The sequence below is a fragment of the Phoenix dactylifera genome, chromosome 1 (assembly GCF_051530095.1).
Source record: "Phoenix dactylifera cultivar Ajwa chromosome 1, Ajwa_hap1_PhDact_Kaust_v1.1, whole genome shotgun sequence".
NCBI classification, from domain to species: domain Eukaryota; kingdom Viridiplantae; phylum Streptophyta; class Magnoliopsida; order Arecales; family Arecaceae; genus Phoenix; species Phoenix dactylifera.
In genome coordinates, this window is record NC_143190.1 from 46757338 (window position 1) to 46818285 (window position 60948).

General features: G+C 39.2%; 3 protein-coding genes and 1 long non-coding RNA gene across 23 annotated transcripts; all 4 read left to right on the forward strand.

Moving 5' to 3' along the window:
- Window positions 1-19448: 19448 nt before the first annotated feature.
- On the forward strand, window positions 19449-32190 carry MOS7 (nuclear pore complex protein-like protein). Of its 4 annotated transcripts, XR_015968543.2 has the most exons (10): window positions 19505-20008; window positions 20989-21140; window positions 22508-22630; window positions 23733-23877; window positions 26921-26982; window positions 27362-27578; window positions 29685-30617; window positions 31210-31307; window positions 31398-31709; window positions 31790-32190. XR_015968543.2 is itself a non-coding variant. In XM_008789400.6 (9 exons), exons 1-9 carry the CDS (start codon window positions 19637-19639, stop codon window positions 32047-32049), a joined length of 2514 nt encoding a protein of 837 aa, XP_008787622.3. In that variant the 5' UTR covers window positions 19449-19636; the 3' UTR covers window positions 32050-32190. The 4 variants fall into 4 exon arrangements, 2 of the variants coding, with proteins under 2 accessions (XP_008787622.3, XP_088559988.2); XM_008789400.6 differs by lacking the exon at window positions 31210-31307 and having other exon boundaries at window positions 19449-20008; window positions 31460-31709; XR_015968540.2 differs by having other exon boundaries at window positions 31210-31709.
- Window positions 32191-32304: 114 nt separating this feature from the next.
- Window positions 32305-32939, forward strand: LOC149768704 (uncharacterized). Its single transcript, XR_016396114.1, has 2 exons — window positions 32305-32496; window positions 32632-32939. It is a non-coding gene; the product is annotated as an uncharacterized LOC149768704 (long non-coding RNA).
- Window positions 32940-33763: 824 nt separating this feature from the next.
- LIG6 (DNA LIGASE 6) lies at window positions 33764-53134 on the forward strand. 17 transcript variants are annotated; one of them, XM_008789404.6, is made up of 20 exons: window positions 33771-36244; window positions 36337-36454; window positions 36576-36657; window positions 38715-38817; window positions 38896-38992; window positions 40866-40968; window positions 41165-41293; window positions 42224-42271; window positions 44102-44199; window positions 44287-44352; window positions 46198-46357; window positions 46467-46574; window positions 47347-47396; window positions 50755-50789; window positions 50915-50976; window positions 51159-51320; window positions 51416-51504; window positions 51615-51714; window positions 52459-52576; window positions 52665-53134. In XM_008789404.6, the coding sequence occupies exons 1-20, from the start codon at window positions 33946-33948 to the stop codon at window positions 52853-52855; spliced, it is 4218 nt and encodes a 1405-aa protein (XP_008787626.4). In that variant the 5' UTR covers window positions 33771-33945; the 3' UTR covers window positions 52856-53134. The 17 variants fall into 17 exon arrangements, 6 of the variants coding, with proteins under 6 accessions (XP_008787626.4, XP_038981601.3, XP_088559968.2 ...); XR_015968534.2 differs by lacking the exon at window positions 47347-47396 and having other exon boundaries at window positions 33764-36244; XR_015968520.2 differs by having other exon boundaries at window positions 38715-38992; window positions 51226-51320.
- A 2928-nt stretch (window positions 53135-56062) lies between these two features.
- On the forward strand, window positions 56063-57821 carry LOC103705665 (putative Peroxidase 48). Its single transcript, XM_008789472.5, has 4 exons — window positions 56063-56470; window positions 56566-56754; window positions 56830-56995; window positions 57080-57821. Exons 1-4 carry the CDS (start codon window positions 56114-56116, stop codon window positions 57487-57489), a joined length of 1122 nt encoding a protein of 373 aa, XP_008787694.3. The 5' UTR covers window positions 56063-56113; the 3' UTR covers window positions 57490-57821.
- Window positions 57822-60948: the final 3127 nt, after the last annotated feature.

The window sequence follows — 60948 nt, forward strand, 5'->3', positions numbered from 1 at the left end:
AGCAATAATGGAATTTTACATATAATGGACTAAGATACAAATTAATATATGCCCAACCATAATAAAATTCAATTAACAGTTAAGAATTTAACACATAATGGGCACAAGGTAATCTAGAGGTAATAAGAATAATTTTCAAATTTTTTTTTTTTTATATGTCAGATGAAGTCAGATGCACTATTATTTAAATTACATAAACAGATATTATCATCTATCAAACCAGTTAGATGTCCTTATCATTGCTGATTAAACAAGAAACAAATTACTTTGAGGGCCTATAAACCAAGATCTAATTCTTTCATGTTTTGGGAGAAACACCATTACGTTCATGAATCAAGACATCACCTTGTTGAAAGATGGTAATATTGCAATGAGTAATATACTTCCTTCTCATGAATAGATGCCTATAGTATTTTTTCACATGAACAATATGTTCCAAGAATATAGACAGACCCATGTTTTACACAACAGAAAAGAAAAACATAATAGAAAAACTAACAACTTGGTTATTAGCAGACCTGCATAGGAAGCTAATAACAGCAAGCTCATAAATCAGCATTCCCAGCTAAGTGTATCAAAATAGTGGAAGGAGTTACAAGGACGGCCACATACAGGTTTATCTTCATTTTCCTATTTACTCTCTAGAGGTGGGAGATGATAAAAAAATGGTGCTGATGTCCACAGGCTTTGCTCAGCCAGCACAAGCATTTGATGCATTCTAAGTGAGTGTTCATTTCTGTCAATATAACACTGTAGGCATAAGCAGTGGATTTGTCATTTATGCATAAAATACAATGTTCCAATTTCCAAGCCTGTTGGGTCAAATTTACGTCAGGTCATGTAAAGATTCAAATTTAGTATACGGAAACCCTGCTTTTATAAGCCCCAAAACAATTCAGACCAAGCCAAACTGTATCAATAATAACAGGCACAACAACCATAGCAACTGTATCCACAAAGAAAATGTTGATGAGTCAATTTGACAAACACGTGGAAGGCATGCATATTTATATAGCTCTAGGACAAATTTTTGATAATAGGTTATAAAATTAAGTAGACAGAAATGAAGTACATAAATCCATCATAATCTCCAAACCTTATTTGATGGCAGATTCTTAATATCAGTGGAAAAACATAATAATCCACAACAATGGCTCTGATACCAAATGTTATATTTTCAAATATGAAAATACATCAAGATCTTGGATTATCATGTTAATCACAATCAACGCGGAATATAAAACTATAAAGACATACCTGTATCCATTGTTTAAAATCTGTCCTTGCTTTTAGAGAGAAGGATCACCCTAACAACGTTCCTCAAGAGTGTCTCACGATGATTAGAGGCACAAATTATGTTGTAGGTATGAACCCTAGAGTCTCTCATTTCTTTTATAGGTCTCTCACCATCAAGAAGACCAAAGGACTCTTTTAATAGGTTTTCTACCAGCAAGAAAACCAAAAGGCTCTTACGAGCAAGAAAACCAAAAGACTCTTTTAATAGGTTTTCTACCCATAAATACAATTGGACTAGTAATGACCCATAATCCTTTAATTGGGTATTATAGGGTGTGTGGGACACTTTAATAGAACATTAATTTATAATATTCTTACACTTGCATCCATCGCAAGATTCAATACTGGTACAGCGATTAGTTTCTGAGCCAATTTACCGAATATCACAAATGGTGCAACAATATACCGATTAGTTTCTGAGCCAATTTATACCGAATATTTAATCTGTACTTTTATAAAGTTGGATTGGTAATTGTTATTATAATTTTATGGAAAAATTATAAATTTCTTAAGAAGAGGGGAAGGAAGCAAAAATATAATTGTTTTATCATGGTATGGGAGGCGGATCACTTTTTCCACTATGGTTGTATCAAAAATTATCTCCGTAAATTTTTACTGCAGCTCTACAATTATAATAAGTTTTGTGCTACCAACCATTGGAGGCTTCTATCGATTTCAATAATGCTTTACAGCTGAATTTGAACCCTTCAGATTAAAAAATTGAAAGCTCTTTTTTTTTTTTTTGCATGATCTTATTGTAACAGAATAATACTGATCGTTAGCTAATGATGGAGCGGTGAAGAAATTTGATGGTCAAAATAAAGAGAATAAGAAAATAGTTCTTTGTTTAAATATACCTGGAACTCATTCCGATCCATCCTCATTAGATCTTAGATTATTTTTTTTTCCTATTCTTGGTTGCTTCTTGTTGGGGATCAAGAATAATCTATTCCTCAATCGCACCCACCAGTGTTTGCAAACTGTGCATTGGTTTATGAGTATATTCAGATGATAATATATCATTTCGATATTTTTGGAATTTGATTATTGAAAGTTTCGAACAACAGCCTGTCTGAATACTCTACAATTTCAGATATTTGTAGGTCCATGTAATATGTTGATGTGGTGGAGGTGGATAAACACCGTTTCCAATATAACAAATATTTTGAGGCAAAAGTTAACAAATTGAAAGGAAATATGATTGCTATTTTTTTGTAAAAAAAAAAAAAAAAATACCACTATATGTCCTCACAACCATGCCGGCCAAGATGATTATAACTGGAGCTTCTCTTTCTGTCCGAACTATAATATTTTCATTAGATTACTCGGCAAATTTGCCTCAAAGCGTAATCGATAACTTTTGCATTTTATAAATTCGATGAAATAATAGCATAAGTAAAAAAAAAAAAAACAAATGGTGATTAAAAAAATAACATACATTACTTTGAATTCTGCAATTCTAGAATTCCTTTAGTGAACCAAGTTTTGTCTGATGTATATTTGTTCAAGAGCACCAACAGTTATTAAGTGGCTAATGACGCCTGAAAAAAAAAAACAAATGGTAAATAATTTCAAACTTTTTATATCATGGAAGAATGATATTCAATTTTTTTGCTACTTACGTATTAGATAAATGTCATTATAATTTGTAGCTGGGATTTCATCAAAACCAATAAAATCAAATTTCTGTTGCACCATAGAGTCAATATTATTATTGACACAGCCTGTCAACTCGTCCATCTGTTAATGTAAATCATATATTGATGGATAACGGCTCTAAATAAATTTTTTTTAGTGGATATGCTGATCAGAGATAGAGAGGTTTCCTGGGTGGCTTTAGCGGCATGTGAAAAGACCTTCTTCTACTTTGAAATATTTAGGCGATATTGAACAACAAAGTAGTCTTTTCGATGAAGCACGTATTTAGAAAAGCAAATGGGGTCGTGGATTATGTGGCTTCATATATGGCTAGTTATTCCGGTGGCATCCTGTGGATTAGGAATGGTGAGCTGCTTAACGTTCCGGAACTTTTTATTTTCTGAGTTTACTAGGTCCGTACTAAAAAAAGTATGAATTAGCAAAAAAAAAAAATTCTATAGGCAAAAAAAAAAGATAAAATAAATTTTTAGATATTTTGCATAATAAAAGATATATTTAACATGCAAAAATGGTGATATATAATTTTGACTATTTCCTTTATTATAAAATGAAAGACAAAAAGTCTGTCATTTCTCAAAATAGATACCAAGCATGGAGAAAGAAAAAGAAAAAAATAATTGATAGTCTTTTTTCAAAAAAAAAAGAGAAAAAAAATAAACGGCCAGTGAACTGAAAAGTTCCATCGCGTTTTTCCTCCTTTCATGATAAGTTCCATCTATCATCCGCTTTTCCTTCTCCTTTTTGGTTCTTCTCTCTCCCTCCCCGTGTTCCTTCTTTTCCCCCCTCTCTTCCTTCCTCCTTGTATTAGCTCTTCATGCATAGGGAAAAAAAACTTCACCTTTTTTCCCTCCGTCTCTCTTAGTTCTTGCCTAGTTCTGCGCACTCTTGCTCCTTGTCCCACCCCATCACGCACAACGAATATATATATATATATATATATATATATATATATATATATATATATATATATATATTCCCTTCTTTTTCCTTTCCCTCTTCCCCTTCTTCTCCCGTTCTTGTTCCTCTCCCTCGCGCCCCCCTATCATTCCTCGCTTTGGTCCTCCATGCATAACAAAATAAAAAAAAAAAAAATTTCTCTCTTTCCAAAAAAATGGCACATTCAAAGTGGCTTATATTTAATTAAATATTTATTTTTTAGAAAATTATATAAATTATATTTTTAACAAAAAAAAATCTTATACACTGATTTTGATAGTTTAAAAGTATTTTAGAAAAAAAAACTCTATTTTCTAATCGATAGTGTCTCCTATGATTTTTTATAAAATATAAAATTTTATTTTTTATCTCTCTTTTAAAAACTCTAATTAAAATAAAAAATATTTTTTTATTTTTTTGTTGCACTTTCTTTCTCGTCCTAAAATGCGGTCCTGCTTCGTGCGTGGATCGGATCAAGATGAAGAAGAGAGACATAAAAAAAAAAGGCCGCACATGATAATCCGATACATTAAAAGAAATTTATATATTTAATCCGGTACATTAAAAAGAAGATATATATCTTTTTTTTATGTTGTGAGGGTTGTATCATGGCCTAGCAGTTTTCAGATGGAGATCAGGGCACACGGAAGCTCTCGAGTGTAGGTGGGCGTTCGCCGCTTGATTGTTGGATTCAGTTCGTACTGGACTGAGCTGAATAAAAAAAAGAAAAATATGAATTTAGGGCTCGTTTGATTTGCAGAAAGCTTTTTGATGCCGGACCAAATCTGGAGGAAGAACTTCAGCGGGATTTTAAACCAGAACAGAAGAAGAGGGAGAAGAGAAAGAGGAGGAGGGGGAGAAGAGGGAGAAGAGAAGAAGAGAGAAGGAGATTAGGTGGAGAGAAAATTTCTAATTCTTCATTAAAGCCCTAATCAACATAAAAGTTCCCTTTAAATAGGGCCCCATAAGAACAATTAAAATAAACCCCTTACATAAAATAATTCCCCACAAATAAGCCCTAAAATGCAAATAAGCCCAGAATAAAATAAACCACAAATAAATTCCTAAACACAAATAAACCCAGAAATAACAATAAGCAAATATGCAAATAACATGGGGACCTAGCTGATGTCCCCATCAACTCCTCCCGGGTGAGAAAAAAAAACTCGACCCCGTCGAGTGTAAATCGGGTCGGCTGTCGTACTGCTCCAGAAGATCCGGGTCAAGGCGCTGCAACTCAGCTCGCGAAATCCACGACACATCTAATTCGGGTCGACCTTTCCACCGAACAAGGTAACGTTGGTAGCTTCCTCTCCTGGTAGATATAACCTGCTCATCTAATATATGTTCTATATGTTCTCTGCGTGCATGAAACTGTGGAGGTGGAGGTTCACTAGCAGGTGCTAGAGCAGGGTGACCAACAACAGTGGATGTATCAACAAAAGGGTCAGAAGGAATGAATGTTGATTTCTTGTATGGGACTAAATCTTCAATATTAAATGTCGCACTAATCCCATAGTCTTCAGGAAGATCTACAACATACGCATTCGAACTGATTTTCTTTAGGACTTTGAACGGTCCCGCACTACGAGATTGCAACTTTTTGAACGTCCCCGAAGGAAGTCGTTCAGATCTAATTCTTACCATGACTGAATCACCTACATTTAATTCTTTATAACGTCAGTGCAAATTAACAAAGGATTTATATTTTAAGTTATTAGAGTGAATAAGTTTGCTGATCTCCTGATGCAATGAATGCAGGTGTGAAGCAAATGATTGTGCAGACTCAGAGACTCTATGTTGATGAGACATGGGAATTAAGTCTATGGGTTGCCTAGGTTTATAGCCATTCACCACTTCAAAAGGACTCATGCCTATGGTCCTATTGACCGAACTATTATATGCAAACTCGGCAGTTGGTAACACGAGATCCTAAGTCCTAGTATGCTCACCTACCAGACATCTGAGAAGACTCCCTAGACTTCGGTTGACAACTTCGGTCTGGCCATCCGTTTGGGGATGATAGGCAGAGGAAAATTTTAATTTGGTACCCATCATGTGCCAAAGAGTTTTTCAAAAATAGCTCATAAATTTAACATCCCTATCGGACACAATAGATTTAGGGAGACCATGGAGTCTAACGACTTCGTCAAAATAGAGTTTTGCAATCCTAGAAGCATCAGAAGTCTTAGAACATGGGAGAAAATGAGCCATTTTAGAGAACCGGTCTACTACTACAAGAATGGAATCGTGTTTGGTCGAGGTACGTGGAAGTCCTAACACAAAATCCATGTTAACATCTTGCCACGGACAATCAGGAATAGGTAATAGAGTGTAAAGCCCAGTGTTCTGTTTACGTTGTTTGGCTAATTGACATGTGCGGCACTGAGCGACGATTTTGGCCACGTCTCTCTTGAGACTCGGCCAGAAGAAACGTCTTTCTACCATCTCAATGGTTTTGTCTCTCCCGAAATGCCCTGACAGTCCTCCAGCGTGTACTTTCCATACTAGAAAATCTCTCAAAAAAGTTCGAGGAATACACAAACGGTCGGAGCGAAAGAGATAATCATCGTGGAAAAAGAAATCATCGTGCTCTCTCTCTACTCCATCTCGTAAGGTCAGGTATACATTACTAAAATCGGGACAGGTGGTATATTGTTCCCTGATCCTTTCAAAACCAATTACTTCAGTGCTCATCATGGATAGGAGGAAGATCCGTCGACTGAGCGCATCAGCAGCCTTATTCTCAACTCCAGCTTTATGTTTCAGCACAAAAGTATAGACTTGTAGAAACTCAATCCATCGGCCATGTCGAAGGTTTAATTTCTTTTGAGAATTGAGATACTTTAAAGCCTCATGGTCTGAATACAGGACAAATTCTTGCGGTAGCAAATAGTGTCGCCAATGTCGCAAAGTTTGCACTACCGCATAGAATTCCTTATCATAGGTGGAGTAACGCAACCTGCCGTCACTTAACTTTTCGCTAAAGAACGCAACAGGGTGACCTTCTTGGCTTAACACACCACCTATGCCAACGCCAGAGGCATCACATGCGACCTCGAATACCTTAGTGAAATCAGGGAGGCGCAAGACAGGTGCTTCGGTCATCCTATGCTTAATATCTTTAAATGCTTGGGATGCCGACTTAGTCCAGATAAAGTCTCCTTTCTTCATGCAATCTGTGATGGGAGACATTATTGAACTAAAATTCCTAATGAAGCGACGATAGAAAGTAGCCAGACCATGAAAACTACGTACTTCGGCTAAGGTCTTGGGCTCAGGCCAATCGACTATCGCGCTTACTTTTTCTGGATCAGCGGAGACACCCTTGGAAGATACTATGAATCCTAAGAAAGTGACGTGATCAGTCAGGTAGGCACACTTCTTAGGGTTTGCAAAGAAGCTTTCTTTCCGCAGGACTTCACAAACCTGCCTTAGGTGTGAGAGATGGAGCTCTTGAGTTTGACTATAAATGAGAATGTCATCAAAGTATACAACGACAAATTTGTTCAAGAAAGGTCGAAAGATCTGTGTCATCACCCTCATAAAAGTACTTGGAGCATTTGTTAATCCGAAAGGCATTACTAACCATTCGTAGAGTCCATCTTTGGTTTTGAATGCAGTTTTCCATTCATCCCCAGGACGAATCCGAATCTGGTGGTACCCACTCTTTAGGTCGATCTTGGAAAAAACTGTAGCACCAGACATATAGTCTAAAAGGTCGTCCAGCCTAGGAATGGAAAAACGATACTTTACCGTGATTTTATTGATAGCACGGCTATCGACGCACATCCTCCAAGAGCCATCTTTCTTGGGAGTGAGGAGTGCAGGTACAGCACAGGGACTCAAACTCTCACGAATATACCCTCGAGTGACGAGTTCGTCAACTTGGCGTTTTAGTTCAGTGTGCTCGTTTGGATTGAGTCTATGGTGGGGAAGATTTGGCAGTGACGCTCCAGGAATGAGATCAATTACGTGCTGGATATCACGCATTGGAGGGAGTGCCTCTGGAAGATCAGTTGGGAAGACAGAGCGAAACTCCTCCAACAGAGGAACTACGGCGGCCGGATGTTCGACATTTGACTCCACATTAATAACTCTAGCCACAAGGGCGAACACAGGTGAATGGCTTTCGATATCTTTCATTACTTCTTTCGAAGTAATGATGTGAAGTGGCTCTTCTTTTTGTGGTGTAGCATCCTTCTTCTCAGGGCCGGGCTCTCTAGGAGGCAATGAATTCAGTATAATTTTCCGACCCTGGAACATAAAACTACACGAATTTGACCGACCATGAAGTGTGACGTCCCTATCGTATAACCAAGGTCTTCCTAGAATGACTTGACCTACGTCCATCGGAAGGCAGTCGCACCAAATCTCGTCTTTATAAGATAGGAATTGAATCGGGACAAGGCATCTTTCTGAAACCGAAATGGACGTCTTATCTACCCAGGTTACTTTATATGGATTAGGATGAGGGGTAGATTTCAGGCCAAGGCGAGAAACAACTCCAGACGCAATGGCATTGATACAACTCCCGCTATCAAATAAGATTTTGCATGTTTTACCATTGATCTTAATAAGTGTATAAAATAGGGAGGTTCTTCGCCAGTCTTGTTCGGTCTTTGTTTGGGCTAGTGTGCACCTAACCACATGGAGCCTATGGTTTTGGTCATTCCTATCAGTGGGCTCATTTTGGTATTCAGTCTGAACAAACTCTAACTCGGTCTTTTCGTCTCCAAAGTCATCTACAAAATCCTCGATGTTTGGTTCATAGACTTCTTTGACACATTCAGTATCCTGGGTTCCTGCTTCCATTTCAGTCATTAAATAGGTCTTGGCATTACATTGGGACGCAATATGGCCAAACTTTTGGCACTTGAAACACTGGGTTTGGTTTCTTAAGGGCGGGTTGGACCCTAATATGCCTTTTCCTTTATCAGTTGATGTACTTTGAGCAGGCACCGGGAACGTCCTAGTCGGTGTTTGGCTAGAACCGGGTTGGGAGGGCTGGTTGGAGAGTGGTCTGGGTTGTGGGAGATGGCTTTGATTAGGTCGAGCTCCTGGAGGTAAAAACCGTGAGTCGGTACGTCTCACCACAGGGACTCATAAAAAACTATCCACGTCTTGAGCCAATTGGTATGCCTGGCCAAGGGTAGTAATCTCTCGGAGGATCAATTCTTTCTGGATCTCCTCGCGGAGTCCTGCTCGAAACCTAGAAAGAGTAACAGTCTCCTCTTCGATTACACCGCACCTCATGTGAAACTCCTCAAATCGTGCAATGTAATCGGTAACAGTTGAGGTTCCTTGAGTTAGTTTCTGCCACCTATCCATAAGGCGTTGTCGGTAAGAGAATGACAGATACTTCTCATTCAGTTTTTCTTTCATATCCTCCCAAGTGGTGATGCGTGGAAGTCTTTGGGTCTCACGCCGATGTTCAACGTTATGCCAGTACCAGTGAGCTTGCCCAATAAGCTTCATTTTGGCAAACCGTACTCTTCTATCATCAGTCATATCGTACCACTCAAAATAATTATCCATGGCTGCTCTCCAATCAAGGTACACGTTCGGCTCTAATTGACCAGCAAATGTGGGGGCTTCTACTCGCACGGTACGAAGTAGTCTCTCGTCAAGATCGCGCTGGTGATCAGGATGATGTTGGTTCCTAGGGGGATAGGAAAAAGCTGCAGGCGGTGTGGTCAAACCAAACTCGGGATAAGCTGCGATTGGGGATGATGGTTCCGGAGTCCTAGGGTGTTGTACTAGAGCACGGATCTCACGTTTGAATTCGTCGTTATCAGCTCGTATTGCAGCTAATTGTTCCAGAATATCTTGTATGACTCTGGGGTCCATGATGGATGAAGGGGTCTGAGAGTCAGTGAGGAGGTACTCTCTACCACTATGGGTGGGCATACAGGAACTACTCTAGTTGGTAATATGATATGCAATACTACTAATGAACCCTAATTGTCCAAAGGTAATGCAGGACAACCTACTGATGCAACCCACTAATGCAACCTACTATGAATTCGGAAATCAGCAACTTTTCACAAAAATAATCTTAAAATTAAATGTTACTAATTTGTACTTTGGTTATTTCAGAATTAAAGTAGAAAATTAGTCACTATAAGAAGTTAGGTTGCAAACACGTTTTACAGTCATTCAAAGTCTGAAAGTAATCTGATCTATGGATGTTGATGATGTCCTGACACTAAGGTGTGCTAATTTAATATTTAGATTTAATTGGTAGGTAGAACGGGTGTGGTGGAAAATGTTCTAGGTTTTGCAGTTTGACAAGAAAATAAGTTTCAAAATAGGGCTGTCATGCAAGAGAACTAGAACATATTTAGATAAGCAAGCCCAAAGGAGGAACCTATTACCTGTGGTGAATACAGTTGACCAGAATCGTCTGCGCGTGGAGTCTCGAACACGAAGTTGGCGCCGGGCAGAGCTAGCTGGAGTTATGGAATTGGATCTACAGCACAAAGCTTCCTGGGCTGTTGAAATGGGCTGAAGAACACCCTGGCTTGGACCTGAAACAGGGCCTGCGGCCAAAGGCCTTGGGCCGCGCTCAAGGAGACGCACACGGCTTGGACTAAAATGGGCTTTGGCCTGCAATGGAGAGAAACGTTGGCGGTCTGTGGAGTGTGATCGGGCCAGTTGAGCTCGGGTGACTCTGTTGGACTTGAACGGGATGAAGGAGGGGTGCTGTGGAGTCAAATGAAAGGGGCCCGTTGAAAGGGGCTCTGCAGGGGCGGCCGGGCTGATGATCTGAGCTCGTGAGAGGAGGAGTCGGTGGTGAATGAGGGAGGGGCGCGGACGGTGGAGCTCTGGCGGCGGTGGCGAGATGAAACAGGAGGCGGTGAAAGGCGGCGGAGGTCTCGGGCGATGGTGCTGTGGTCGACCACGAGAAGGAGGCGGCCGAGGATGTGGTGGTGGCAATCGGGCGGTCGCGGGAACGGCAGGGACGGCGACGGCGAGGCGGCGCGGCTCGGTTGACGGAGGAGAAGGAGGCGGCGGAGGTCTCGGGCGATGGCGCTGTGGTCGACCGCGAGAAGGAGGCGGCCGAGGATGTGGTGGTGGCGATCGGGCGGTCGCGGGAGCGGCGGGGACGGCGACGGCAAGGCGGCGCGGCTCGGTTGACGGAGGAGAAGGCATCGGCGGCAGAGATGGCACGGCAGGGGCGGCGGCAACGGCGTCGGCGGCGGAAACCCTAGGGTTTCCGTTCGACAGAAACAGAGGTAAGTTTTTTTTTTTTTTTGGAAACACGTGCAGGTCACGTGATCCTACGGGATTTTTTTTTTTTTTTTTTTGAACCCTAACGGGTTCGGGTTATCGGTTTCGGGTTTCGAATGAAACCTGCTCCGATAACTGTGAAACTCAGCACGTGCGGGTCACGTGCCCAATTTTTTTTCTTTTTCCTTTTCTTTTTTTTTCTTTTTTTTTTTTTTGCACGCACGTGCGGTCACGTGCGGAACTGTTTTGGGGACCCGGGTTACCGGATTCGGGTTAACGGGTTTTGTGACTTACCCGTTAATCCTTTCTTCAACTTCCCGATGGTTTCGGGAGAGGGCTCCGATCTTCACGGCAGCCACGGGCGGCGTCAACAGGCACGGGAACCCGGGCGGCGACGTTTCTGTGGGGAAATGGCTCCTCCGACGGCGGGCTCGGGCCTTCACTGGGCAGCGGCGGCGGCGAGAACGTCCGACGGTGGCTCGGCACTGCTGGCGGCGACTGGTGGCGGCGGTGGGCGTGGGTGTGACGACGGGTGGGGTGGACCTGGCGACGGGATCTTCCCCTGTTCCTTGTGTGAGAACCGAGAGAGGGAAGAAAGGATTTCTTTTTCTCTTTTTTTTTTTTGGCTCTCGGTTCAGAAGAAGTAGCCGGGAGAGAGAAGCTAGACCTCAGGGCTTTGGCAGATAACCTAGGTCGTGGCTTTGGCAGCAGGGGCAAAGCCGACGGCTCTGATACCAAGTTGATGCCGGACCAAATCTGGAGGAAGAACTTCAGCGGGATTTTAAACCAGAACAGAAGAAGAGGGAGAAGAGAAAGAGGAGGAGGGGGAGAAGAGGGAGAAGAGAAGAAGAGAGAAGGAGATTAGGTGGGGAGAAAATTTCTAATTCTTCATTAAAGCCCTAATCAACATAAAAGTTCCCTTTAAATAGGGCCCCATAAGAACAATTAAAATAAACCCCTTACATAAAATAATTCCCCACAAATAAGCCCTAAAATGCAAATAAGCCCAGAATAAAATAAACCACAAATAAATTCCTAAACACAAATAAACCCAGAAATAACAATAAGCAAATATGCAAATAAAATGGGGACCTAGCTGATGTCCCCATCACTTTTTTTCTCATATAAATATGATTCCTGAAAGCAAATTTCTGAGAAGAGAATGCTGGAAAAGTACTTTTGACATATTTGGTTGATCATAGGAAAGTAACAGATTTTCAGAGTACTTATGTTTGATTGACCATCCACTTTTCTAAAAAAGATATGTATAATTCCTATTATACCCTTAATAAAAATTAGATATTTAATGCTTAGGATCAAATAAGGATAGCTGAAGGGCCTTTTTGGAGGAAAAAAAAATGTTTTGATTTTCGGCTCCTGTGAAAATAACTTTTCCATGTTTCTCATGAGAAAGACTTATTATTAGTTTTTGACCCATATGACCAATCATAGTTTGTTATTGGATGGTTATAGTAACTGACTCTCAGAGAAGTTGTAACTCCCTTATCTTTGATGGAAAGATAAACTCAAGGATCTCTCTCTCTCTCTCTGCGCCTAATTGAAAAACACATAAACCAGTCTCCATCATGGGTGTTTTTAACAGGGGGTCAATGAAAGTTATTCCTAGGTTCTTTGGTGTTTAGCATGCTGAATTTTTTTTTTTTTTGAAAACTATGGCTGAACCTGATCGGGTTGCCTACGTACCCCTTCACAAGGGGAATCAAGCCACACGTAGTTCTTTTAAAGTTTCAAAAATACAGCGGAAAAATGAATCAAACAATTTAATTCATGCATGCTTACAAGATCAAATCTAGAAATCAGCACATTAAGAACACATAGGATTATGCCGGAATCGTTTAAACAATTATGCTAAAACTTTTATGCATGATTAACTATCATATCTGAAACTTAAGAACTCTATTCCAATTAATCTCCGAATATCCATCGAATGGATTCTGGAGATATCTCCGTGAGGAGCCCCAAAGGAGGATAAAATCTCGGAGAATCGGACCTAGACCTTGACACCATAATAAATGATTAATGCTAGATTAATACCTTTTATGATGGATGAAAGTTGTGAATCTGATTCTTGACTTCGCAGCCACGCACACGAATGGCCTCTACGAGAAGTACACGCGAAGTTCTGAAGGATCTTCTTCCGCAACAATGCTAGCAGCTGCAGAACACTTGAAAGCTGAAATCTGCCCGCCGGGATTCAATCAACTCTTGATCAATCGTCTTGAAGCAGATAGAGATGAGGTTTGTAAGGAAAGTAGAGGACTCAGATCTGATCTTGAATCTTCTAGATATTCACCCTGAAAACCCTATCTAAAATGGAGAAGAAGAGGAGGAGGAGGCGGGTGAGGAAGAAGGCTGCAATGGATGTGTTTTCGGTGCCCATGTTTGACCTCTTTTAATGGCCTCCGAATTTTCATTCAAAATTCAAAATTTATTTTCAGAAAACCTCCTTTAGTTGGCACATGCAAAGAAATAGGAACAACCCAAATCAGATCTCAACCAAATCTGATTTGAATTCAAATTTTAAATACATGTGCAAGAGGGGAGGAATTTGAAATCCATGCAGCAGAATTTTCCTACCTCTTGTCGCATATATTTCATTTGAATTTCGAATTTAAATGATTCAGAGATTCACACGCCAGCTAGGAAAGTTATTTGATGTATGAAATCATTTAATATATTGCTTAATGTTTGAATTCAAATTCAAACAACAAACAATGTCGCCATGTGTCAAGCAATGGGTCCATGCGCCATGCAATAATTTTGGTTTATTTAAAATTCATGAAATCCAATTCCATGTCACCACTAATTGCCACATCATCTGAGCCTAATCCTCTTGGGTTGCACCTAATCAAATTTGGTCAAACCCGGATTAAAACAAAGCAATTTGGTTGAATCCAATCTAATCAGGTCATACCCTGATTGAGCTCAAATTGAATCCAATTCAATTTTTGGCTCATCCAAACTCAATCAAATTGAATTAATTACTTTGTGTTGGACCTAATCCAATTAGGTCAATCCCCAATTAAGAACAAATTAATTTAAAATTAATTTGATCAGCTTAAGTCCTTTTTGGTTCTGACCTAATCCAATCAGGTCAAAACCCTGATTGAGCCCAAACTTGAATCCAATTCAATTTGGCTCATCCTTAGCACAATTACTCAATCAAATTGAGTTTATTAGTAATTTAATTACTAATTAATCCTTCAATAATTACTTTAATTATTCTATAAGGTAATTTGCCAATCAAATTGACCAAATTATCCCTGAATGATTCTTAATCATTCATCAGCTTTCTTGATCAATCAGGAATCTTCTATGCGTGTGACCTCATAGGTTCGAACCTAAGCCAGTAGTATAGGAACAGTTCCTACACTAATCAATGTGACCATCTAGCAATGGTACCCGACGTCCGGATAGGCCGAATATATGCGAAGCAAATATTCTGGAATCCTGAACTATGGTTACTGTATAATTCAATCCCTTTGACTCCTAATGCCAGGATGATTTAGAGCTCACTGTCAACCCTATAATTAGTACATCCATTATGTGATTAACTTTAGATATCCCGTGACTCCTCACTGGGATTACCCTGGCCAAGGTTTTACTAAATTAATCACAAGACATTATCTCATGTTTTCAGGAGGGGTCAATTCCATTTTGACTCACAACTGACTACGCAAGTACTTGACTGCACCCAGTGACCTTATGTCACTGAATTAGAAATTCAGGTAGTCCGGTACCAAAGTACAATGAGTTGCTTGCTAGTCACAGGTTGCGGTCTCAGGTCAGAGGGCCAAACTTATACCCATATCCACTCGGAACATCTCTCGACAGTAGAGCGTTCCGGAATTGGTCACGTTCAGTGAAATGTACTCCTACACTTCACCTGTGTGGCATACCAGTGTCTCCACACTCCTTGGTTAAGAGGACAACCAACGTATATGTCACACAACGACCTAATCTCGATAATGCTGTCATCCTAGTAACAACATATTATTTGGTCGCGAACAAGTTTAAGGACTCAAAGATAAATCCTTCTTTATCATAACATAAGTCCTAAGAACTTCATCATATAAGAGTTCATTTGAAGATGAAATGATGAATAATGCCAAATAACACTTTATTAATTTATCAGTTCATTTACAAAATTCAATCATCAATATGCTGACGATTGACATTTAGGATACAAATCCCAACAGTCAAGAGGGAGAAACAAGTTTATTTAATCAAATTATTCAATGGATTCAGGTACGCTACTCTTTTATGATTGTTTATGATCCTAATTATAGTTACACGTGTTATCAAAGCCTGATTTATTCTAGAACCAGATCACGGTAAAAGCGCAGAACCAGATCACAGTAGATGGCCTATTATTTGACAGTCCATTAAGCCATGGACAATCCTCCATGGCCGTAGGGACAAGGCAATGGTTGCCTTCGCTGGCCGCCATCTTGGCTGACCATCATGGGATTGGACCGGCGTAAAGGTGATCTGACCATCGCCTTGGCCGGCCGGCACTGGAAACGGACTGATGCAAGGGCGGTCGGATCGTCCTAATGTCGGACGCTGGCATACGACGTCGAGAGTCAACGCTAGATCTGGCTGGCATATGGCGCCAAGAGCCAACACTGGATCTGGCGTAGCCACCGGCCATGGCCTCAAATTCATTGAGAATGGTGAAACTAGTAGGAGTGATAAACCACGAAATGTGGAAATTGAAGAAGTTAGGGCACAACTCCCTTTACCCATGACTTTTATGAAAATCACTGTTCCTACAGTTGTCACACAGCTGGACAATATTGAACAGCAAATTAATGACCAAACACTCAATGACGAAGTTATTACCACGGAACAAGTTTTAGAAGAATCACAAAGGATGACATTAAGAAGATCTCAAAGCGAAAGAAGATCCGCCATTTCAAATGATTATATGGTTTATCTATAAGAATTTGATTTTGACATAGGAACAAGAAAAGATCTAGTTTTCTTCAGCAAGATAGAAGGTGTTGATTGTACTAAATGGATTGATGCCATAAAAGATGAGTTGAAATTAATAGATCAGAATGAAGTCTGGGATGTCGTTGATTTGCCCGAAGATTGTAAGACAATTGGGTGTAAGTGGGTCTTTAAGACCAAACTCGACTCAAAAGGCATTGTTGAACGACATAAAGCCAGACTAGTAGCCAAAGGTTTCACTCAAAAAGGAGGCATTGATTATCAAGAGACTTTTTCTCCTGTATCTAAAAAGAACTCATTTAGAATCATTATTGCTTTGGTTGCACATTATGATTTAGAGCTGCACCAAATGGACGTGAAAACTACTTTTCTGAATAGAAGTTTAGGTGAAGAAGTCTATATGGCTCAGCCCGAAGGTTTCCCATTAAAGAAAAAAGAACATATGGTTTGTAAATTAAATAAATCAATATATGGTCTTAAACAAGCTTCCCGATAATGGTATCGTAAGTTCAATGATACCATCACTTTCTTCGGTTTTAAGAAAAACATTATTGATCGATATATATACCTGAAGGTTAGTGGGAGCAAGTTTATCATTCTGGTTTTATATGTTGATGACATATTGCTTGCCAGTAGTGATCTTGGCTTATTGCATGAAACTAAGATTTTTCTCTCAAAGAACTTTGAAATGAAAGATATGAATGAAACAACCTACGTGATAGGTATTGAAATATTTCGTGATCGATTACATGGATTGTTAGGGTTGTCTCAAAAGGCATAAATAGACAAAGTTCTAGAGAGATTTGGCTTGGAGAACTATTCGACAAATGTTGCTCCAATTCAGAAAGTGGATAAATTTAGTCTTATGCAATGCCCACATAATGAATTGGAACGTAAGTAGATGGAAAATATTCCTTATGCTTCGGCAGTTGGTAGCTTGATGTACGCTTAGACCTGTACCAGACCGGACATCAATTTTGCAGTTGGAATGCTAGGCAGTACCAAAGTAATCCATGAATGAATCACTGGAAAGCTGCAAAGAAGGTGATGAGATAGTTGCAAGGAACAAAAAATTACATGATTACATATAGAAAGTCATATAGTCTTGAGGTGATTGGCTATTCGAATTCAGACTTTGCTGGATGTGTGGATAGTAGAAAGTCAACATTTGGCTATTTGTTCCTATTAGCTAGAGGAACAATCTCATGAAAAGTGCCAAACAGACAAGTACTGCTTCATCCACCATAGAAGCAGAATTTGTGGCATGCTTGGAGGCCACGGTTCATAGTTTGTGGATGTGTAACTTCATCTCGGGATTGGAGATTGGGGACTCTATTGCCAGGCCGCTGAGAATCTTTTGTGACAATACTGCAGCCGTCCATTTCTCCAGAAACGATAAATATTCTAATAGTGCTAAACACATTGAGCTTAAATATTTTATTGTTAAGGAGGAAGTTCAGAAACAAAATGTGTTTATAGAAAATATGAGGATAAAGCTCATGATTGCAGATCTTTTGATAAAAGGTTTACAACCAAAGACCTTTAAGGAGCATGTTCAAAGAATGGATCTTTGTTGTAGCCCATAATATTAGTTGAGGATTGTATTATGTTTATTTCTCTGACACTTAGATATAATTAATTATGTTTTTGACTTTTTTATTTTTAAAATATATGTACATGAATGAGTTTGAATGTATGATCACAAGAATTGTCTTTGACAAAGACATAATTTTGACCATTATAGATACTTCTCATTTATGGACCGTGGTTAAATAATTTGCTGGTGTTGTGGTACTTGGAAGGAACTATGTCACTTTGTGGATATGGAACCGCCATGACTCGCACTAGTAAGTTGTTTAATTATGGTATTATCATGACCAAACTGACTGTGAATTGGAATGATGCGCGCCTAATATTTATATCATTCTAACCAAATTATGGTCATATGGGCCAAGTGGGAGAAAGTTAGTTTTTGACCCACATGACCAATCATAGTTGGTTACTGGATGGTTATAGTAACTGACTCCCTGAGAAGTTGTAACTCCCTTATCTTTGATGGAAAGATAAACTTAAGGGGGTCTCTCTCTGCCTTATTGAAAAACACAGAAACCAGTCTCCATCACAGGTATTATTAACAGGGGTCAAGAGGAAGAAACAAGTTTATTTGATCAGATTATTCAATGGATTTAGATACGCTACTCTTTTATGATTGTTTATGATCCTAATTATAGCTTACAAGATTTACCTATGAAACATGGAAATCATATTTCCACAGGATTACAACTTTTCTATCTCTCTTCTTTGAAAACTCCAACCAAACAAGAGGCATCTCTTTATTTTTTTCGTTGACTACACTTTTTTCCCTTCTTTTTCCGCGAACCGAGCTCTTAGATGACACATGTCATTATTAAATTGCATTTGAGGAAAAAGAATTGTTTACCTTTCTATGGATGTGATGGAGCCTGATGATGGATGACCGGTGGATACCATTTGGAGCCGGATCAAATCAAAAGAAAAAATTAAAAAAAATAGCTGCCACATGTCTTTGTTTCGAACGCAATTAAGGATTTGAAAAATTTGCCTCTTCCTCAGGTTAAATATATATATATACACACATATGGGGACCTTCACGAAAAAATCCTTACTTTAGATAATTTGTTTGTATTGCAGCTTCCATGAAAAAAAAAGGAAAAAACACTGAAAAAGAAAAAAAGGTTGTGACATTTTCTTCTTAAAAAGCAGGTGATATTTATGCTCTAATTTTCTGAAAAAAATTCTAATATTTTTTTCGAGGCAAAAATAAAATGTTCTTCTATTTTTTGTGCGTGAAGGGCTAATGCAAGGATCAAAAGAGAAAGGAGGGAAAAAAAAAGAGAGGATAGGGAGAGAGAAAGTGAGGAATAATAGATATGGAAGGAAAAAGAAAGAATGCTAAGAAGAAGAAAGAATCGAAGAGAGAGAGGAAGACAGAAGGGAAGCAAAAAAAAAAAAAGTAAAGAAGGAAAATAAAATATTTTTTTTTTGTTATGTGTGAAGAGCCAAGGAGAAAGAGTGCGAAGAACTACCAAAAGAAAGCTGAACATGATGAGCCAAGTTTACACATTAATAGGGAATATCACCATAAAAATAACAATGGGTATAATACAACCCAAAGTAATATAAAAAATAAACTATATTTCACTGGAAAAATAACACCGTTCGTGAGCGGGGAGGGTAGTTTTTTTTTTGCTAAAACAAAATCAAATGGGTTTGAGCTACCCGGATAACCCAATTCCAGCTTATACCGTCGTTCATGATATAAGTCGTCCCAACTTATACCGTCTTTGACTGGCTCGTCAGGTATAGCAATTCCAACGGCCTTTTCTTAGTATATTTTAGCAATTATATATCCCGGGGTTACCGGAGGACCGAGGGGGTTTATCCCGCTTGCGGACCGAGCCAAGGGTTTTTCACCACCGCCTTCCCCTTTCCCGTATTCGGAGCCGAGATCAGCGGAGACGAGGTGGGCTTCGGTAGCTGCAGCGAGCTTATAGCCATGGAAGCTGCGTGGCGGCGGCAGGGCGGCAGCTACCGCCATCACGATGCCTTCTCCGCGTCTTCTCCTTCCTCTTTCTCTTCTTCCCCTCCCCATCCGCAAGCGGCTTCGGCTGCCACCAAGAAAGCCTCTACGCCCCAAGCAGTAGAGTGGGTGGCGCTCCAGAAGCACCCCGTCTTCTCCGGCCCCCGCTGCACGCCGACGGAGAGCAGCGGCAGAAGCGGCAACCTGGCGGCATGGGACGCTTCGTCGTCACGCCTCTACCTGTGGGACCCGGAGGCCCGCTGTCTCCACCGTCTCTCCCTTCGCTTCCGCGACCCCCAACCCGATTCCTCCTCCTCTGTCTTCGCGGAGGCCGCCGTCCCTTCTGAGGTACATGTTCTTTGTTGAGATAGGCATTTTCTTGATTGAGATTAGTCCAAGAATGGAGATCCTGGTTAGATTACAAGGATTTTTTCGGTTCTTGATGGTCTTTTATTCTTTTTAAGGACCCATAGGTGACAAAACCGAGACAATTACTTGCTATCCGCGTCATCTGTAGGACATATAATTTGCTGACAGATGGTGAACTCAAAACTATTAGGTAAATCTGGCATAACGTTTGCCATGTATCGAATATTTATTGACCAATTCATATAATCGAGAGAAGATGGCAAAGTATGAAATCAGAAATACGGAATTTCTAAAATGTCATTCTTCCAAGACATAGTTTCATCAGATACAGCATAAAATGCATTGAGGATCATGGTAATTCCATCAAGACCTAGTTAGGTTAATGCATGTTAATTCTGGCTTTCTATGAAGGCAGTTATGTATGTTGTCCAGATCTTCAAATGCTTTTGGAGAATAAAACAAATATAAAGAAACATGGGCAATCTCTCACCAATTACATGCAAGTTGGGCCTCTATCTGTATCTGCTAGTCCCAATATTGATACACGAGACATGTGACGCTATTCACATATCATGGGTATTGCACAATTAACTCATGAGTTCATATGATCTTGTTTAAATATTTCTATGGATCATGGAAAATTGCATTTCTGGCATGAAGTTTTTGATGTGATGATTTAGTTTTTAGAACCATAATATGGCATCTAGACCTGACGTGCATTGCATATTAAATGAAGATTCTGCTTAAAGACTAATCATCCTAATTTGTGTAAAAATCTCATGTAACTTCATATACATGAGAAATATAAACTTCAGATAATCGGATCATGCGGTAACCATTGAAACCTAGTTAGGCAGTTGATATAGATCTTCTCTACTTTTTCTCTTGTGATCATCAACATTTTTATTTCTCCAATCAAACATTAGTTTTAGCTAATACCAGTATTGCTTTATGTGCAGTTATTGTTGCCAGATATTCAGATCCAATTTGTGGTCAACTATATTTCTCTCAATATAGATGGATCATCATTATTATTTGTTGGCTCTGGCAGCCTCAGCCTCATGTACTTATTTGAAAGGACTTATAAGAATGACAATACATTTACTTGCAGGTATATCAGAAGTACAAAAACTTTTAATTATAGTCCTGAACTGCTACTTTTTGTTAACATCATTATTACTGCATTGTTTTTCCTGGTCATTATAAAATCTGTTAGTCTATTTTCCAATTAATTTTAGTAAAACCAAAGAAGTAGATGACTTGGAAGTGATTAAAAAGGGAAAAGATGCTATTTAGCTTATGCAAACTCTTTATATGTTTTGTATCAATGTGATTACATATTGGTTAGAATCTTAATTAATAGAAGTGGGAGTGGATGTGGGAATGGATTCGAGTGCGTGTATAAAAATGCAGATCTCTCAAAAAGAAAAACTAGCAAATGTTTGGGAAGCAGGTGTAGGGATGAGTTTCCAGAAAGGTCTGACGCCGTAGGTCAAAGTTTCGTGCTACTAAGGGTAGAACCGTATGGTGATAACAATGATTTCCTAGTTCTCATGTATTTGATGTGTATCTTTTTCTTTTCTGGTGTATTGATGTATAAAACTTAAACCATCAGGAAGCACAATTTGGAAAGAAGACATCCAACGAATAGAGGTTTCTTTAATGACACTCCTAGGAAAAATATGAGATGTCCAAAGACTCCAATCACAAACATAAAGAACTTTGTAACCTTGTATTAGGTTCAATAATTTCATTACCAAATATTTTATATTTTGCTCTACCAGGTTAGCAGTTGGTATAGATCTGGCTCAAGGCCTTGTTTCTATAAAAATAACACCGAGGAGAAATAATGTTTTTCAATTTTTGTGCACTGAGACAAACTCCAGCTATTGGGGTTTGACATTTCCATATGGCGCAGCAAAAATCATTTTGAACCCATGTCCATGTACTAGGTTTGAGCACTAGGGCGCGTCGAGAGAACCATGTCGAAGGAACTCGGCAAAATGACCCCGCTTTCTGTATTGTTGTGTTATGTTCAGGACCATTCTTTAATTGAAAGCACATTTAAACTTGTTATTCAAACTTGAATGTTATTAAGAAACCACACTTTGGAGTGCATTGTGTGACATGCAGTCATAGAATTTTACTACATAAAATGGGCATGTTCCTTTTTCATTGGCATGTGCATCAGCTGATGATGTTACTTTTTAAGTTTTTGAACATTTCGTAGCTTCTGTTATTTTATTAGTTGATAAAATATAATAATCACTACTGTCTTTTTGCATCAAGGTGAATTCTTCTCTATCCTATATCAGCAGAAACAAACAAAATTCTGCTTTAGGGTTCTACAATTTTCAGCATAAATAAATGCTAATGATTTTAGCTCTGTTCTTAGTGATCAGAAGTCTCCTTATATTATCTGCAATCACTGTTTTAGGCTGCTAGACTAAAGGCTTATGGATGCAAATGTTAAAACAGGACAGTTTCAGTTGCTTCTCAAATATTGTTTGGCCACAACAATGGTTTACAAACTTTACGAGTATCATGGCACCCTTACAGTAGTAGTCATTTGGGCATCTTGTCATCAGATTCGGTTTTCAGGTATGTCATAAAAATAAATTACATAAACAGAAGCACTATTACCTTTTTTGCACTGAAACTTATACCATTATATTGCTGAATATTATATTTATTTTCATATTTTTTCTCTATTTACCATTTTTTGTACATATGTGGTGTTTTCAATACATCATAATTTCAAATCCAATATCTTCCTGTTGTATAAGAGAAATTTTTATCTCTTTAAGTGTATGTATTTAGATGTTTTCCTTGTCAATGAAGCAAACCATGTGCTCTGTCTATTTCTCTTCATATTACATCTTTACCACTACAACTGGAGATAATCGCTATTATCATGAGACCTGGAGTCTGCATGAAGCCTCTTAGATACACCCAATTGTTTTATAAATGCACCCTCTTAAGACTCTTTAAAAAGAGAAATAAGTAAGTAATCTTAGAATATGTTAAGAGTGTTTTTATTAGTTCAAGTAAATAAGAGAGGAAATCAGGCAGCAAGACTTTATAATTCCAAGTACCTCATGGGCTGATGAAATCAGAACCATGATGCCTTCCACATAAATGGATCATATCGTTGCATGTAATAGATCAAGGAAATGGGAGTTTTAGTACGAGGACTCATAATAATGAAAATGATTTTCATATAAGAGGATGATCCTATGATGCTTGACATGCTTCTCAAGTCCTTGGTGATTCTACCCCCTTTTTTCTCTATCTTGTCTGACAGTTCTTAAAAAGCATGCAACTCTGCCATTAATTGGTAGTGCAAAACATATTCTTCGTCACATTATCTCCTCCAATTTCCCTCATCAATTTCATGAGCATGGCATGTTCCTAACTAGCATCTTACAATATGACTCCAAATACATGATTAACCTTTTTGTTCGTGATAAGTATCCTGCATTTTCTTCTTTTGAATAAGTTTGTTAAACTTTCTTCATGAAGGTGATTTAGCAACAACGCTGACAAGATTTTTTTTTTTAATATTACTATGTTTGCATGATATCTGTCTACCACTTGTTGCTAGATATTATCTAAGATATGCTGGTTAAAATCTCTTCTGCTGATTCCAATGATTGAAACAGTTGCACTTCTGCCATTAGAAACTTAAAAGCTCTTTCTGCAGGCTATTTGATTTGTCATCTGATTTAGAGCGACCAGAGCAGGAATACTATCTGCAGCCATTTGAACCTGGAAGATGCCACAATGCTGCATCAATCTGCCCAGTGGCATTCTCATATGGAGGTCAACATTTATGGGATAGATTTTCTGTAAGTGTAACTCTATTTTATATGCTAGTATGTTCTTGATCCCATATTCTGTATGTCATTTTTATGGCGGCTGCATTTCCTTTATTTGTTGTAATAATGTAGTTCATTTGTTGAACGGCCTGCTTATTGCCTGCAGTTAATATGTCATATATTGTTATGAATGATCCTTAATTTTTCTGTTCTACTAAACTTTAATTCATTGTTTCCAATCATCAACAATTATATCACCTATAGAAGGATTACCAGTGAAGCCTATCTGTTCTTTTTGAATTTTTCTTATTAGCTGCACTAGATCTTTTTCTGCTGTACTGGTCCATTGTCAATTTTGGTTTTCTGGGTTTCATTTGTGGGATTGATGTCTGACTAATGAGAAGCAATCAAGTGTTATATATTGTTATGTTGTTAAATGTCATGCATCATTTTACTTTGGAACATGTTATAGCACATTAGCACTGATACCATACCTTGTGTTCTTCCATTTGTACATCTAAAACCATTTGCGTACATTCTATATCATCCTAATACTATTATAAATTTAGCACGATCATCTTCACTCTGCATTTTTTCAACATCTCGAATCTTTGAGTTTATGAATTTCATAGTTTGCTCATTTTTGCATCTTATGTGATTATTACTCCATTGCATTTCTGTTTCTTTCCGTATGTTCTCTCTTTATTATTATTATTATTATTTGCTCTGTGCATCTTCCAAATTTTTCAAGAGCCTCTTTCTATTTGAAAAATTTCTATGCATAGAATGTCCGCCTCTTTTTAAAGAATAAAATCATCCTACTTCCTTTAGCAAAATCCATTTATTTAAAAAACAATTTGAATCTTAATTCCTTGATTGATTTAAAAATCCTTTCTAGTACATTATGTTTAGACTGTTATTATTTGTCAAGATTTCACACTTTCTAACATTTCCTTCTACTTTAAGCTTTATATATATATATATATATATGTGTGTGTGTGTGTCATATATCATTTCTTTTTTTTAATCCAGTAATTGCTCATGCTCAAATCAGTCCTTCCTTTTGGTGGTATAGTCTCAAGTCTCAACCCATGTTAATTAGCTTATTTGCTGGACATTAAAGAAGAGCCTAAGATATGTACTGTGGCCAAAACATTGGTTCAAGTACATTGAGATATAAAAGTAGCTGCCGCCGTTATCAAGATCACATTGTTCGCATGAGACAATTGTCCCATTATTAAATTGGAGGACGTGATTTTGAGGACTTATTTGGTTCATAGGAAGAATTTCTCCTCACTGGAATATTTTTCCTGGAGAGTTAATGTCTGGGTATATGATGCTTGGAAAAGTGGGTTTTGCATGTTTGGTTGACCATGGAAAAGTGACACATTCCAAAATGGCTTATGTTTGGCTGATCTATTTTTCTGGAAAAGTTGTGTAAAATATCTGTTATGCCCTTAATAAAGAAAAAAAATCCATTCTATCTAAAAACTTAAGAGCATTTTTGGAAAAAAACATTACCCCATTTTTAGCTAGTGGGAATTGGACTTTTTCATGCCCACATGGATTTTTCTTTCTTATGAAATGTGGGAATCTTATTCTCATGGGAAAGCTACTTATCTATCTCTCTTTTTTGAAAACTCCAAACAAACATGAGGAATTTCTTCATTTTTCTATTGACCATATTTTTCTTCCTGCAAACCAAACAAGTCTTTAGATTCTTGAAGTGCTTTTCTTTCTTGTTCTTCCTTGTGGATTGGGTCTACTAGGATTGGACTTTAGGAGTTTTTCTTTCTCATATTTGTGATGCTGCTGCAATTGATTGATTGAATGTATTCCTTTCTCATGGTTTTTGATACAAAATTATTTACATATGATACATTCCCATGATATGCACTAATTTTGGGAGATTTTGAAATTTGGTTCCTCTATCTCGGAGGATGAAGAGGGTGAAGGAGAAAGGAGAGAAATGGGTTCTTCGTTTCTAATTATATTCTAATGGATTTTGTTAAGCTTTTAATACCATATTTAAACATTTAAACCTAGTTATGCATGTTTCTTACCAGATCCTAAAGTGTTTCATGTGCGGATTATAAGATTTGGAATTTAGACGAAATCTCCTTAAGTTTTCAATTGGACATGCATTTGAATTAAAGTTTAGACCTGGTCCAGCTAAGTGGATCATAAATAAAATTGAAAATTTATATCCAATCCTCTAAACTCTTAAGTTGCAACCGGAGATATGTGTGAATCAAATAATTGCATAAAATTGTTTTGAAAGAGAGTCAAACCTCCAATTGCATAAGCATATCACATTCCCTACAACCAAAAGAACTCATTAAATTCGTTCAATAAATTTAATATTAAAATACTTATTTTTGTTAAAAATGGAAAAATAATTAGAGTATCAATTCATTAAAAAAGGAAAGAAAACCATCTTGATGAAGAAAGCTATAAAGGACTATATGTCGAAGAAAGCATTCTATGATATGAAAATGTGTGCAGATGGGTGTGGTCAAGCTAACAAGCCCAATCTCGATATGACTTGGACTATGTTCAGATTGTTTTTGCTGGTCTAAGATACGACCTAGACTTGACATAATGGTTATCATCTCGAATTAGATTAAATTTTTAGGGCATTCCACTTTGATCTTTGTAGGGAGGGTCCACTCATGTCATAGCCATGCTCAAATTGCTCGGGGAGTCTTGTTTAGGTTTGGGATTTACAATCAACCAAACATTAAATTTTTCATTTGGTGTTAGACCTAAATGCGGTTATGCTGGATCCACCTGGGTCTACCTAACCCACATGCACCTTTCATGTACACTTGCAAATTCCAGTGGACTGACATTCTTTGAAGTTGTAATAATTGCACATTCCAGTGGACTGACATTCTTTGAAGTTGTAATAATAAACTGTCTTTCCTCTCCGTATATCGTTCACGTTTAATAAATGCTAAACTTCTCCTTTAATATCCATACTTGCTCCCAGTTATTTGTTAAACAAAAAAAAGATTTTTTGTGTTTACCCTTGTTTTATTCTCAAGTTAACTGCTTTTTTATGTTCATGCAGATATTTGTTCTATATAGTGATGGTTCAGTCTATGCCCTTTGCCCAGTTGTTCCTTTTGGAAGGTAGTTTTGTTTCATTTCCAAATATTTGCTTGTTACTTTTGTTGTTACACCAGTTATTTTTTTTAGTGAAGGTTCTTATTGTTGTGCTAAAGTTTTGTAGCGAAATAAGAGAGCTTTACCCAATTAACAAAGGAAGAAAAAAAATACTGGAATATAGTGGAGGCAGTTTTTTAATATATAATGATAAAGACAAGGAAATACACCAAGACAGTTTTATAGTTTATAATGATATGGACAATATAATGGAGGCAGTTTTTCTTTGATCTCAAGAAAAAAGAAAATACACCAAGACAGGATATCTAAAATCTGAGAGTTGTGTTTTTGTAACATCATGTTCATGTGCTTATTGATTATTGTATTTGGTATTCATGGTATGCAGTCTCTGCAGTCGGGCATATGTAGAAGAAATTTATGAAGACATGAATGAGTTTGGATTGAAGTCATCAGATTTAAAAGTTGTTAGCAACTCACGTTTGGCTATTGATTGGTTAGAAGCAACATTTCCAGATTTAGCAGATCAATCATTTGAGGAAGGCAGTGTATTGGCATCAAGAGCTCATCCGTATGCCCCAATAGATGCATCTCTTTCACTACAGGTTAGAGAATTTGGCTGGTGGCTTGTTGCAAATAGGTGCCATAACTCTTCTTTCTTCAGCATATGGAATTTCTTTCTATCATATTAGATGCATTTTTTGTTGATTCAAGGATAGTGTGGATTTCTTTTGTGGTAATTCTGTATTTTTCTCTTTTTAAATAATAATATTCATCAGCCAACTTTTTTGATCATTATGAGATTTAGAAAAGTTTGAATGCTAAACTGGATTATAATAGTATGATATGTATAGAGGGTAAGTGTTAACATGATTTGAACCAGAATAGCTACTAATTTGCTTAGAGGGAATAATTGTAAAATTTAGGCCACGGTAATATCATCAGATATTTTAACTGTCAGTTTCATAATTCACAGCAATTGTTTTGGCCAAATATTTGAATTTAACTTCCTTGTAGAGGACCTGAACACAATATATGCCCTTCTTTAAGTCGTGGTTTGTTGCAGTCTCTTCTCAATTTTAGATTTTCACAAAACACTAAGATCTAACAGTGATTGAAATCTGGATCTATTAAGCCGTGGATACTCGATCTGAAACTTCATGCTTAGTGTTAGGGTTCCACTTTGAGCATTGGGAAAGGCAGGAATTGTTAACGGCAAGCTTGTGGAGGTATGAGTTTAGTTTTTTCTTTTTCTTCTTCTTTTTTTTTGCTCAAGAATATCGATCGGTCTAGCCAGATCAGACTGGGTGCTGGTCAAGACCTAGTACATTGACAGACAGTATTGATGTATCCATTGGCTCATGCTCAAAGTAGAATATCATCATTGTTCTAAGACAACATATTTTTTTTTTTTTTTGGGGGGGGGGGGGAGTTGTATCAATCTTAAAACTGCATTCACTCTCAAAACCAATCATTGTCATAAATAAAAAAGTCACACCTTAACTTGCTTAAACGCACATGCATTGCTAAAGTTCTGATGGAGTATACAGCTTCAATTGAAGTTTCTTTTTACTGATGATGAATCCCCTCTTACTTGATCATCTTTTGCACCTTCATTGTGCGCACAGATTTGTAGTACTCCTCTCTCTGTGTGGTTACTTATATTTTCTGATATTTTCTTGCCATAATGACTTTCTAGGCAAATGATCATATTGATGAGCATTCTAAAGTTGGTTGGTTTTTTTGGCCTTCCTATAAAACTTTCCCATCTCTTGCAAGAATAAGTAGTTAAATATAGTTTCTTGCTTTAGCATTGATAATGGTATGCATCGGCTCACATTGTTATCAAGGTGTTTAGCTGCGCTTCTATTAACTCTGATTTGGTTGTATGTTACTCTTACTTTTGCTACTATGAAAATTAAAATGCATGATTTCAAATTCAGCTGCCATTCACCATTCTTATTGTGTCCTTACGACCTTCTTCTTTCTAGTTCCCTAAGCATTTGCAATATTTTTATAGTCCCTTGTGCATCTAGTTACTCACAGGTGAACTTACAAAAAAGGAAAGAAACTGAAAAACCAATTTTCATTTTCCCTATAATATGATAGTGTTTTATTTTTACACTTGATATTAGGTAGACAGCAAGTATTGAAAAAGGCACATCGAACTATGAAATTGGTCCAACTTCTGGTTCCGTGGATGCTAGCACATTCCTTGTTTTAGAAATAACATCATAGGCTGCCCTGAACAGGAATGCTTGTTAACAAGGCTTGATAAAGCCAACTTCAAATCATCGAGATTTGTTTTGATGGCCATAGTCGTGTTTTTATATTTTTAACAGTCTAGGATATTAGTTAAAACATGCAAGTGTAGAGAGAGCAAATCTTATTCTCTGAGCAACGATGCTAGACAAGATGGCTTTGAAGGTCTAATTGCGAACTTTGAAATAAAAGAAAATCCATTCATAAAGTGCACCAATGTAGCTCTTATATATTGATTTAATGTGCTAATGGCAATAGATATGAAATGCTTTTTATCTTTATGGCCTCTGCTATCAACAAGAATCAGATTATTGTACTTATTATAGGTGATTTTATGCCCCTTCTACCGTGAATACGAAAAATTGCTCTTTTTCTTTCAGTTGGGGGGGGGGATAGCATTGTCTTTCTTTGTGCTCTGTAAGTAACAATCTTGTGCATTACTGGTGCAGGGTCCTCTTGGTAAAATTTGTCCTGGTGAAGAGAATCATGATTTCCAGAGCAGTGCAGGTTGTGATGGCAGGGCTGTAGATCTTCTTTACTGTTCTATTGACAAGGATTCAGTTCTTGTGACTGCCTGGAGCAGTGGGCAGCTGCAGATTGATGCCCTGGCAGATGAAGTCCAACCTCACTGGAACAATGGTAGTCCTCCCCACCTTAATGTGGATTCTTCTGGTCATATAAAGAGCATTGCTATGATTTGTGAGTTGAATATGCGAGAAGTTTCTACTTTAAAATCCAGCCAATCACTTGACCTGGTATCAAATATCAGCAGTACTGCAGATATGATTTGGGTGGGATGTCCACCTCCTTTGCTCAGGCTAGCTATTGTAGACTTAGCACTGCCAAAAAATGCATTGAATAATTGCCAGCTTTCTTTGTTTTCTGATCCTCTTGTTTCAGAGAAATTTTGCTGTCTTCATGGTGGGGGAATAGACTTGGTAACTTTGCATTTTCTGCCTTTCACAAATCTATCTTCTGCACCAGACAAGATTGCAAAAGCACCTTCTGTGCATCCTATCCTCAGTACAGGCATTAATGCTTCTTTCTCTCCAGTGCTCTCTGGTTTTGTTTCAATCGCTGATCCATATGGTCATTCACTAATAATTGGAATCACATCCTCTTATGAGTGTATTCTGCTAGGGATGAAGGGTTGGAATGAATTACCACCCCATCTTTATGATATGGACACTAAGTCTGTTGATGATACAGAAAATGCTATCCCTGAGATTATAAGCAAAGAGCTTCTTGATGGTCCAAAGGTCATCCTTGTTCCTCCTTCAACAACTCTTCAATCTTTAACTGCTGATTCGATTGAAGGACGATCAACTCTTCATCACTATATCAAGCTTTTTCATGAGAACTATGTGGAGTATGCACACAAGGTAACAACAAAGAAAATACTTCATCATCACTGCTTAATTCTCATTATTATCATGACAGTTGAGGAAACTTGCATACATCATGTATTAGGATTTTAGATGAGCACATAATTTTACAGTATTTATTCCATTTGGCCATGGTCTTCATTCATTGCCCATAAGAAGATCCCATCCTTCTGGGTAAGGTATAGCTGAAAAATAATGTATAATTCCAATCCATGCATGGATATTTGGAAACATGCATTTTAGATGAACAGTGCCTCGTCCTGTATTATTCTGAAAAAAGAGGCTCTTCCAGTATTCAAGTAAAAAGGTTTGATCTAGTGGTCTCTTTCTTTCATTTTTTTTTTGAAAATAGTGAACTGGTACCGTACCAATACAAGTATTGGTTTTGTATGGTTTGTACCATACTGTACTGGCAGAATAGCGAAACTTTGCTCTCATTTTTTTTCTTCTGTTGATTGGATTTTTCAGATCTTTTTGCTTACAAATATTTCTTTTCTGTAAGTATCATCCTTTTCACATAGTTGTAAAGAAGAAGGCATTTTTCTTTTTTTATCTATATTTTATTTCTGTGATGCATGACCATCAAAAGTGATGTAGCCAGCCTAGCTTTTCTACAGTTAGAGACAGAAGAAGAAAGAATACAGGCCTCTTGATGTATTCACAAGCTGGTTTGTACAGAACACTTAGGTAACATAAAGACTGGGTTTAGATTTTATTACTTGGATCATGATGAGACCTAACCTCTGAATTTTCTGGTTGCATAATCTCGTGTTCTAGACAAATCTGCTATCCATCTGAATCATGCTTTTCCTGAAGTTGACCTGATACTGCATGCTTAGGTCTATATTGAACTCAAAGAGCATGCGGGTTATCTAAAAACAATAATTGAAGACCAACATAAACATTTGCATGAGACAAAGCAGTTGCTTCTGAATGTTGAAGCCAAAGAACAAGGCATAAAAAATCGGACCGATCGTGCCTTCAAGGTATATGAACTTTTGGAGCAACGTCTACAGAATTTCAAAAAGTTACCTGGAGCAAGCAAGAAACCATTATCAAGAGCAGAACGTGAATTTAAGGCCGAGCTTGGTATGCTGTAGTTCGCTGCACTCTTCATTTGACCTATTTATAGATCATAAATTTGATATTTATTTTTCAATTTCATGCAGAAAGATTTGCAGATTTAGAGTTGGACGCCTTGCACTCTTCTATTGAATCTTTGAATGCAAGGCTGAAAAGATATAGTCAGTCTTCACCAGTTAGTTCACGGAATGCTTCCAGGCAAACACCAGTTAGGGGAAAGAGCCATGTGTCAGATGCTCAGACGTTGCAATTGAAATCATCTCTGCAAAAGCTTTCCAGTCTTAACATTGATAATGCCAAGAAGGTAAAACTCATTGAAAATGAACTGAAGAACCAGGAGAAATAGCAAAATTATGAAAAAAACCAATTTACAGTCAAATATGCCCTTATCTGAATGTTGACTGTAGTTTTGTATCATGGATGTTGTTTGACATAATATCAAATCATTTTTATATATTAATATGCATAATTTGCATTGCAAGATAAAGAATTGAGTGATTTTGAATGGCCAATCAATCCAAAAGGCAGATGTAACTCCTGGGGTTCAATTTCATGCTATTGTTGTGGCCATTCAATTGATAGATTTCATTCTGGGTGGCAGATTATCTGGACCACCAAAGTAAACGTTTGCAGTTTCTGGAGCTGCGATGCAAGCCACATAGCTGATGTCCTCCAATGGAACGGTTACTTCTTGTGGGCTCTCCTGGCACGATTGGCCGTGTCTGGTCTCGTGGACCGATGGCGGCTTCAGCGAGATGGCGCTGCTCAAGCGCACTGCATGAGGATTCAACAGGTTTAAAACCGAGTTTCCAAGAAGAAGTTTGTGTTTGTTGCAGCTAAATTGTGGTCGACCGGGCCTGGTCCATTTAATAATTGTTTCTTACCAACGCTACCTTCTTTGTTTCCTGATGGCCCTTGGAGAACCTAGCTATACAAGCCGATCCTACCGATGAAGAGCCACTCGACCAGGGATGAAGTCAACATTCCACCTGCCCCTCCAACAATACGTCTCCTCAGCGTCTGCTGATCCATTGATTATGATTGGTATGAAGCCAACGATGAGAGTAGATACAGGGCATCACACTCAAACCCCCCACCGTTGATGGCTTCTGGCCCTACTTGCAACAAGGTCTCTCTATTTATCACCAACACCAGCACCATGATCCCAAAAATCATACCTCAGATCGACACCATTGCTGGCACCTCTGCTCATCCCAAGATCCTTAAAAAAGAAAATCCCTAGCCATCTTATGTCTCATCATCAGTCATCGTGGCCGCACCATGCCTTTCCAGCAACTTTAGTCCCAATTCCCATTCTGGCTCACTTTCCACCGTTGTAGCTGCACAATCATGGTGGCGGTGATGATTGTGATCGTTGCGACCTTGGTGGTGCTAATAGTGACCGTGGGAGTAGGGGTAGGGGTGGTTATTATGGTGGTGGTGGATATGGAATGGTGCCACTCCCTCATGTACCTTCATGTCGAACACCTTAACAATAATGCCGAAATGATGTCCTCTTCTGCTACTTCCTTACTTTTGCTGGCACTGTCATCAAGAAGGAGAATAAGATTGTGACAACATCGAAGAGCCAGGTCTTGGTGAGGAGGTGATAGGCGTTGTCAAGGAAATGGGGAATCTTAGTGCTAGCTAAGATCCAATGCATTAGGATGCTTGTGGTGCTCGAGTGGAAGAGCATGGTGCTCGGCTCAGAAACAGGTATGGGAAGACATTAACTTAAATCTTGCATATAATTCAGGTCTTCTTAACGTGTCTGTCGTTCATTGCATCTTCTTCTCATTTCATAGATTCAGATGTTCACAAGAAATTTATATGTATGAGTTTCTTAAATTTAATCTTTGCATTGATGTGTTAAGTAAAAGAATATTCTTTTGTAGTTTAATCACATTATAATAGTCTGAATAATGCATTTCTCAGCATTGTTTTTTATTATAGTTGTGGTTGAGCGTCTAATTTTCTAAAAAAATCATATAGAATATTTATTATATTTTTTAATAAAAAATGTTTTATGCTTGCATTTTGATGGAAAATAATGCTAAAAAATACATTATTCGGACGGTAGCCACGGGAAAGTAGCATTGTTTCCTAGGGCTAGTTCGCCCGCTTCCCGGTGTACCGTTCCGTCTCCGCAAGCCCGGAGGAAAGAACCGTCCCCTTTGGCGCCATCTCCTCTTTCTTCTCCCGCCAGTTTCCTCCCCTTTCCACCCAACCCTAGCCCTAGTCCATGGCCGCTCTCCGGTCGTCTACTACCAAAACTCGAACTCTAACCTCCTCCTCCGTCTTCCTCGACTCCTATCGATCCTACTCCAACCTCTCCCCTCCCACCGCCCCTTCCCTCGCCTTTGATCTCCTCTCCCGTGGCTCCCCTCTCCCTCCGATCCCTCCCGACTTCCCCCGCTCCAAGCTCATTCCCAGGACCCGCTTCATCGTCGACGGATTCCGCTCCGCCGGCGATTTCTCCGTCTCCTACTTCCTCTCCCACTTCCACTCCGACCACTACGCCGGCTTGAGCCCTAGCTGGTCCAAAGGCCTCATCTTTTGCTCCGAGACCACCGCCCGTCTCGTTGTGGAGATCCTCAATATCCTCCCTTTTTTCGTAGTCTCCCTTTCTCTCGGCGAGACTGTGGAGATTGATGGATGGGATGTCACAGCGGTCGATGCGAACCACTGTCCAGGCGCTGTCCAGTTCCTTTTCAAGGCCCACGGGTCCGAGGGACACCGCCCAGAGATGTACGTACACACCGGTGATTTCCGTTTCCGTGATTCGATGAAATTGGATCCCACTTTGTGTGAATTTATTGGTGCTGATGCTGTTTTCTTGGACACAACTTACTGCAATCCGAAATATGTGTTTCCCTCTCAAGAGGAATCAGTGGAGTATGTTGTGAGCACTATCAAAAGAATCAGGGATCAAAATAAGGGACCACGGGAGAGTGTCCTGTTCCTGATTGCTACTTATGTTGTAGGAAAAGAGAAGATTTTGCTTGAGATATCACGCCGGTGTGACTGCTTATTACATGTGGATGATAGGAAGATGGGGATTTTGTCCGTGTTAGGGTTTGGCGACTCTGGGGTTTTTACACAGGATATTTCTGCAAGCAATATTCATGTGGTTGGTTGGAACCTACTGGGTGAAACTTGGCCGTACTTCCGACCCAATTTTGTGAAGATGAAGGAGCTTATGACAGAGAGAGGTTATTCAAAGGCGGTGGGTTTTGTTTCGACTGGGTGGATGTATGAAACTAAGAAAGATGGCTTTGCGACGAGGGTTAAGGAATCGCTCGAGATTCATCTTGTTCCATACAGTGAACATTCGAACTATGAGGAATTAAGAGAGTATGTTAGATTCTTAAGGCCGAAACATGTTATTCCCACTGTGGGCATGGATGTTGAGAAACTACATGGTAAACATGCTGTTGCTTTGCAGAAGCATTTTGCAGGTTTGGTTGATGAAACAGCAAACAAGCACGAGTTTCTCATGGCTTTCCATCAGAAGCTGGGGGATGCTGATACTATGGCTGGAAAGGATGTGGCATCTAATACAGACAAGCAAGACAGTGCAGAAGGAAGGGAGAGTTCATATTCGGAGCCATTGCAATCAGGGGAGAAATCTCATCTGCAATCCCCATATATGTCAAATGATGAGGACATGGCGGGAGGTATCAAAGAGCTTAAAGATTGCTTGCCATCTTGGGTGACCCAGAATCAGATTTTAGGTTTGCTGAAAAGCTCGGATGGAGATATTGTTGCAGCAGCTTCGCATTTTTTTGAGCATGAAACTGAGTTCTATGAGCAAGCAAAGGCTGTCACTCTTTCAGTCCCCAGAAATCAAAACAACTGCACTGGAATTGAATCTTTTCCTTCTCAGAAATCTACTCAAGGGCAATCCATATGTGGTTTAAAGAATTATTTGGATAACGCTAAAACACCAACCAGGCAGAAGCCTACATCACCGAGTTCTAATTTGCCCAAAAAAAGGGGTTTAGGTACTGGAAATAAGCCAAAAAAGAAAGGAAAATCTAGCTCAGGCTTAGAATCCAGTGGATGCAAGCAGACTACAATCACCAAATTTTTTGGAAGACTTGAAGCTCGTGCTTCTCATGATGATGGACCTTGTATAGTTACTGCTGATCGTCTTCTGGAAAATGGGAATCAAACACTAACTGATGCCGATGAAACATACAAACAAGAGTTGGATCAGTTTCTTCAAATAATAGGTGGTTCTATGCAGAGAGACTCTGCTGCCTTATTACTGGAGCAGACAAAAGGAAACATTGATGTAGCAGTTGATATGTATTTCAGTGGTTCTAAGCTTGCATCTGGTAGCAAGGAAATTTTATTTTCTTGCAGTGCCCATGTTGACAAGGATGAGAGCCCTGCTAGTAGTTGTACTTCAAAGGCCAACATTTCTTTTGAGGCAACAACAAACTTGCCTACTTTGTTTGTACGAGGTTCTTCAACAGAGGACACAACTATAAATAATGTATCATTACCAATGGAAAAGTATTCTCCTGTTGAGCATGGTCTGTATTGCCATTTTAACTAAGTTGGGAAACAATCTGATATTTGATTATTTAGTATAGGAAAATGTTTTACACATGCAATCATTCTGCAGCTTGCTGGAAGGCTGGACAGCCTGCTCCCTACTTGCACCTGGCACGTACATTTGATTTGGTGGAACGAGAAAAAGGCAAAATAAAAACCACTGTGATGCTTTGCAACATGTTCAGAAGGTTTTTCGAAATACTTTGTTTTTTTCTTTCTTGTTATTTGCTTAGTTCTTGTGTCTTTTCTTTTCAAGATTGATGTATTCAAAGGCTTAGTATCTATTGACATTTCCCTCTTCGCATGCAGCTTGCTTGCTTTATCTCCTGATGATGTGCTACCTGCTGTGTACCTATGCACAAACAGAATTGCTGCTGACCATGAAAACATGGTTAGTCTGCATTCCAACATTGGGTTAACCAATTGTACTAGATGATTTACTTCTAGTTTCTTTTCTTAAATGATGTTGCACTTCTGTGTTCTGTTCCATGACTCGTTGCAAATTGAAGTAAGCAATCAGGTTTCCCTGACAGATTTAAGCTAACAAATCTAGACCAATCTCTGTAAGAAAAGATTATAGGTTGTATTTTCTTGCTCATATTCTACAGTCTACACCACGCCCACTTTCATCCGTGCCTGGTGAGTGTCTAAAAATTAAATTCAGGTTTGTGTTGATTAAATGAAGAAGCTATCCCACAACAGCTGAATTGGGCACTCCATGGTTAGCATATGGGCCCTTGTGATTGAGGACCCACCTTTTTGTTTATAACTTGTGCAGATGGGACGCGACTAATATTATGAGTATAGGTTGATTCACCTGTAGATATGAGAATAATTCCCTTATTTTGGGAAATAGTTTTTTTTTTTTAATTAAAAGCAAAAAAGTCTGATCGCTGAATGATTTTTGTGTCAGTGTAAATTATTAAGCTTTGAAATTGTGACTTAATTCCTTGAATCCTTATGCGTCAAAAACCATGAATATTTAGGCTGTCTGAAAATTTTCACTCATCTAATTCCAATATAATCCCAATAAATTACCAACTTTCTATTCTCAAATATCCATCTGGACTCTTATTTGTCCATTAGAATCCACATCTTTCCACTTGGATTACAATATGTCTCCTGATTTTTATCTCTTTGGTTGCAAACAAGACTGATGGTTTCGTCCATTCTCCAATGAAGTCCAATCTCTCTCTCTCTCTCTCTCTCTCTCTCTCTCTCTCTCTCTCTCCCCTTAAGGTTTTGGGTTTTTTCATCATGTGGTCCAAGATGTGCCAAAAGGAATGACAAAGAACTTGAAGCTGATTGTGAACCTGTTTTCTTTTTACAATACATTCTTGGGTTTTCTTTTAAAAATTAAAATTTGCTAGGATACTTTTGGATGCTTGAATCTAGTTATTGCTAACCTTTTATCTTATGCTTATATCTCCTGAACCTTATGGTGTTGATGCTTTTGGTTCCTTTTTATTTCTTTCTTTATTTCATTTTGCTTTTTTACGTTTTGCTTATTAAACCTCATCACATAAGCAAATTAATATTTTGATAATTTGATCTGTCTCTAAGTAACCAGTCCTAATCCTTACAGAAATACTGTAAAATGGTTGGCTAATCAAACAACTGAAGAAATCCTATGTTGACCCAATGGTCTCGCTAAAACTTTACAACTAAGGAAAGAAAAGACACATGAGGATTCCAATTTGAAGATTCAAAAGACTTGGTCTGACATTGTATGAAAGGCACATGCTCTAGAGTTTAAATTTCAAAAGCCTCAGGTATTCTTTTTTGGTGCTCCTGTAGTTTTTCTCTGCATTACAAGATAACGAGGGAAATGGTCTCAGCAGCCAGTCAATTGATGGTGTCACATTAAAATGAACGATTTATTATATACTTTTCAATGCAGCTGGGTTTTCTTTAATTTTCTCGAAACTGATTTATGAGCCTTGAATATTTCCTTTATTGGATGCTTAGAGTGTATACATTCCATGACCTCATTCCCCCACATTCTCATGTTATGCTGCATGAATGTGTATTTTTTTTTTACCTTTTTGAGAAAAGTAACTATTTTAGTCCAACTGATAGGATTGTTGAGCTTTTTGAACTTGATTATGAAAAATGTAGTTGCATTTGTTATAAACTTCAAATCTTAGCTTTTGTTTCCTCCATGGGTCTTACGTATTAGATGATTGTCCTTGGGGATGACATGGTGTATAACAATTATTTGGTAATTTGGACCTGCCATCTTCTTTATTTTAAGCTATTTTGTTAAATTTGCCATGCTGCTTCAACAACAAAGAAAAGAAAACAAAACACAGCGTCCTTAGGTGCTGCTAACTTCTTTTGATTTATTACTTCCTTTTTCCTGAGAAATTTTATTTACTATTTCATACTGCATACTGTAATATTAGTAGTAATTGTAATTAGTAACTGCATCATCATCTATGAAGCTAGGAACTAAACATTGGTGGCAGTCTGGTCATAACTGCATTGGAAGAGGCTTGTGGGACAAGCAGGTCTAGAATTAAAGAAATGTACAAAACTTCTGGTGATTTTGGTAGGATGAATTGTAATTATTTGGTAATCATATATTTACACTCAATAATCTTTATTAACTCCTGGATACTCTTTAAAGGTGATGTAGCGCAAGAATGCCGGCAGACTCAATCATTGCTTGGTCCTCCTCGCCCTCTTTCTATTCATAATTTATTTTGTGTGCTTCAGAAGATAAGGTAGCAATCTACAGAATCTAAACTCATTCTGCTAAACTTGTGTAAATTATTTAATTGATTAGCTTCATGCACATCTAATTAAGGAAATTCTATCGTATCAATTTTTATTTCAATTTAAGTAACAGTTTTATTTTTTGACTTCATTTTTTTAGGAAAAGATGTCTTTGTTCAAGCTAAGGATCTATGTTACTCTGATCTCACGTAATCATTCCAGTTAATTTTGTTTTAATTGTCAGCTTTTAAAAAGTAATGTTCCTTGGTTTATGCCTGGTATCATATGTAGATAATTTAATTGTTATATGCTAAACTGTTCCCCCTTTGTTCTTTGGACAGATATTATTGATATGGTTGTGTATGATAATATATGATGGTTACATGTATAAATTTTAGTTTCATTTGATAGGCTTTGCATATTGATTTCTTGGTTAACCGAGCAGCCATTAACAGGATGGAAATAAACTCAATTCCAGCATTCACCTGTTCTTTTCTTTTTTGTTTCGTTTATCGTAACATTCACTAGACAACAAAAGTTGAGAAGGTGCTTCTAGTAACTGTGAGACCAACTATATATTGCAATTGATTCAATTAAACTTTACAATAGTGCTTCTAGTAAAAACTTCTTTTAGATGCAGGATGACAGCATCTCATGCGAACAATTCTCAAATAATGCAAATGCTAAAGAGGCCAGAAATTGAAATCTGGAAAGATGTAAATGGATACAAGAAACCCCCAAAAATTACATTGAAGTATAAATGTCCGAACTCTGAAATTCTAAGACAAATAAGGGTCTACTGGGATCCATGAACTCTTTTAGAGCTTTTGATCAACCTTAAAAAAGAAATTAGGGAGAAAAACTTTACCTCATATATATGATATTAAACTTTTGCTTAAGAATAGGCTGCATTTTGACTTTTTCGGATGGAGACAAAATGAGTAAAAAAAGCAACATGAACTGAATATGCTATCCCATTGTCATTTTCGGAAAATCAGATGGGAAGCGAAGGAGCAATCACTTCATAAACATGGTAAATCCAGTGCCGGCTTGAGTAGAAGTTTAAGCTGTGAAGCCTTGTCTGCCACAAGGAACTGGTTGGGGAACTCATATATTATATCTCTTCATCGGTTTGTTGTTCTGATGAAGTTGAATAGATGTGAAATGTGGATACCTGATCTCAGCAAAACTGGATGCTGGTAGAGTTGCAATCCAGATCAGCAAGATATTTGTCAGAGATAAAAAGAATGAGCAGATGATTGGACAATTACGGAGAGAGAAAGCTGACATGACACGGTGAACGCACTATCAGGAATCATATAACATGTTTAGAAGCCGTGTCTAGTAAGAAGAGTGAGACATTCATTATGATATTGTTGTATATCTATACCAAGAGTGCAGCCATGATAGTGGTTACCGCAACAGAAAACCAGGGAGGATTTTCTATGATGATTACATAATGCATTTATATATCAACCAGGTATATTTGCATTAGTACCAAGCCTATCTGATTTTGGTATAATATATCTTCTTTGACATCAACAATTGCAAAGTTTTGCAATAGTTAATTGCATAGGTTTCGGTGTATTCCAGATGTTGACGTGATAAAAAGTTAATCCTATGTTAATTTCTGGATCAGCTGAAATATGGAAGTCCATTTTCCTGTTGTTGGGACAGTGTTATTGCAAGCTTCAATGGCTGTGGTGCATCTTTTTGGTAGTCCATTAGTCATTAGAGCTCAATGCCATAACTATTTGGTTTTGGGTATAAATTCAGTTCTTCTTTTGATCCTTGTGATTTTTCTATTTATCGAGTGCCATAATAAACTATTTGCATGTACAATGATTTATAGATGTGTTTATTTGTCTTGCTTTTTGTTAGTGTTACAACAGGTGCTGGAAGTGCTATTCGAAGAAAAAATCTTGCTGTAAATCTTATGCGTTCTTGTAGAGAAATGGAAATAAAGTTTCTTGTTAGAACTTTGGTAAGAAAAATCTTCAGATTTTGATTAATAAATGGCAATCCCTAAATTTTTATCAACATTTCACTTTAGCATGGGAAGCTCACCATGCTCGTAGTTCACTGTAAAAGCCACAAAGGCACTCAGTTCTCATATTCTCATGTTTCCTTATGATTTTTTTATATTAGTTTTCACATGCTACTTACATTTACCTGTATAGGTTCGTAATTTGCGTATTGGAGCTATGATGAAAACCATTTTACCAGCACTAGCACAAGCTGTGGTGTTGAACAGCTACTCTCGAACGCAGCACATGGGATCCCTGGAGAGCCTAAAATCGCAGCTTCAGGTTTGATATTTTCAGCTTGGAAAACTGAATTTAGCTCTATACTGACAGAAAATTGATTGCTTCTAAAACAAACTCTGTAATAGTTTGTATTGAAACTGGAACCAAGCCATATTCCATCTTTTGGAATGGCTTATGGATCATGAACTGATTCTTCAAAGTTTGCGTTGTTTTACAACCAGCATTAATAAGACTTTGAATGGCCTAGTCCTGGCCAAGGTGAACTCCGAACTACAGAGGGCCTCCTAAGAAACCTTGAATAGCCAGTTGGCAGTCAGTGGGATCTACCTTTAAATTATGCAGGTGACACTTGTCAGATTTATATCTGATTTTGTTATGCAAGGATTTAATTACCAGTTCATACCAGTGAACTGGTTTGTACTAGCTGTACCAGATCAAACTGGTTGGATACCAGTACCAAAGCACCCTCTACTGGATCATACCAACATATGGTTTTCACCTCTATTTTGCTCTCCTGGCTCGAAGAGATATACTATGTATCAGATGGCATATGGTATCGGTCCATACGGTACCATCAAGGTACTGATATGGGTAGTATTGGTACTCTAAACCTTTAATAAGGAGGTTGATCTTTCATTTTTTGGTTTCTTTTTTCTGTTAATCAGTTATACTCTTGATGCTTTAAATTATCATTTTACTTTTGAATATAAGAGCATAAAATATTTGACCTTAAAAGGACATTATCGTCTTCACTCTCAAATCATTTTATTCAACTTATGCATGCACGTGCCAACTATTTGAACCTATATTAAATGCATTTCTGTTTTGTGTGAATATTATTTTCTGGGGTGACCAGACTTTGTAATTATCAGTAAAATGGGACAGAGATTTTATTGTGAATTTTGGCCAGTTTTCTTGAAGTGATAGCCTTTTATAAAGTTGGTTGCTTGAATTGATAGTTATCTTTGCCAGGGCATCTCTGCAGCAGTTGCTGAGGCCTACAATATACTTCCAAATTTGGTGAGTGTTTCTTTATCAAGTTCCAGCATGTTATGCTATTTTGCACCAGTTCTTTGAAGCATGAAACTGGACATCTAACTGGAAGATGTGTTTCTATGTGTATCTTTGCTGAATATCTCCATGGGGTAATGAATACATCACAACAGTATGATCATTGTTGTTGATGCATAGGATATGGAAGTCTTTCATTAGCAAACAGGAAGAAGACTCTTCTACGTGATGTGTAGTCTCTTTAAATTGCACCCTTCATGAAATGTGTCTTGTTGTGCATGTCTTTGTTGCTTCTCTCCTTCACTAGTAAAAATTTGCTAAACTAACAAGTAGCCTTCATCTATTTCTCATCTAGCATAGTCTCAGAAGTTTTTTCACTTGATACAAAATGATCGACCAAACCAACCTGAACCGTCTAGTTCTGGGAGTGGTTCGGGGCATACCAATCCAAACCAGGTGGAATCGGGTCAGTAAGGCCATCTAGGTCAGAGAGTGGCCCAAACTGGCTCGAATCATTCCGAGCCAGGTAGAACCGAGTGGTTCTGCTTGGTTCGGGCCACCCTGTGATTAATAAGAAGTCTATGGGATGACCTTCTCCTATATTTTCTTTAAAAATTCAGCTACCAAGGGTGGGTTTTGTGAGGATAAATTAGGGAAGAGGGATGATCTGTCATTTTTGAGCTCAAATCCAGGTATCATCCTCTCCCCCACTTCGATCTTTTTTTTTTTCATTTTGTATGCCTAAAATAAGCTAAAAATTGGTAAAACCAAGGAAAATCATGCCAAAATTTTGTAATTTGCCATGATTTCGTGATAGGCTGTAGATCTAATATAATTTGCAATGATCTTGTGATATGTTGTAGATCTAACGAGATTTACACATTCAAGAAATCGTGATTTTTCATTGATAGTGTAATTTTTAGATTAAAAATATATATCTGGTTTAATAATAATATATATGAAATAAAATGACATTAAAATACTCTTAAATTCATAATTTAAAGATCCATAAATGTTAAAATGACCTTAGAAACCACAAAAAGTATAAAAAAGGCAAAAAATATTGAACCAGTATGCATCTACATGCCGAGTGTTGGCATGCTTTGGCTTATTACTATACCATATCAGTACCTCAGTATCAAGATTGCGGACCTTGTCCAAAATTTCAGGGGATATTTCTAACTTGATTGCAGAAGTTTTATGGGTTGATACCTGCACATACAAAAAGTTGCTATATTTTTGTATTGTGGCATGGTCACATGACTGTAGGGATCATACTATAGTTGTACGAAAGCCTTCTTTTAATCTTCTCATAGCAAGATGGCCTCGTGCATTATTAGTGTGTGATCACTGGCCTACTTACCGAGCATTAGCTTCATTGCATTCATGGTTCCTTGCTCTAGGGCTTCACTTTATATGAATTCTGATGCTTACTATTGAAGTTAGAAGGCTAGCTTTGAGGAAGGCAAATCAGTCATTGCTCCAAACAGAATAATCTTCACTGAACTAGAAATGACATGTGTGCTAAGATTAATTTGCATGAAGGATTGACATAGACCATTAGCTCTCATGGAACTAAAGAGGGGCTCCAGCATGATACATTCTTACATGAGAGAACACAGGTGGAGATATGTGGTAGAAAAGAAAAGATATATATAGCTATGCCAGTTTGTATGGTACATCATCAAATGAAAATAGTAAATGCATTATGACCGGCAATTGTTAAATTGTAAAAGGTTTGTTACATTCTAAATTTTGAGACTGTTAATTTATTGTTTTACCACATTTGATTTATGGTTGTGCATGCATCAATATTGTCATATTTGTGTGTCTAAACAGGATTTGCTTATTCCTTCTCTTTTGAGCAAGGGCATTGATTTTTCAGCATCAACTTTAACAATGGTGCCAGGCACACCAATTCCTCCTATGCTTGCTAGGTAGTTTTTTTTATTTATATATTTTTTTGTTGTTTTTTTTTTCATGTTTTATGCTTGTGGATCCTTTTCACATGTTTTATGTCACAGAATTACCAATGGTGTTTCACAAGTGTTGAAGTTATTTCAGGGTAGAGCTTTCACCTGTGAATACAAGTATGTTGATCTCTTTTCAATTAACATGTTTTTTTTCTTTGTCAAGCAACCATTGTGGTCCATTTTGCAGGGAAAAACAGAAAGTATATGCTTATTGACATATTACATCATTTGGGACAATGATATGTTAGGATTGTGTATACCCAGTAATGTCATCGAAATCTTGTTTGGAAGAGAATAACTTATCTTATTGTGTTGACTGTTGAGAGAAACCTGATCAGAAAAATATATGTGGTAGTAGGCAAGAAATTGTTACGGTAGTTACTATACTTATTTGAGTACTTTTAACTGAAAGGACAAACACCTATGTCTTTCATGTACGCATACTTGGGGAATTGCTATATATTTTGAGCACTAGTACCCATATCGGTACCTTGCATATACCGCACAGACCGATATGGTAGTCTACTGGCAGACAGTATGCCTCTTGTTGTTGGAACAGCAAATCATGATATGGTACCAGTAAAGGGGGTTTCCCGGTACTTGTATGGCTGTACCTTGTCGGCGCGATTCAATATGGCCAATGCAAACTAGTATGCACCAGTACTTAGATCCCTTCTTTATACCAACAGGTCACAACTCACAACTGATGATGCTTTGGTTATGGAGCCAAAATGCTTTATGAGTCATTAGATTCCAGAAACCACGTGATTGATGATATCATTTAGATCACATGATTGAAGTTTTACTAGTCTAGATGTTTCCTAACTATGATAAATTCAAAGTTTTCGTAATATGTTCATTTTTTGTGCATTTGATCTTGTAATTGTAGGTCTTGATCAACAATGTAAATTCTTAATTTAGAAAGAAAGAGATGGAGATAGACTGATAGAGAGATACTTGGATTCTATTTTAAATGTAAAAACCTGAATCTTTGCAATCATGATGCCATTCAATCATATAGATTCATGAATAGAATGTTACAAACAGGTTAGTATAATTTTCTCTTTCCCTCTCACAGCTCTCCCTGTTCTGTTTACTGTGCTCGTAGACCTGTTTTCTTCCATTTTGAACTGTTTGCATCATGAGAACTGTTGCTTCCTTCATTAGGGCTGATTACTACACTATCTTTCCATACCATTGCATTCTATTAAGCCTCTAAACCCCCATAAAAAGCCCTATATGTCTTTCTCCTTCCACCTTTTCTAACCTTTGTGTTGTACCCCTATCCCTCCCTTTTCTTGTATGGTCATTATAGGCAAAAGATATTTGAAAACATATGCCCTTCATAGTATATTATAACATGTGACAGAAGAGAATTAAGCTTTCCATTTCTTGACTCCATAAAAAGCAATTTAATACTAGGTAGGGTTGCATGCTCCATTCATGACCCATTGGCTCTGCATACAGGTAGTTGGCTACCCCTTGACATGTTTCATGGAATGTGTAGATAAACATATTGTTACAAAAGGTCTTACCATAACTACGAATAGAATCGTTGAATATCAGAGAATTGGTAGAGTTGGTTGATGTAGCTTCTAGTAATATCTTTCACTTCGATGGCCATGGTATCTTCTGTATGTGATACAATTTCATAAAAGAAGATACATACGCGACAAGTTTTAATGGAAGCATTGATTTTGAGAACATATCACAAGGTTTTGTTAGCCATGAACTTAAGCTATAATCCTTGTACCATTTGGTTAAACAACTGTTGAGTACACTAGTATTGACTCTTAGGAAAAAGCTGTCCTCTGAACTAAGTGACCTTTACATGCCATACAGGCATACACTGTAAGAAAAAAGTTCTCCATGATTATTCTATTTTCCTATTATTCTTAAAAAGTTATGTAGTGTACATGTGTATGTATACAGCTCTACTAATCATTTATTGTTTTGCTTCAGATATGATGGTCAACGTGCCCAAATTCACAAACTAGCAGATGGATCTATACGAGTATTTTCACGACACATGAAAGAATCAACATCTAGATTCCCTGATTTGATACATATTGTTAAGGAAATATATAAGCCTGAATTCTCAACTTTCATACTGGATGCTGAGGTAACCTAAGATTTTGTAGAATTTTAAGTTGTCGGCTTTTTTAGCAAAGCGTTATTTAGCTGGCACCTTGTTAAGTTTGTGGTCACGAATAAGCTTATGCATCTTTCAGGTTGTAGCAGTTGATAGGAAGAATGGCTGCAAGCTTATGTCTTTCCAAGAACTGTCATCACGGGAGAGAGGAAGAAAAGATTCGTCAATCACAGTGAACAGCATTAAGGTATTTTATTTTATAAAAAAGGAGAAATTAGGAGAGAAAGGATGGTGATGAGTGGAGAAAGGGGCTTGGGGCTTTTCAACCACTAAATGTTGAAATGTTCACCAAAAGCTCAGGATTTTAATATACTTAAATAATCAAATGTTAGCTTGTAGTTTCTGTTGGCTACTGTGGTCTATTTGTAGGTATATGAAGAAAGTAGAAAACCCTATGACTTATGTATAAAATGTAGAAGAAATAATAACAACTTCAATTGCAGGCTAAATAACTCTGTTATTATTACTTCCGAGTTACTGATTTTTTGGTAATGTTTTAGATTTTGTAATGCTTAAGGTCACCACTAAGTGGTTGGGAGTATATATGCTGTTCCATGGAATGTTGATCCTGATTTTAATGCCTATATGTTTCATCTAATATTTATCTGGGACTTCAAGATATGTTCTAACAGTGACCCCCTGTCTAGATGGTCCATTAACTTCATTTAGACTTCCTTACCATGGTTAATTGGATCTTAACCACAGTATGTTGGTTTGGTTTGTTAATTCCTTGTCATAGAGGTTAGATACTTAGACAATTCACAACACCTTGTGTTTTACAAGTTGTGATTGTCTTCCAGCTTCACTGGCAAATAACATTAACTAAGAGGTGCTTGTATGTTGATTTTCTAAAGTTATAAGTTTTTCTGGTTAGCATTTTCATCGTGATCTGCAAGACTTGTACTTCAAATAGGTTGAAAACTCTAGTATTTTATCCTTCATGTAGTTATTTCTTGCAGGTTGATATTTGCATCTTCATCTTTGATCTCATGTTTTCTAATGGAGAGCGGTAATGAACTAACCTTTTCTTCAGTTTCAGTTTTAGATCTTCATTGTTTTCCTTATTTTATTGAAATTTGAAACAAAAGCTTTGATTCCATAAAAGAATTCCCTTACAATTGAAACGTGATGCAAATTTAATACTTTCTGTTTGCTTTAAGTTGATACTATAGTTGCATGCTTGTTAATGTAACTGGTGTATGGAGGTAAACCTTGCTCTTATTTGAACTGCAGTATAGTTGACATAGTGTAAGTGAAGACATCCCTTTTAATTGAGCCATTAACAATTCTGGTTGGCATGGCTACTTAGCAAGATGCTTCCATAGAATCAGCTGTTTATTAGTTCTTATCTGCACAGAAAGTTTAAAAGTTACTTCCGTCTGTCTGTCCGCCCGTCCGTCCTTCTGTCCTGTCTATCTAGCTATCTTTCTACCTACAGGGAGGGGTTATAGTATGGGTTCTACCTACAGGGATGGGTTATAGTATGGGTTTGTTGGGAATTATTTAAGGGATTTTTAATATCTCTAGAAATTGACGTCCGTCCGTCCTGTCCTGTCTGGCTATCTGTCTTTCTACCTATAGGGATGGGTTATAGTATGGGTTTGTTGGGAATTATTTGAGGGATTTTTAATATCTCTAGAAATTGATGTTAAAGTAATGTGGAGCATTTTTGTTAACTGGATTGAGGAAATGCGTGCTGCAACAAATCCACTATTGGAGGTAATAATCGGTTACAGTTGGCAAAGCCTTTATATGTACATGTGGATCAACATATGTAAGTAGACATGTCCATTACTGACACTCCTTATCTTGACAGAGGGTTTGCTTGATGGAAACAATGTTGTAAAATGGATCCTCATGCAGAAATTCATGATTTCTGATAGATTAGATGTGAGGAAGTCTTATCATGATCACAGATGCAAAAGACCAAATGGTGGCAATCTTGATGTGCATGGCTGCTCATGAAATGGAGGATTTCGAGCAACTTGCATGTCACTAGTAATCATTGGTGTTTGATGACCTAGTCAACCTGTCCAACCTGTCACCCACCAACTAATGTGGGTTGACTCATACCAAGACCCGAATTTTTGCAAACCCGCCAACCCATTGTCAATCTGTTAAACCAGATGGCTGAACCCACTTGAATTGCCCAGCCCATCAACTGTTGACGCACCCAGATTTGTAAATAGAATGAAGAATCTTCAAGACCCTCCCTCGGTCTTGCTTATTTCTATTTCAGAAGGACAAGGGCTTGATGGACATAGAGAGGAGAATCGCTGTTGCCAAATCTAGACATGGGGCTGATTTTGACACTTGCAGATCAGGAGAAACTGCCTTCTCCTGATCATGGCATGAAATGGTTGTCATCCACCGAACCAAGCAAGAGGATAGTGGTTGCTGGCAGATCACTGGAATGATGAAGATCATCTCTGACTTTACAAAGGAAGGCCCCTAGATTGGCAGATTTAGGGAGGGAAAGTGGTCTCTGACTTTCAATCATCAATGGCCTCCAATCTCTTCTCTTTCTCTCTCTCTCTCTCACATGCACATTTACCAGCACAGGTAAAAAACAGAATAGGAGCAGAGAAGATATCTGAAGTGCTCTCCTTCTCTTTTTTCTTCTTTCCTCCTTATTCTCTTCTTCCTCACTTCTGCACTTGTTCGAGACTGGAAAGATTGCTGAAACCAGAGCGATTAGGGATGGAAAAGAGGATTTAAAGGTTAGGCCTGGTTGGGGAGCAGTTGACTGTGATCAAACCGACACGGCCATCCTAGCAGTTGGACTGGGTGAGCAGGTTCAGAACATTGATGATCATCTGGACTGAAGCGGTGGTGAGTGAAACACCTAAATTTGAGCAGGAGATGGTACTTATTATGACCAAAGATAGTTCCCTAAACTTGGCCATCTTTTAATAAGCTTCACATTGGAGGAGGAGACAGTGACATGCTTCTTGCTTTTTTAACATGTGGGAGTTTAAAAAGAAGATTGTCATCATTTGAATTCTGGACCATGTTTTGTGCATGAAGAAAAATGCAAGGAAGACAGCATAATAAAAAGGATGGCGGTGATTAAGAGAAGAATGATAGCGTACTCCTACAGATCACCATACGATATTTCTTGCTACATGTACCAATATATGAATTAAAGCAAACTTTGCATGCAATTATTATATGTCTGAAACTTAAAATTTGATTAACTTTAGAACTTTTAAGAACTGAACCAAGTAACGAGAAAGGCAATTGTGAAGCTGTTTGTTCATGGTTGACTGGGCTTGCTTTTGATACAGCTTGGTGAAGCGCTCATAAGCATCTTTGCTATTATAAGATCAAGTTGCGCGAAGCTTGTTTTCAGTTGTCCTGTTAGTCGTGTCATCATTCTCTTTGATTGTGTGGTTTCTTAGGATCCTTAAATATGGAAATTTGTTTCTTGAACGTTGAAAATCCTAAAAATCTTTGTTTATTTTTGTTTCATGGTCAATGTTGTAGTGTATATATACATAATGAAATGATTGATTTGGGATTTGGTAAGTTCAGGTTGATAAGAAGCCTTGTTTTTGACTCAAATTGTAAAGTCATATGGTTACTAGGATAAGTTGAAAGTCCTTTAAGGATGAGGAAACAGTCTTTTAATATTGTTTTAATATTGAATGGTGGTCTTCCAAAATGATCAATTTTGGAGGTTATATGAGTTCTTTCGATGAGTTAGTGGTGGATCCCACATATTTTTTTCTTCTTGTTCTTCCCCTTCTCTTCAGACACAAAACATTACCCCACATTACATGTGACACCACAAAACCATTTGCGTCAATCGGTATAAGAGCCTAAGGATCTAGCAATTGAAGGATTGGGTCTATCTTCTATGGCGTGTTAACGGACATGGAATGCGACCAAATGCTTCAGCAATTTGAGAAAATCTTTGTTAGCGTAATTGCCATCTCGGTGGCTTAGAGAGACAAATGGATGAGATTTTGAAACAACCTAGACATAATAACTCAATGGAAGTCTCCAAGGAAGAAGTACGGTGCTTGTGATATAGATAGCAGCGTGTCTTAGCTAACAAACAGTATAATGACTTTGGGAGACCACAATGCTTGATCCTGTTTTTTGAAGTGGCTAACTATTAATATTCCATTTACACAATGTTGGTTGTCCAAACACATTAGGTTTCATGAATTAGTATATTTCGTTACAGTATTTGGTTAATAGATATCAGTAGATATTAGTTCTTCGTGGAGTTGTTCATATGAAAGCATCTTAATGCATTTGTAGACTTCTGATGAATATTTAAAATTTTAATTTCCTTACCATTACATGAATTACTAGGTTGCATATCAGGTATTTTAAGCAACCTTTTTTTTCTTTTCCAGACTGTTGGAATTTCCGCTCCGTCAAAGGAGGAAGTGTATGTTTTACCTTAAGGCAATCAGAATTTATGGCTTCATAATCTATACAAAATATAACCATCTATTGCATATCCTTACAATTATAAAATGTTCTGTAATATCTATCTGCATTGTAACATTGCAGGTATAAAAGATTTGTTTCATAGTGAAAAGATCGGCTACCTAGAATTTGCAAGGGAAATAACGGTAAGTAAAAGGCCTTCACTTTACATATGTATGCATTCTTTGTATTTTTTTAAGAGATACAGCTCTTCTTTATCACGTTTTATTTTATTCTGTTCTCTCTAGTTCTATTTGAGAAGGTGAAGGACTTAGATAGTATTTATACTACTTGTAGTATGTGAATATCTAATGTTTGCTATCTATAGGTGGAAGCAGAAGAAGCATTTCTGAGCAATCAAAACACATTGACTAAGATAAATTCATTTTTTGAAGATGCATGCAACTCCTCGTGTGAAGGAATAATGGTGAAAACTTTGGATGTTGATGCTGGATATTTTGCATCAAAACGTAGTGAAGCCTGGCTAAAGGTATTCAACTTTAGCATTGGATACTAGGACATAAGTTATTACAATAGGATGACTGCAACGGTTCCTTGCCGTGAACTTTTACCACTTCGCTGCAGGTGAAACGTGACTATGTAGAAGGATTAGGTGATTGTCTTGATTTAGTTCCTATTGGTGCTTGGCATGGGAACGGAAGAAAAGCAGGATGGTACAGATCAATGAACTTTTTCCTTTTCTATTGCATCCTTATGATATATACTGGTTTGGAACTTCTAGTTTTAGGGGGATAAGTTTGTTTATTTTGATTCCATGATTCAGGTACAGTCCTTTTCTAATGGCATGCTACAATCCTGATGCTGAAGAATTTCAAAGTGTGTGTCGTGTGATGTCAGGTTTCTCAGATTCTTTCTATAAAGAGGTAAACACAATTTATTTCTGCATACATAACCATGAATGCATCAAGAAGTCTGATAAAATCTTAATGAGGCGTGACTACAATTTTCAATTCTGGATATCCATTCATTTAGAGGCTCATTTCCATACATATTTAACTATTTATTTTGGTGGTTGTCATTGCAGTAGGGACCAGATATCTAGACTACCCTAGTCAGAAATGAGAAACTGAAGCTATTGTCGAGGAATTTTATGTTTAGGTAAAAGATAACTGATGCATACCATTTGAGATTATTAACCTCGAGTCATTAATAAGTCGTGGTCATCAGTGTCTTTTTTGTCAAAACTCATCTCTTGGATTAGATAGGAAAAATTGTCCCTTAAGATGAATTTAAATGTTAGGAGAGATAAACTGATGAAAAAAATAAGCGGTACAAATTATAGAATAACTATTTAAAAGATCACTGTAGACCCCTTTAAGTAATAATGACAGGATTAGTTATTCCAATATATAGGATTAAGGGGCTGAGATCTCTCTTCCTTCTGTATATATATTGCATATCCGAATTTTGAAACACTGATTGCCTAAAATTTATGGACGCAGAAAACAATACAGATTTCTGAAAGTCTTGTTCATTCAGTTGCTTAGATGTTAATCAAGTAGTATTTCATAATTGGGCTCCCAGATGAAGGTTTTTTTTTTTTTTTTTTTCTGGTGAGAAGTTTTTGTAGATGTTAACCAAATAGCATTTCATAATTGGGCTCCCAGATGAAGGAATTTTTTTCTGGTGAAAAGATTTTGTCCAAGAAGCCACCTTACTATCAGACAGATGAGTCGCCTGATCTATGGTTCCCTCCGGAGCTTGTCTGGGAAATACGGGGCGCAGGTATATGAAAGTTTCTGCTCCTTAAAATTGTATCTGTTATAAGTGAATATTTCAGTGTCAACACAATGCCGACCATTTCGTTTGTCAGACCTCACAATCTCTCCAGTGCACCATGCTGCTGTTGGCTTAGTTCATCCATCTCGAGGTATCTCGGTGAGACTACCGAGGTTTGTGCGTCCTGTATTGGACCGAAAGCCAGAGGATTGCAGCACGTCAGCTGATATTGCCTGCATGTTTAAGTCTCAGACTAGAAGGATGGAGGTGAGCAAGGAAGACTGAAGTGCTTCCCTTTTTATGCTGAGGGACTTTCGTATAGTAGCAATGATCTGGGAAAATTTTTCCTCATGTATTCAGTTTGCCTGAATTCATCCTTAAGCTATGCTTGTAAATAGTAGGTTTTGCCTTTTTTTTCCTCTGGCGGTTCATTTTCTTATATATCTAGGTGAAATGGGCTGGAAAGATTTTTTTTTCTTAATTTTTCTGGTCACATTAAAAATGGATTCTGTTCACTTCCTGTTGATACGAGGAATACCAACCAAGAGTAAATGCCTTGTATAATTCATTATGTCGCTCTTGAAATGCTCTGGTGTCGTTTAGGAATCAAAAGTTGGACTGCCATCTTTTCTCTCGGTTTTTGTAGAGAAGTCTCTCTCACATTGAGTTCTAGAAATATTACAGCCAACAGTTTAACAAGGTTATTGATCGGGAAGGAAAATCTGACAACCAAATCACCAATTGAACGCGCCATGTTAGCATGGAATCAGCAGGCAAGTTCCCCTTCGGTGGATTTGAGATGTACAGTGGTGTATGTTGGTTGTGAATGAAACAGATTAACACTCCAGCGATGGTTTTTGTTGTGGTTCAAATCTGGCACGAGGGTGACCACGCCGGTGGAGCTGAGGGAGCTGCCGGTGCTGGAAAGGAAAAGATGGGAGCCAACCTTCTGCGCAACGACCGCGATTCTGCACAAAGCCTCACTGGTGTTTCCGATGAGGGCCCTCCGATGATCAAGTTAGAATGGGTAAGAATGGGTAAATTTGGTTCAGTCAAAGATCCCTTAGAAATTATCTGACCGAGCTATTTATAGCCTCGGCGGAGTGGGGCCCAGGTGACGGAGGTACTGTCAGTTCCTATTATGAGGGGGCATAGCTCTGAGCCGGATGGCGCGCAGCTCAGGTTGGCTGGTGATGTGCGGTACAATCTGTTCTTGAGAATAGTAGGGTGTTGACAGTCACAGCAGGGTATGGCCGGAATAGATAGGGGGACGTCTGATTGTCGTTGGCCGATTATAGAGACATGACGCGACAGTGTGGTAGAGTACGGCCATGTAGGTGCGCGTAGGCCCGCATATGGGTGCGGTCATTGACGAGGCCGAGCTCGTTAAGTAGTCGCATCATACGTTTGACGAGGTCGGCTTGGCGGATACTGGGAGTAGCCCGATTTTTCAGATTTCGAGGTGTGCTCGAAGGAGTGCCCCGAGCTTGAGGGTCGGAGCGTATTGCTAGGGGTTTCGCGTTCCGAACTTGGTCGGGACGGGTCGGCATTTGTCTGGAGGCATTTCGAACTTGATCGGGGGAGTCTGCGAATGTCTGGAGTTGGTGGAGCTTTAGACGGAGTTTCGAGGACAAGCTGGTCTTGGGCCAAAGTGAAGATTCTGTCAATCATCGTTGGTGTTTACTGGGCCGAAATCAGGCGGCCTTTTAGTTGTAGGCTGGACGATCCATTTTTCCCTCTATCAGTTTCTTTTAAGTATTGCGAGGTTGAAGATTGTATGGTATTTGTAAGTCCTGTGACTATATCTATTTTCATATTTGTTTTGGATCAGATTTGGACATAGATCGGATATACAAATATGGATCTGGATACAGATGTTAAGGGGTTTTTTTTCTGGATTTAGATATGCTCTGGATATCCTAATTAAAGTATAAAGTATAAACCCAGCACCTGGTAGCTGGAGTTGTCAGATTAGTGCCCTTCCCTTTGTTCCGGAGACCCTATCCACTCCACTAATTTGCTACGATGTCTTGAAATAATGATGCGATATGCTTATTTAAAATGACTTTCATACTTAGTAAAATAATTAATATTTTTATAAATAAGCAATACTTTTCAGGTATAAAATAAAAAAATATAGTTCATTTTATTATTTAAGATATTTTTAAAACTTTACCATCCAACATAATTTTCAACGGTATATATAAGTTTCCCGTAATTTTTTTCCCGAAAAATTAGAGGACTCATGATTATTTTCTATTTAGAGTAGCATAGAATAAAAACCCATGTGGTTTAAAGCATGTAATTAATATAAAAATTATTAATATTTTATTAATATTTCTATTTTAATTTTGATATGTTTTAATGTGAATCTGGTTCAACCAATTAACCATGCTGTTGGACCAATCATTAGGTGATTGGATCCTTGGCTAGTTAGGTCTTAGGTCCATATTTGATATCTATATCTCATCTCTTAGTTACGAGTGCATCGTATGCATTTTTCATATAGCGATCCTATTCCTATTCTTTATAATTATACTATAGATATTAGTTGTTATCATTAAGCTATGCTCAATATTCAATTGATATATGAAATAATGCCCGACTCATCCGTATTTGGATAGAATAATGTGGATATAACATCCAACTTGCGTCCACATCTATTTAGAATAAATATATATATTAATTTGAGTATTTGGTTAACATCTATATTCTATTCATTTAATATGTATATGGATAATCCGTATCTATTTAATATAATACTCTATTTAATATCAAACTTGTATCTATATCTATTGAAGATAGATATGGATAATAACTTTGGTATGCATTTAATATTTGTATTTGAAGTTTTATTCAATAAAAAAATATGAATACGGATATAGACATATCAATATCCGGATGTTTGTAGCCCTATCATATGGAGCTTTGTGCATAAGTATCTGCATGAACTTATGTTAAGTAACGAACTTTGTCTATAGTTTTTGCAACTCAAAGAATTAAAATAATATATTATTAAAAAATAAAAATGCACGCATCGTTGCCTTTGATCATTAGCGATCATTATTCACTCTTCATTGTACTATAAATTTAGTCATTACATATATACTTTCCAATTCAAATTAACATTAATGTGCCTATTTTTCTTGTATCAATTATTTTCTTTTTCAGTAAAGTATTAATCTTTTCTTCAGAAGTATATCATTCATTTCTTTTCTATTTCCATTAAAAAAAAGCACTCCTCTCCTCTCTATTTGCTCTTTAATGGATGATGTATAAAATAATAATAATAATAATAATAATAACGAAAAGTAAACTAAAATGAGGGGAAGGTTATCAAAACTCACCCCAACGTCCAAACGATCACACTATCCGGAATATCCCGATCAGCGCCCTACATCAGATAAAGCCCGCACTTAAATAACGCACGTGCACTGCACGCGCCCAAGACTCGTATTTAATGGCATCTCCCTCCCATTCCCGCTCAGAGACCGGGAGAGAGAACGAGAAGCCGAGAGAAGCAGAGGAGTCATATCCGCGTCGATGAGGTGGGCGGCGACCGCGTTCGTCGTCTTCTTGGTGGCTCTCTCCTTCGTCGGCCCCGGCGGCCGTAGCACCCAAAAGAAGCCCAACCCCTCCTCCTCCACCACCACCAATGCCTCCTCCAGTTCGGGCCTTCCCAAGTTTCTTTTTCGATTCCAAGAAGACGAGGAGGAGGCTTCCTCCTATTCCTCCTGGTCGGCGGCGGCGGCGGCAGGTCCATTGGAGTACGATTTCTACCGCGAGAAATGCCCCCAGGCCGAGGAGATCGTCAGGTCCACCACGACTCAGCTCTACTCCCAGAACGCCAGCGTCGCCCCCGCCCTCCTCCGTCTCCTCTTCCACGACTGCTTCATCCGAGTAAAGGAAAACCCCTCCTTTCCTTTCTTTCCCTTGATCTTGATCCAATGCGTTTCTTTGACGTCAAGATGCGATCTTGGTTGCGATTCTTGAAGGGCTGCGACGCTTCAGTCCTCTTGGACCGCATCAATGGCTCCTCCTCGGAGAAAGACGCTGCCCCGAACCACACCCTCAGGGGCTTTGACGCCGTCGACGCCATCAAGGCCCGGGTGGAGGCCGTCTGCCCAGCCACCGTCTCCTGCGCCGACATCCTGGTCCTGGCCACACGAGACGGCCTCGTCCTGGTACAAAACCCTCATCTCCTTCTTCCCCTCTTCGATTCTTGGCGATTCTTGATTTAGGATTTCGCGTTTGGGAAGGCCGGAGGGCCCTTCTACCCGGTCCTGACGGGAAGGAGAGACAGCGAGCGGAGCTTCTTCGACGAGGCCCAGCTCCAGATCCCCGCCCCCGACAACAACTACCCCCAAACCCTCGCCAATTTCGCCAGCCGAGGCTTCACCGAGCGCGAAACCGTCAGCCTCTTAGGTTCCCTTCTCCCCACTCCAGAATCGCAAACACTAAGAACCTAAAAAAAACCCACCTCTTGAGGTGATTCTCTCCTTCCCGCAGGGGCGCACAGCATCGGGAAGCTGCACTGCCGGTTTTTCCGGCACCGGCTGTACAACTTCTCCGGGACCGGCGAGCCGGATGGGTCGATGGACGTGGAGATGGCGGCGGAGATGCGGGCCGCGTGCGGGGCCGGCGACGGCGCCGCCGCCGCCGTGGGTTACCAGCCGGAGGGGCGGTTCGGGAACCACTACTACGGGCGACTGCTGGAGGGGCGAGGGATCCTCCACGCGGACCAGCAGCTGACGGCAGGCCGGACGGTGAGGTGGGTGCAGGCGTACGCGGCGGAGGGCGACTCCGGGCTGTGGGCGTTCCGGGCCGACTTCGCCCACGCCATGGTCAAGCTCTCTGGGCTCGGCCCCCTCTCCGGATCCCAAGGCCAGATCCGGACCCGTTGCTCTCAGCCGGTGTGAATCTTTGATTCCCACGACTGATGGTGAACTTTTGTTGTGAATCTATGCTTCCCAAGACTGATCGCGAATTCTTGTTACTCGTAAGAAAAATTACTCCTACGTCTAATGATCACCGTTTTTGTAAATTTTCCCCAAGAGAACCATTGTTGAGCCTTGTGAGACCTGAGCAGGGCCTGTTTCGATGGCCGGGTAATTTGTCCCTCAAATGAGATGTGCTTTGAGATTAGGGTTTATCATAAATTGGGGATTTGCATGACAAGTTTTTGCCAGACGGCATATAAAAATCGGGATAACTGACTCCTATTATGAGGCAAGTTCCCAAGTTCCAATCATTGTAGGACTCTAAATGAATTTTTTTTCTCATTTTATTGTTAACATCTTGTCGAAAACCTACTATAGATGGTATATTCGGCGGAAAAACTGTGACATCCAAACATGCCTGCAGATCAAAGTTAAAATGCTCCTGCATGTAAATAAGAAAAAAATTGTGTGTAAGTTCCGATTAAAATTAAACTACATCATTAATGCATGGTCGGATACGATAGTGAGCTCCATCATGTTATGGCATGATCTAGGTAAATTTGTTAAAATGTTGGTAGTTTTATCTGGGATATCAGACTAGTAATTATTCTTTTTTTAATTAATTAAAATTTGGAAGAAGGTGTGTTTTCTTCCCTTTCACCTTAATTTAGTATTGCACCAATATTAAAGTACGGTAAATTAAAAAGTATTGGATTTATTTTAGTCCATACAATCTTCCTTTTAGGGCTCGTTTGGTTCGCGGGAAGCATTTTCCCTCCTAAGAATATGATTTCTGAAAAACAAATTCTCAGGAAGAGGATGGCTAGGAAAGTACTTTTGGCATGTTTGATTGACCATGGAAAATGTTGCTGGAAATTGGACCCGGGGGCGACCGTGGGCCGAGAGGGGAGGAGCTCCGCTGCTGGAACAGTAGGTGGCGGCGCGTCAGCTGGTGGCGTCCTCCTGGAGAATCCTGCAAAAAAGCCGGTGGCCGGGCTTTTCCGGCGCCGGCCCTCCGATGCCTAAGTCAGAGGGGGGCTAGTATATGAGTGGAGTAAAAGAGGAGAATGTTTGTTCTTGTGTCTGTCCCCTTTCTTTCCCCCCAGGTTCCCTTTTGTAGAAGGATATTATGTTACCTGAGAGGTGACAGGGTAAATTGTCTTTTTCGTGATAATTGGGCACGATCATGCTCATTAATGGCGTTGTGGAGAATAAGACCGGATCAGACCGGAGTCAGCGAACTGTCATGGTTGATCGGACCTGTTGGGGTGGCTGAACCGCCGGCCGTGGTGGGCCTGGGGTTCGCAGATTGCAAGTGCATTAATTGCTGAGTGAACCGGTGATCAGGGAGAGCCATACGCTTTGATGGTCTAGTGATCCGGAGATCATCTTGAGCCGTGTTCATTTAATGGTTGAGTGCATTGGAGGTCCGCAGGGGTCATACGCATTAATGATAGGGCGTGCCGAAGGCCTGCGGAGGTCACATGCCTTAATGGCTTGACGACGGTAACAGAGTACGGTGGAGTCGGGTATCTAGTTGTCAGATTCTCTAAGGGATTAGGCTGGGGTCGAATATTTGGACAAGGCATGGGCTCGGCACCTGGTCGGGTGCCGAGCCAAGCCAGTTGCTCAGCGGGGTGCCTCTAGTTTGAGCGTTGTGAGGTCGGGCGCCTCTCTGGTCGGCGCCTTTCTGATCGGGCGCCTCTCTGGTCGGCGCCTTTCTGGTCGGCGCTCCCGAGCCGGCACGACTTGGGTTTTCCCCCAACACTACCCCCCGACTTCCGAGTTCCAGCTGGCCACCAGCTTGAGCGCGGGAAGTAGTTTTAGTCGGGCCATTATGAGTTAGGAAATTTCGAATTATCGCGCGCTTCAAGGTGCTTTTAATGGGCGGCGTCTCTTCTTTCCCGAAACGTCTCATTATTAGGGTGCCTTTCTCGAAGCGTCCTCGCGTCGTGGGCTCATGATAGGGCCGCACGATCCGACGAGGCGCTTCTGTGTTCGAAGCGTCCGCCTGAATTAAATACGGCGCTCCGTCTTTCGGGCCAACACGCGTCATGATCTGAACGGGGAGCAGCGTTTTTTCTCGCTGATCTGGGCCGTTGGAGGGATCTATATAAACCCTCACCTGGCCTCCAGCTACTTTCTTATTGTCTTCTTCCTCCAGCTTTTCTCAGTCCGAAGCTTCCCACCTCCGGCATCCTTCACAGGTCCTTCTTTTTTTCTATCCTCCCAGAATCCTTCTCTCTTCTTCCTAATGGGTCCCGGTCCGAGCGATATTGAGTCCACCATGAGTGAGTTGGAGGTCGAGATGGTCGAGGAATGGTTCTTTCCTCGACGAGGGTTCCGTTTGGAGCCCGCCGGATTGGGGGATCGGGTAACGAATCCCCCGGTAGGCCGGATCGGAGTGTACCTGGAGGCACTCTGGGCCGGCCTACGATTTCCCTTTCACGGGTTCGTGAACGAGTTGCTCACGGAGTACCAGTTGGTCCCGGCGCAACTCGCTCCGAACGCCTGGAGGACAGTCGTCGGTTTCCTGTCGCTCTGTTTGGCGTACGGGATTCCGACTTCTGTAAACGTTTTCCGGCGACTCTTCATGTTGAAGTCGAACCCGGGAGACGGAGAGTGGCTCTACATTGCCCTTCGGGCGGGTCGGCCACTCTTCCAGGGCGCCCCATCGTCCATTCATGAGTGGAAGAAGAAATTCTTCTTTCTGGGCTCTGAACGGACATGGGGGTTTGACCCTAGGTGGAGGCCGAGCCGACTCAGGACCGCCAACAAAATCCCCAAGCTTTCTACGCGCGAGCTGGGGATCCTTGACGCCGTTCGCAGCCTCGGGGACGGTATTCTGCTGAGCGGCCTCATAAGTGAGGACGCTCTAGTGAATGTTGGCCTGAGCTCGGCGCGTCCTCAGGGTAAGGGTAATAATAGAAAGTCAACTCTTTTTTTTCCTGCTATTATTCTGTGTTCTAATCCTGCTCGTCCTTGCAGATATCGCGAAAATGGTGACCAAGAGCGAGGTCCTGTACGCCCGCTTTCAGAAGAGGGCGGCCGAGCTCGCGGGGGAGCCAACCGAGCCGAAGAAGAAAGCGAAGGTCTCGGCCGCCGTGGTCGCCGAGAAGGGCGCTCCCAGCACCGCGCATTTCGAGGCTGGTCGGGGGGAGGGCCCAGGTTCTAGGGGCGCGAGCTCTGGTGGAGCTACGATGGCGCTCCCGTGCCCGGCGCCAATTTCGCAAGTCCCTGGTCGGCAGGAAGCCCCGAACATCGACCAGGGAGGGAGGAGTTCATCAGCGGATTTGGCGCTTGCGCGCCCCGCTCCAATTTTGCGGCAGTCAGATCGGCCGCCTGTCCGACCCCAATTCCCCAGTCCCGAGCCGGGGAATAGTCAAGGAGCTACGGGGTCGGCTCCGCCTAGGCCAGCCGAGGCCGGTCTTCCGGGCT

Bases quoted from the DNA above. Each gene is read 5' to 3' on its own strand.
- MOS7 (XM_008789400.6), top strand. From the start codon at position 19,637: ATGGAAGCTGCGTGGCGGCGGCAGGGCGGCAGCTACCGCCATCACGAT. The intron at 27,579-29,684 runs GTTAGAGAATTT...TTACTGGTGCAG, and splicing joins ATGCATCTCTTTCACTACAG to GGTCCTCTTGGTAAAATTTG. The intron at 30,618-31,459 runs GTAACAACAAAG...CTGCATGCTTAG, and splicing joins ATGTGGAGTATGCACACAAG to GTCTATATTGAACTCAAAGA.
- LOC103705665 (XM_008789472.5), top strand. From the start codon at position 56,114: ATGAGGTGGGCGGCGACCGCGTTCGTCGTCTTCTTGGTGGCTCTCTCC. The intron at 56,755-56,829 runs GTACAAAACCCT...GCGTTTGGGAAG, and splicing joins CACGAGACGGCCTCGTCCTG to GCCGGAGGGCCCTTCTACCC. The intron at 56,996-57,079 runs GTTCCCTTCTCC...TCCTTCCCGCAG, and splicing joins CGAAACCGTCAGCCTCTTAG to GGGCGCACAGCATCGGGAAG.
- LIG6 (XM_039125673.3), top strand. From the start codon at position 33,946: ATGGCCGCTCTCCGGTCGTCTACTACCAAAACTCGAACTCTAACCTCC. The intron at 46,358-46,466 runs GTAACCTAAGAT...TGCATCTTTCAG, and splicing joins CTTTCATACTGGATGCTGAG to GTTGTAGCAGTTGATAGGAA. The intron at 51,715-52,458 runs GTAAACACAATT...TTGGGCTCCCAG, and splicing joins CAGATTCTTTCTATAAAGAG to ATGAAGGAATTTTTTTCTGG.